Source organism: Stenella coeruleoalba (genome assembly GCF_951394435.1).
Source record: "Stenella coeruleoalba genome assembly, chromosome: 16".
NCBI lineage: Eukaryota > Metazoa > Chordata > Mammalia > Artiodactyla > Delphinidae > Stenella > Stenella coeruleoalba.
Genome location: NC_137162.1, coordinates 12,926,736 through 12,998,824, shown reverse-complemented (window position 1 = coordinate 12,998,824; position 72,089 = coordinate 12,926,736). Strand labels below are relative to the sequence as shown.

The window sequence follows — 72,089 nt, the reverse complement described above, 5'->3', positions numbered from 1 at the left end:
TGTTTTAAAATTAGTTAATTCTTTTAAAGGAACAACTGTTCCTTTCCGTGACAGCCTCAATATAATTTATTGCAACGGCCCTGCATTGTTCGCTCTCTTGTTTTTTTCTAATTGGCTACCGGAGCTGCGTGTTGAGATCTTAGGAATGATAGGCAACCCTTAGGGATGGGTTTTCAGGTACCAAAGGGTGGGGACACCTGGGCCCGGCAGCTCGGCCTCATTCCCAGGCTTCCAGTGACCTGGAAGGAGAGTCCCAGAATCACACTGTGAAAAGGGCTGCAGCTGGACCCTAGGCCCACGTTTGGACTCTCAAGTACAGAGGATTGCTGGGCTGCCCTGGTATGCGGTGGTGAGCAAGATGAACATAGTCCCTAATCTCAGGCAGTTTACAGTCTAGCAGGAAAGACAGAGAGAAAACAAATAAGCAAAAGCCAGTAGGTAAAAATTACACCTTCTCTGGTCAAGAGCTAGGAAAGAAACAAAGAACAAGCTGAAATAGAGAATAATCAAATTGGGAAATAACACACTTTAAATAGGGGGTAGATAGAGCCCCCTCTATGATGGTTCTTTAAGTTAAGAAGGATGAAAAGAAATAGGACTTGGAGAAGAGAAAGGGGGAAAGGATCTTCCCAGAATTGGAAAGGGAAGACACAAATCTGTGAAATGGACAAGTATCTGGCATGTTGGATACAATGAGTGAAGCCCAGTGGGGGGGAGGGCAGTGAGTGAGGGGCCAGAGTGGGCAAGTGGACGTGGGCCAGATCACGTGGTCCCCCTTCCATGTTGCGTAAGGTCTGCTTACCCAGCACATGGGTCTAAGAGACAAGTCAGCTCCTTCCTCCTGTTCTTGCCAGGTGACTTGGGCCACCATCAGAGGACCAATGCCCTGTTTAGACTTAGAAGGGCTCACTGGCCAGTCCTTTCCAGGCTGTGCTGCAGAAGCCTCATGCCCGGGACACGCTGACTCCTAGGCTGATGGAGACAGCCTCCTGAGTGGTCCTGTCAGCCCATTCCCAGACCAAGGGCACCCCGTAGCCTTCTAGAAATGTAATCTGGGAGCCGCTATTTAGGAAAGGTGGGTAGGTAGGCTAAGCCATAGTCAGCAGCGCGCCCCCCCCCAGCTCCCAACTGCTCTTCATCAATTCCTCCTTATGGGAACTGAGTCACCCTAAATCATTCAATCATCTCAGGCCATTCAAATTGCCTTGCTCGTCACAAAACCCAAAGGAGGCCCAGCCCAACTGCCGATCCATCTGGCCAGCTGAGGATTAGATAATTCTGAGAAGGCAGAGCTGTGAACAGAGGGAAATCAAAGGGTCTGTCTGGCTCACAGGGCAGATGGAGAAAGCAGTGCTTTTCCAGTCACACATGGCCCCTCCTGTTCTCTGGGCCTGTGGCTAAAATCCAACAGTCAAACGATGGTGGATGAAAGGCACAAAAGCTAAGAGTTCTTGACGAGAACTCTATAAGTGCTTAATGGCAGCTTTGACTTTTCTACTATGTTTTTTCATTATATAAAATATATATATATATATATATATAATCATGCCATGAAATAAAGTGTAGAAGTTTCTAAACCACCTGTAATTTCACTACTTCAACATAAATATTTTCTTCTTTATATAGTTACTTCTAGTCTTTGCCCTTAAACTTTTTTACATAGTTGTCATATATGTACATACTTGTGTTTTTAAATTTTATATTGTACCATAAACACTTTTCCATATTCCTTCCACCCTTTGTAGCTTACATTTTAATAACTACATTATTATATTACCAAGTAAATGGACTATAATTTATCTAAGCAATACCTTTCTTTTGGAGATTTATGTGATTTTAGTATTTTGCAGTCATGGATAACCATGCAGTTGATATTTTCATGCGTATAACTTTTTTATTTCAAAGTTTGTTGGAAATATGATATTATTAATTTTAAAAATACATTTGTTCATGTATATATTACCATATCTTCTTTTCAACTGTCCATTATTTTTCCTAAAGGTACTCCCAAATGAAAGCAATTTAGTGTGCAGCTGCCTTTTGGTGAAAAATTGTCTCTCATAATGACTTGTGATCCTAAAGATTCAGATGTTGCTTTGGTCAACTTCCCATTCAGACTCATCCAGGATGTCCTGTGCTTTTTCTTTGTGGAAGAGAATTTGGGGCAGAGGTCTTCTCTAGTCTCAGTTCTTGCAACAACTTTTCCCCTCTTAGATCTACATATACAGCTTCACGGAATGAAGAAGTTCCCCTCCCTTGGGAGAGGGGAGAGGACAAAGGGGCCTGTCCTTAGTAACAATGGCCCGTCACCAGGAAAGGAGCTCTAAGCCAGAGAAGAGCGATGTTTCCATGCAAGTCAGGAGTCCCTCCAGCAAGGATGGTGTAGCCTTCCCTGAGAACATACTACACTCATTCTTTCTTAATCTGCTAATTTACAGGCATTCTCCTTTTAGTGTGATTCTGACACTGCCGAGCAAACTTCCCAACTTTTAAATCTGTGTTTAACTAATCCTTAGCACTTGCAAACAAGGGCACCAAAAATAGAACTATTCTCTTAATGGGGTTGCTTAGGGAAGAATTTTCTCTGAAGATTTTTTTTTCTTGTGAAGGAAAGTGTTAAAAAAAGAGGTGGGAAGGAGGTTAATGTGCAGAAAGTTTCCCTTTGACAATTCTGTTAAGATTACCTAATCCTATTTTTAGCTCTCCTAAACAGATGGGGCAAAAAGTTACAGCTGTGGCAACTTTGACATATCTAAAGAGGGACATTTCTGAGACTGACTTTTATCAATCTAGCCATAATTATCAATGGAGAATTCATGTTACTATAAAATAAAAAATGCCAAAGAATTCACTTCTTTACTGTCAAATTGAGATTTGATGGAAGAAACAGCCAGGCAATTAATTATATTTAGGAACCATGCATCTTGGCTTTGAAGTTAAATGTATTTCCCTGTGGCTTTATATCGAGAACAGCTTTTATTAAATTCAATTACTTTTCCCTCTGGTCCGCTCCATAAAGGTGCACTCGTAGAGCAGGATGGCTCTTAACGGAATTATTTCCACTGGAAAAGATGATGATCGAGTGGGGTTGGTCACTAAAAAGAGTTGGTCCTTTATAAGCAAAATAACAGATGATAGGCTGTGTTCCTAGTGGTCTTCAAGTTCAACTGCTTTCTCATTAGCCAACAAAACAAAGAAAGAAAAGAAGAAACGGGAGGGTCTCCTTATTTTCCATTTTGCTTCTTTCTTGCCTATATCACCACCTAACGCCTTACCCTTTCGCAGAAGAGATCAACTCAACTCATCTATGAACCCCTGGACCATAAGATTCCTCTCAAGACGCTCCCAGCATTAGAACATTGTTGGATTTGGAATGAGCCAAGAACACACAGTCTGGAAAGATCAGTGGAATGCAAGTCATCAATTCTAGACCCACCTCTGTCTCTAGCCACATAGACTTAATCATTTCCATGATTAATTAATGTTCCATGAACATTATTTTCTTCATCTGACCAGTAGGCATGGTGACTCTTGCCCTCCCCATCCCATATGGTCATTATGAGGATCAAGAGAGATGAGATAACAAGCAATAGTTGCAAAGCTTTAGCGCCATTGTTAATAATAATTCATGAACTAGCAAATTTTTGTTTCGATGCCATTTAAAATAAACTGTGGCTTTGTTGAGTAATTTTCTTGTCCACGTGTGCTCAGTTGTATCTAAAGAATGATTTTTCTCTCCCTAAGCCACACAAGCAAAAATGTTTTAAAAACCTGATATATTATCTGCTTAGAAAGTGACTGCAAAAGTTGATTGCATCATTGACCAGTCAGGTGGCAGCTCCCAAGGAGGGCATTTTCTAACCAAAAGAATAATGCATTTCTGTAATAAAATGACCAATTTTACAAGTCCCAGGCATTGCTTTAAAAATGGTTATATTAGGATCAAAAGCTTCAGGGCCACCTGGGACCAATAAGTGGTCTGTTTCCTTCAGAAACATCATCTAGTTTAGCCCCAATCCTATGGTTCTGGCTCAGTGAAATTAAGAAGCATGAAAAACACAAGGTAAGCCCAAAGAGCTCGTAGAAGAATTATGTAGGTAAAATTCCATATTATGGGTAGGGAATTTTCCTCCAAGTTTGTCACAGAAAGGAGCCCAGGTTATAGCTACAATCAGCGTGCCTTCTACCAGCAACACACTTCCAAAGCTGGATTCAAACGCTCAGCAGCAAAATCTACAAGTGGCGTGGCTAAATGCCACTGAACTTGGTTGTTCAGTCATGCTGTCCTCCCTCATTTTTCATTGCTGATACTGTTGGGGACATGAGTTCCAAACAGTGTCCATTTCATCAGGTGTATCATTACCACCACTTATGGAAAACCTCCTTAATGACAAAAGATCATTAAACTGCCACATCAGGACATCAGGTGGATGGAACATATCCCCTGGCACTTTCTTTGGGTACACTGGGCTCGGCTGTTCTGTTGGCTTTAAAAGAAATGAAAAACTTAGACGTCCAATGTGTTGACATCACAGCACAGTGATTAAATCTCTGAGAAGTTTTATGGGCGGTTTAGTCAATGGGATCAAGGTGGGGCACTGGAGATGGTTGTGAGCTTAATGTGCTTGGAACATAGTATGATCACCATGGAAGGGTAAGCAGTAACACGGGTGGTGTATCCTCATTATCAAACTATTATGTTGACTGTCTACCATATGCAATGAGTTTATCTAGGGTCCTGCGGAAAGACACAAGAAAGCTGCTGGCTTGCAAGCTGCATTAGGCAAAGACCATGTCAGTCTCGTTAACTTATTTATCCATAGCGAGAAACATAGGGCCCAAAATGTACTGTTTTCAATGAATGCTTTATAAACTGAAGAATGAACAAACGACTAATGTTTAAGATATTAGGGGTAGGCCTCCAATAAGATGATGGAGTAAGTACAGATGTCTAACCACACTCTCCCAAATCCAATCATCAAAAAAGGCGAAAAGAAGTAAACTTACTTCTGGAAGCTAAGAAGGGTGCCACCTCCTTACCAAACATTTCGAGGTCCCTTTCACATAGATAATTTTGTCTTTGCAGGAAGGCTCTGTAAATGTGCTCATTCAGTGCGTAACCCTTCGCGACTGGCTTTTTTCACTCAGTATAATTACTGGAGATTTCTTCAGGTTGTTGTATCAGTAATCCATTCCTTTTACTGCTGAGCAGTGGTCCATTGTATGGATACACCAGCATTTTTTAACCATTCACCTGTTAAAGGACATCACGGTTGTTTCCAGTTTGGGAAATTACAAATAAAGCTGCTATAAACATCCATGTACAGGTTTTTATGCAAACACACACTTTTATTTCTCTTATTTTTTATCCTAGAACCAAAGACTTGAGATTACCTTATGGAACCAGTTTAGGCACATGCCTTCTTTAGAACCAGTCACTGTGGGGAGAGTAGAAGAAGAAAATAAGTGCTGATTCGCTTCACCTGCATCAGGAGCTCCACCTTGGGGTAGGAGGCTGGGGTCAGCTTCCCTAGAATCACAGGAAACTCCAAACAGCATATGGATGGTCAGGAAGACGGCAACATGCAGAACTGACCACGGTAACATCACTCAGTGTGGATTCTATGCTGTGAGCAGCTCACTCTCCTGGTGTGAAGGTCTAACCTCAACTTCAGCCTTTGCTCCAAATTTCTGCACATGAAATTTGAGAGCACGTGGAGACCAGTCCCCTCTTGTTCTCCTTCTTCTCCTTCCCACGGCTACCTTCCTCATCACACACTAAACTGTCCTTTATCCTTGGTTCCTGTCCCATAACCTGTGTTCAATGGTCCATCAGGGTGAACCTGCTCCCACCCCATCTCCTTCTGCTTCCCACCCCAGACACTATCCTTTCACCTCTGCATGACTGCATACTCCATCATCTGCAGGGGCAGACTGTTCCAGAGGTCTGCCAGCCTCTGCCTTGTGGATCTCAAGGTAAATTTCCTTAGAGAAGGAAGGAGCAAGAAGGAATGGGAAAAACCAGACCATGACCAACAGAAACTCTACTAAGAGCCCTGCCCCAGGCTTCTTGAGGACAACAGCCCATCCTTACCTTTTACTCTGACTTGGCCTCCATTCCTCCTGACTCCCATCAGCAGGGTCCCTTCCATACCAGCAGCTGATGTTTACCAAGACTACATCTCATGCCCTTTTCTAAGTGTATCACATATATTTCATTCTCACAACGACCAATTGCTCCACTTTAAAGATGAGGAAACTGAAGCTCTGAGAACCTCAGTGACTGCTCAAGGCCACACAGCTAGGAAGCATCAGAGTCAGGATTCAAATCCAGGCCGTCCAGCTCCAGAGCACACGTTCTTAACCACTATGCTGGCTTCTCCATCATTCGGAGTTACCATGGCTCATCACCTTCACTCAAATTTTTGGGAGCTGGGCTTCCCTGGTGGCACAGTGGTTGAGAGTCCGCCTGCCGGTGCAGGGGACACGGGTTCATGCCCCGGTCCGGGAAGATCCCACATGCCGCGGAGCGGCTAGGCCCGTGAGCCATGGCCGCTGAGCCTGCGCGTCCGGAGCCTGTGCTCCGCAACGGGAGAGGCCGCAACGGGAGAGGCCACAACGGTGAGAGGCCCGCGTACCGCAAAAAAAAAAAAAAGAAAAAAATTTTTTGGGGAGCTACCAACTCAATAACTTCCCTCAGTAATGCAATTAATGATGAAAGAAGATAACAAAAGCCGCAGTCATGGAGCACATCCTCTGTGCTACAAGCGCTACACTAAGCACGTTGACTATAGAGCTGCTCGTGTCACACAGAAATACTGTGGGGAGATGAGGCTTAGAGAATGTAAGTAACAAGGTCAAGGTCATTCAACTCGTTAGTAGGGGAGCCTGGGCTTGAACCCAGGTCTTTTGATGATGCCAGACCCCATAACCTTGGCCACTGGCCTGTGGAGGGGCTGCACTTCGGTCCCTTGGTCAGGCTTAGGTCCAGGGGATCACAGTTTCTCTCTCAGGAGGATTTTCATTACCCACAACCCCAGGAGTTCATGACACCAAAGCAGGGCCCTGGTTGCTCAACGCTTCCCCAAACAGACACACCAAGTGGCCGATTTATTTGCAGTCCAGTGTTTTAGATCGCACCACCAAACAGACTGGATTAGTTCTGAGCTCAGCTCCTTAAGAGCAGGGCTCATATTTATTTCGTTCATTAGTTTATGCTCAATTATTAGCACAGTGCCTAGCACATAATAGCAGCTCAATAAATACTCAACAGTATTATTTTAGCCAAAGGGTTAGCATCCTCTTTTTTTTTAAAAAAAAAAAAAACTTCTTCCCAGGTTATGCGGCAGGTTTGCCCCTTGCTGAAAATACATGTCACAGACCAAAGCAGGAGAGTATGGAATCATAATCCATTTAGCTCAGTGATTAGACCTTAATGTGACTAAATCCAGCTGATGGAGACTTGGTGTTTAGTAATGCTAACGCTACCTTGATGCTTTTCCAAATGATGAAACCACTGAGAAAACTAAAATAGGAGGAAAGCCAAGGAGAAAGAGATGCATACAGGAGAACCCGTAAGAGCAGAACATTCAGGTCAGAAGTTCAGGAGGAAAGAAACGTAAAGACTAATACCAATAAAATAGAAAACACAGAGTAATCCCAGGCAGGGGGGTATCCGGAAGGATCTCACAATGCTGGGGCCAAAGCAAAGATTACAGAGAAACTCTGGAAAAGCAAAAGGTCAGAAGAAAAGCAAAAGTCAAATAAATAATGAAACCTGCATGAATGAAACCTGCACTGGGGCCCTGATAAATGTAACTTGTCACATACAAAGGCAAGGTAGCAAAGGAGGGTGCTAAGGAGACAGCAGAGATAACCTGGGGGAGAGTTTTGCTTTTAGGATTGGATTTGCTTACTCATCTTTAAAAGGAAGGTGAGCGCAGATGTTCAATGACATGGATTTCCCAGGAGTGGCTGGCTCCTGTCTGCATACCCACAAATAAAAGTAAAGAAAACTCGCTACATTCCTGGCCTATTTTACTGTGGTTTTTAAGACAGAGCAAAAGATGGGCTCTCACTGAGTACTGATGGCTTAGGAGGTCCCATCAAACACTTTGATATTTGCCTTTGAAATATTCTTACCTGTTCTCTGATGGATGTGGGGCTGTCAGGGCTGTCTCTGTGGTCCAGAAATGGCTTCCGTGAAACCCATACAGGGGCCTGGCTAATGTGCATTGATAACAACTTATCTCTAAGAAGGGATTTGCCCAAGGTCACGTGGAGGGTTCACTGCAAGATGTGGGCCATCTTGCCCCCCACCAAGCAGGCTGGCACAACCAAACCTCATGTCTCCACTGTCTTTGATGGGCCTTTGGGGGTACTTTGCTTCATTGATAAACAACCAACAACACTGTATTGTAGCGCCAGCTGAAAAAAAGCGTCTGTCGTTTTAAGGGGTATTTTTCAAAGGAGGGTATTCCCTAGGAAGGTGTGGGGTTAAGTCAAACCCCACTGTCCACACAAACCACACCTTTCCCCTCTTCCCACTGGGATTACCCTGATAAGATCCGGCCATAAGAAGACCAAGAATGACTTTGAGTGACAAATGCAGTTACCAAGGGCAACCTGAGGAGAAAGGTGTGGGTGTGAGCTCCTTCTCTGGCTGTCTTTATGAGTCTCCACCAATCGCCTTCACCCCAGCCAAAGCACTGAATGAAAAGATTCAAACTCTTTTTCTGCCCTGAGCCTTCACACGTGCTGTTCCGTCTGCCCTTCCCCCATCACTGGGCTTAGTCTTCCGTCTTAGGACCCACAAAGAGGTCACCGCCCCAGGGAAGCCCTTTCAGATTCCTGGTCTTAAGTAGATTCCCTGACTTTACAGACTCACAGAGGTCCATTCTTTCCTTCCCAGACGTACTACTACTTGTAATCACGAGCTGGGTTATCTGACTGTGTGTTCAGTGCCAGCCCCGGCGTCCCCCCGGACTGGAAGCCCCATGAGAACAAGGACTTTGCGCTCATCTCTACCCCTGGAGGATCCTCAGGGTCCAGCAGCATGCCTGGAGCGTGTAGCAGGCCCGTCGCACATAGTGGGTCTCCAGACACTTGCTCCACAAATGCTTGCACAGTCCTAGAAATGACGCTACTCACAGATGTGTCCGTGACTCTGTGAAGCATTCAGAAAGCTGACAAAGCAAAGCAGCTTTCAATTAAGAAAATTGTAAGGTTAAAATATAGAAAACTACACATTCACTCCAAAGAACAGATTCATCAGGGATCTATAACAACATCTCACGCAACCATTTTGTACTTGTTTATAAAGTACTTGTAATAATGCCCAGCTCACACAGCCACCGAGGGGCAGAACTGGTTTTGAACCCAGTAGCGTGGCTCCAAGACCCACTAATCTAAGATTCACAGAGTAATCCTAATTAAAACATTCCATCTGGATTTAACCTAGAATTGTGGTACACCTGTATTTTGAGGATGGGAGGGAGGGTGGGAGGAGAATGGAAGTAAGGATAAGATAAAATTGACCTCATCTTGCACAAGAGAAAAGTAATCGAAAATGCCTAGAAATCATGATCTGATGGAGTGCACTATACATTTAATAGAGAGAAATGGAGATACATGTCAGAAGAAAGAAATAGAAGGGCCTCTAGCTAAGGTAGGATTCGACAGTGGGCAAGGAGGGCATGGAACTATTATTTTTAATTTTTTCCCTTTTAGCAATTTTTGACATTTTAAAATTATTTGCATTTATTACTTTGACAAAAATACATTTGAGGGAAGAAAAAAAAAAAACTTGCACCAGCAATAAAAGACATGTCGAGTGACCTGGTTCTTAGTTTGCTGAGAATAAAACAAAGAATAATTTTGTTATTATGTGCTGTGTTTGTTTGTTTACTTATTTGTTTGTTTATCTATTTATTTAAAGGAATTGGCTCAAGAGATTGTAGAGGCAGACAAGTCCTCCAGTCTGCTATTGGCAAGCTGGAGACCCAGGAGTGCTGGAGGTGTAGCCCAAGTCCAAGTCCAAGGCCTGGGAACAAGGGGAGCTGATGGTGTAAATTCTAATCTGTGGGCAGGACCAATGCCCCGGCTCAGATAGTCAGGCAGGTGAAGTTCCCTCTTACTCAGCACTTTTGCTCTATTCAGGCCTTCAATGAAGTGGCTGATGTCCACCCACATTAGGGAAGGGGCAATCTGCTTTACTGAGTCTACCCCTTCAAATGTTCATCTCATCCAGAAAAGCCCTCACGAACAGACCCAGAATAATGTTTGAACAAGTATCTGGGTCTCCCATGGCCCAGTGAAACTGTCACATAAAATTAACCATCACACATGCCATTAAGAGTTTACATCTACTTTATACACAGATTGCTGTAGCTGAGCTACTATGCAGATTTCCAATATTCCCAATTTCATCTGCACTTTCACTAAAACTGCTCAATATCATATTTATTTTAAAAAATCTTTTAAAAAATCATAAAAATAAAAGAACATTAGAGATTGTTACAGTTCCATTGCTCCCCTCCCCTGCCCCACTCTCCCTGGTCCCTCTCAAAAGGCTGTGGCCTCATAGATTCATGAAAAAATACGTTGCATTGTTTTGCAGATTCTTTTCAATAATCATGAATATTCTTTTCAATCGTCCTAAACAGTACCATACTACACAGGCCAGTCTGCAGCATGCATTTTGCACTTAACGTGATTTTTTTTGAGCTCCATCCAATTGACTATTGCTCTAGGAAAAATATAAAAGTATGCTGCCAGGGAATTCTCCTAAATTTTCATATTTCATTCACATTCCCCCTCTCAACAGAGATTATTTCATACCTCCCTTTTTCTTTTTTTTTTTTTTTTAAATCTCCCTCCCCTTCTCTATTTCTGCACTTTCCTTGGGTCATCTCATCCAGTCCCAGAACTTTAAATACCACATTTCTGTTGCTGGTGTCCGTTGGTTATCCTCCAACTTTGACCTCTCACCTCTCCCTAGAACTCCCCATTCACACAGCCACTGTTTATTTAACTGCGCCATCTGGATTTCCTAAGGGCATCTGAAACATCTCCTGATGGAAAGGGGGGGTACTCTTGAATTTCCCCTCAAGCCTGATCCTACCTGTGTCTCCTTCATTTCAGGGAAAGGCCCACACCCGCCCAACATGCTTTAACCAGTTTTAGGAGTTATCCCTGTTCCTCCCTTTCCTTCACTTGGTCTGGTTGAACCAAACCTCTGAGAGGATTTGGCAGGAAAAAGGACGTGGAAGGCATCTGACATCTATGTCAGGCAGCACCGGCTCAAGGCCCAGGTAGGAAACAGAACGGGAGAAGCGTCTGGTTTAGCACAGAATGCAAAGGTGATTGGGAGCTGACCCTCATCCTCTGTCAGGGGCGGGGTGGGGTGAGGGCTTCGATGGCCGGGAGACTACAAGCTTATTTTACATGGTGCAGTTGCCGGGCACAGCTGGGGATTGAGACCCTCAGCCCAAGCTGGCTGGATCTTTTAAGAGTAGTTGAAAAGCTGGATTTTAAGTCTTAGTAACTAATTCAAACCATTTTTATGTATTGCATAGGCCCTAATTGGGCCCGTACGTCACCACCGGGCAATCGTGTGTGTGTGTGTGTGTGTGTGTGTGTGTGTGTGTGTGTGTGTGTGTGTGAGAGAGAGAGAGAGAGAGAGAGAGAGAGAGAGAGAGAGAGAGAGAGAGAGAGAGAGGAGAGAGAGTTGGCGGAGGGGCGGTACTTGAAATGCACAGGTGTGAGCCCATCATCCTCAGCTCATAGTACACCACTACACCATACGCTAGTTATTGTTCCATGCGTGACCCCCTTTTGCACATTTTTTAATTACACTGTTTATTTATTCTTTATTCCCTACTCCTACTGCCCATCCCTACCATATGGAATCACTCCAATTGACTCGAAACTTTTGTTTGTATGTTTTCTTGTAAAATGAATACTGTTTTGCATGTATTTTTAATTTACTTAAGCAGTGCTGTTATATAGATCTTACTCTGTTTCTTGATTTTGTCAGGACTATGTTTCCAAGTTGACCCATGTTGCATTGCAGATATCTATTCTGTTACTTCCAATTGCTGCATGGCATCTGTGGTATGCTTCTCCTCCTCTCCACCCCCCACCTCCCACCATGCCCACTCTTCCCAGCTGCTTCCAAGTCCCACTATGAGAAACAATGCTGCAATGGACGTCCTCGTACCAGTCCTGTAGAAACCTGTATGAGCATCTGCTTGGGACATACCTTGAAAGGCAGAATTGCTGAGTCATAAGGCACTCATGCTTACTGTGCACAGCACTGCCTTCTGTTCTCACAGGTGGGGTAGGAAGATGCAGAGATTCCTACATCCTCACCAACACTTGGCATCGTCCAACTTTCTTCTTCCCAGCCTCATGGAAAGTGATACTTCATTGCTCTGAGTCCAATGAGTACTTCCAGAATTAACACAATCATTTTTCTTGGGGACCTCAACAGACTTTAAAATCTCTTTGTGTTCATCCTCAGACCTGAAAGGTAGATGAATCTCCCCATTTGATAGTTGACTCACTACACACCACAAGGCAAAGCCAAAATCTTATTATACCTCTTAAATTGTGAATTCCACCTACTGGCAAGGTGGGATGGGTGAGAACTGCCTTTCTCGCCATTGTATTCCTCCATCTATTCAGCTCAGTATTCCAATCACTAGAATGTACTTTCTACTATGATGTTTTGTCAAATTCAAAGAAAAATGAGTTACATAAGTATTGAGTTGGCCAAAAAGTGCCTCTGGTTTTTAAGTAAAAATAAAAAGAGACATTTTTCATTTTCACCAAGAATTTTATTTAACAACGTATTCACACTTTCGTTCCACTACCTTCTGCCATTTTCAGGCAACTTCATAATTCCATCTTCCCAAAATTTTTATCTTTTTGAGCAAAGAACTGTTCCAGGTGCCTTTTACAGTCTTCCAGGGAACTGAATTTTTTTCCATTAAGAAAATCTTGTAAAGACCGAAATAAATGGAAATCCGAAGGTGCAATGTCTGGTGAATACGGCAGATGAATCAGAACTTCCCAGCCAAGCTGTAACAGTTTTTGCCTGGTCATCAAAGAAACATGCGATCTTGCATTATCCTGATGGAAGATTATGTGTTTTCTGTTGACTAATTCTGGAGGCTTTTCGTTGCGTGCCACTTTCGGTTGGTCTCATTGGGAGCAGTACTTGTTGGAATTAATCCTTTGGTTTTCTGGAAGGAGCTTATAATCGATTACTCCCTTCCAATCCCACCATATACACATCATCACCTTCTTTGGATGAAGACTGGCCTTTGGTGTGGTTGGTGGTGGTTCATTTCCCTTGCCCCATGATCTCTTCCATTCCACATTATTGTACAGTATCCACTTTTCATTGCCTGTCACAATTTGTTTTAAAAACGGAATGTTTTCATTACGTTTCAGTAGAGAATCACACGCGGAAATATGGTCAAGACGGTTTTTTTCAATTAACTTCTGTGGAACCCAAACACCAAAGCGATTCACATAACCAAGCTGGTGCAAATGATTTTCAGCAGTTGATTTGGATATTTTAAGTATGTTGGCTATCTCCCACGTGGTATAACGTTGATTGTTCTCAATTATTGTTTCGATTTGATGGCTATCGACTTCAACTGCTCTACCCGACCGTGGAGCATTGTCCAGCGAGCAATCTCCAGCATGAAACTTCGCAAACCACTTTTAACACGTTTCATCAGTCACAGCACCTTCTCCACACACTGCACAAATCTGTTTTTGCGTTTCAGTTGCAAAACGCAGTTGCAACTTTTTCAGTTCCGTTTTTACCTTTCTGGAAATAATAAAGCATAATATGCCAAAAATGTTGATTTTTTTCTTCCATCTTCAATTTTAAAAAATGGCTACACAAAACCTCACCAATTTTGATGTCTTTTTTTAAATGCACGCTGATATGACAGCTGTCACATACAATCTAACAAAATTGTTTCGAATGAAGTTAAAGACAACTAAGTGCTACTAGAGCCATCTTACGGAAAAAACCCAACAAACCTTTTGGCCAAACCCAATAGGAATCCAAAGCATAGTCTGTAAAGTGAACTTTTTCAAGTGACTAAAAAAGAAAGTCACAGTCCCAATTTGAGGTGAAATACACCCTGGACACAGAGAGGTTACTCTAATAAGAGCATATTATGATTATCTGGTCCAGAGTCTTTACTGATGTTGCCTTGTCATTACAGAAGTTGTTTTTTTCCTTTTCAGTACGGCATAATATAATCCTCCAATACTTAGAACTTAAAAAATGTTTTCCCTAAAGCAGCAGGTGTGATTATCACGAATGATCAGTAAATTTGTCAGCATTAACACACCAAAGTAACTTGCATCAATCTACACGAGACTTGTCAGAAGGCTGGAAGGGCTTTGCTGACACACAGGCTGTCAGCTCTGGCGCAGGGCTGCTTGGGTGTGTGCTGCGTTTTGTTTTCCATTCTGCCATTGCAAGAATATTATGGGTAATTTAATATTTTCTAAAATATTGAAAATCCTTTTAATTGAATAAATTTACTGAAAAGCTTCATAGATTTAAATGGTCTTATGAGTCATTTACTAGGAAAGATTGATTTCTTTAAGAGGATCCAGCTGTAACTCGCCTGGAGCATTGTACAAATTCTTTAGGGGAACTGACGACTTTTTTCTTGTCAGTCTAGTTGAAAATGATGCTCAATACTTCTATTTATCAGTGGGGAAGACTTGTTTAAACGCATTCAGAATGCTGCTCCTGTTTTTACTGAATCTAATCCTTCTGTTTCCCTTATTAAGAACATTTAAATATAAACACAATCAAATTTGTTCTCTGTGAGCTGTTAAAACCCAAATGTAATACAAAGAGGACCAAAATAGCTCTGCCGTAATTCACATTAGAAACGCAACGCCGTTTACTTATTTATAGGACACAGTGATAACACCCAAAGAGATTAAAAAACAAAAAAGAGTGAGGAAGAACCCCATCCACAATATACCTAATGAAATTGAATTTCATAATCCTAGACTGCAGATTTCTCAGGACAAAGACCAAGTGTTACCCTTCTTTATAGACATTTCCTGGAAATGAACCTGGCTCCCCGTAGGTACCTATTGAAATGGCAGCGACCACAATAAAGAACACCCCCTTCTTCCCTGCCTGAGATACACAGAGGAGTCAGACAACTGGAGACAAAAAAATCAGCTTTATTCAAGATAAAGCGAAATTAGAGGGCATGGCGGCATTGTGAATACAGATTGGGCTTCTGAATCCTTCACCCTGAATTAGATGGAGTTGGCCCCCAGTCATAGGCAGCTCTGGCCAGCTGGAAGTCCCCCTACAGATGTGAATCTGTGAGCTCACTGCGTGACCGAACACCCCAGAAGGCAGGCAGCCTGTGGCCAAGCTGCCTCGGAGCCAAGGACGCGCACCTCCCTTCCCAAACCTGTCAATCAGGTAAGCCACGCCCCCTCTTGGCGGGGGACGGGGTCGAGAGAAGCTGGAAGCTTCCAAAGGCTTTTTCCTTCTGGAAGCAGAGTGGGAATTGTTGCCTTTCTATAGAGACATACACCCGTGGAGGTGAATGCTTAGTAAAATAGAGGGAATGTGGTGTTAAAATGATACCGGCTTCACTAGGGCTAGAATTCTCAGCTCTATTCTTATTGTGGTAACCAGAATATGTGTTAGCAAATAACCCTCCAAATTTAAAATTCACCTCATTCTTTAGATCCATATTTTAAATCTGCCTTCTATTTAGATTAAATTATGTAATTGTCAAAGGAAATTACTTGGTCATACTTTTCTTTCTACCTTTTCATTTTACTTCTGCTCTGTTTCATGACTTAGTATACTCTTTCTGTAACCTGTTGCTGGGGAAACTCAGTAATTCTAAGCATAGGCAGCTATCTGAATCAGGACAGGGCTCCTTAATGACCTTAACAGACTAGAAAGAAAAATCCTTGTTATAGTGCTTTCTGTTTTGGGTTTTAGAATTTCCGGATGTGTGACAATTTTAAACAAACAATCACTCTGATTTGGGATTTCGGGCTCAGATCAAAGTCACCATCGTCAAACACTTAGGGAGAGGTGATGAAACCAGGCAGGGCTCTGGTGTAGAATGCAGACACGCAGGCATGGGCGTCCAAGGGTGTTTGCAGAGTCGCTCCCCTGAGCTTCCCATCAATAAGGAAGACACCTGGGTGTCGATGCTCTGCAGGTGTCTCCCACACACTGCGGTCTTTGATTTTCACAGGGCTCCTTTTGTATCCTCTTAGCCCTGGGTTCAGATCAGGGTTGACTGCTCAAAATTGAGCTTCTCAAATTACAAAAAACAGTAAGACCTCCTCTCGATGTTTAAAAGGCACTTGGTAAAAAATAGAGGGGAAGAATGTAAAACTCCAGACGTGGACTTTTTTTTTTTTTTTTTTTTTTTTGCGGTACGCGGGCCTCTCACTGTTGTGGCCTCTCCCGTAGCGGAGCACAGGCTCCGGACGTGCAGGCTCAGTGGCCATGGCTCACGGGCCCAGCCGCTCCGCGGCATGTGGGATCTTCCCGGACCAGGGCACGAACCCGTGTCCCCTGCATCGGCAGGCGGACTCTCAACCACTGCGCCACCAGGGAAGCCCCAGACGTGGACTTTTAAGGCTGGGGGAGACTTTGGAGATCATCAAATCTACCAGCCCTCCAACCCACTTCCTCTTTTTATGAAATGGGGAAACAGAAGGTTAGGAACTTAGAGCTCATCAGTGGCCAGGTCAGGGCTAGAACTCAGTTCTTCGGATCCTCCATCCATCTTTATTCATCTCTGCTTCTCAACTGTTGGAAACTTTAAGGAAGAATATCCAAGGAGAAGGCAGTGTGACTGCTCGCCCCTTACCTGTAGCTGTGTTTACTGCTCATTTGCTGAAGTATTTCACCAAGGTCAGCAGTAAGTTGTAGACTGCACGTTCTGGCCCAAAGCATGACTGTCTCTTGGTCCCCATAATTTTCCAGCCTTCATTTCTCTTCACAATACACTTTATACTATAGTAACCATACTAAGGGTCCAACCCCACCGGCCAGATCACAGCTCAAATCTGGGAAATCCAGGTAAGAACTGATCCATGAGTTGGCTTCCTCGCTTGAATGGACCCAGCACGTAAATCATTAAATTAGCCTTGACTGTTTAAGAGTTATTTGTTTTGGGTGTTGTTTTGGGGGTCCTGGGGATCCCAGTGGAATGACAGGAAAGCTTTTGGCATTAAATTTCAAAGTGTGAAAGTGAAAAGGTCAACACCAGGGTGAGAAGGGGCAGGAGGGCCCCCAGGGAGGAAGAGGCAAAGGCACCCCTTCCAGCCACATAGGCTGACACACACACACACACACGCACACACAGCCACACACACACAGACACGCACACACACCACACACACACCACACACACAGCCCCCCCCCACACACCACACAGCCACACACGCCACACACACACACAGACACACGCGCGCGCACACACACACACACGTGCCCCAGCTCAAGCAGTCAACCTAACGGGCACCCATGTTTGGAATCTGTGTCTGCAAAGGTGTGCAGGCTATCCCAATCGGGTCTTCCTGGTTTCTGAAAAGGCCATCAGCAATTTCCATCACAGCTAAGAACCGGGCACCTGGGGCAGCCACAGGGCCAGCCTGGGGAGAAAGGAGGGCAGGAAAGGCCAGAGATGCTGACAAGAAATTCATGACAGCCCCAGAGGGGGAAAAAGGGAAAACCCACCCAAAGAGGCCCAGGAAGGAAGAACTTGGCCAGGCGGCACCGCTTCAGTTTAATGAGACAAAGGCAGGAGGAGGGGGAGAGGCCTGAAAGACGAGACACCTGGGGAGCCAAGGGGGTCGGGGGCAAAGGTTGAGAAAAACAAGCCACCTGGGACCCTGATAGAAACACTCTCCACTGGGATGAGGTGTAAAGGAGGCAGGTCAAGGAGCCTGGCAGAAACGGAGGCCGCAGAGAGGCGGGGGCTGCCCATTAGGCAGAACAGGCCAAAGGAATTAGGAGTGGCAGGGACATTACCAAGAGAATGTCCTCACCTGGTAATAATAAGGGATAAATGTCAAATCAGGAGCATGGCACAAAGAAGCCTAACCTAAAAAGTCATTTTTCTTCTTTTTTTTTTTGCTATAACTGTTTACAAACAGTATGATTTTTTAAAAATTGAAGTATAGTTGATATACAGTGTTAATTTCTACTGTACAGCAAAATGACTTAGTTTTATATATGTATATATATACACGTTCTTTTTTATACTTTTTTCCATTCTGGTTTATCACAGGGTATACTGACTACAGTTCCCTGTGCTCTACAGCAGGACTTGCTGTTTACCCATTCTCTCTCTCTATATATATATACTAGTTTGCATCTGCCGACCCCAACCTCCCACTCCACCCCTCCCCTACCTGTCCTCCCCCGTGGCAACCACTGGTCTGTTCTCTGTGAGTCTGTTTCTCCAACAGTATGATTTTATGAGTCAAATTAGATCTTTTCTCTCCATTTTTTTCATTTAAAAATTTCAAACTTTCTTAGCAGAGTTGAAAGAAAAATACAGTTTACACCCATATATCCTTCATCTAGATTTACAAATTGTCAACATTTTGTTAACATTTGCTTTAGCTTTCTAGCTGTAACCTTTCCCCTGAGCCATTTGAAAATAAGTTGCAAACTCCAAAATGCTTCATTTCTAAATATTTTAACATGCATTTCCTAATAATAAGGCCATAACCATCACATACCTGGGAAAATTAATATTAATTTTATTTAATAATATATAGTTCATATTTAATTTTCTCAATTGTCCCCCAAATATCTCTTTTTGGCCTCTTGTTCCTAATCCAGAATCTAATATTCAGGCAATAATATTGTCCCATACATTCGGTTATATCTCAGGAGACTATTTTAATTTGTAGCAACCTTTCTTTTTTGTTGTCTATTGTTTCTCATGACATTGAGGTTTTATAAGATAACTGACTAGAATAAACTAGGTTCTGGATTTGTCTGATTGCTTTCTCATGATTAGATTCAAACTAATTTATCTTTGGCAAGAATACTATGCAGGAGATACTGTCTTTCCTAGAAGGAAAACATACCTTAAAGGTTTCATCTCACCTACAGGACAGAAGAGGTTCTAGTCAGAGTAGCATTAAACCTGTTCTTTTCTTTACAATTTACACTGATGTCATGGTTTCTCCAAAAAAAGATTTTCAATAAATACCTTGGTCATAAGCAGATCATTAAAACAGTCATCAAAAAGCCAGTTACGAATTGAACACTGATTTTTTTTTTTTTTTTGTGGTACGCGGGCCTCACTGTTGTGGCCTCTCCCGTTGCGGAGCACAGGCTCCGGACGCGCAGGCTCAGCAGCCATGGCTCACGGGCCCAGCCGCTCCGCAGCATGTGGGATCTTCCCAGACCGGGGCACGAACCTGCGTCCCCCGCATCAGCAGGCGGACTCTCAACCACTGTGCCACCAGGGAAGCCCCCTGAACACTGATTTTGATGCTAAGATTCTAGGCAAAGAAAGCAATGTGGTAAAGAAAGTCAATTCTAGAACTTCACTGTCCAACTCCTATAGAAAATTAAAAATGAAATTCCTGGGCTGAATTCTACCAGAAATGTATCATAAGAAACATGATGGGCAGCACCTTCCACTGTGGTTCTCCAGCAGAAGCAGCATCAATCTTCATGGAGAGCCTGGGTCAGGGGGATTCTGTTCTCTAACGGGAAGGGCCCCACGTGTTCTGGATGCCAGATGTGCGAGTGGGAAAGCTGGCGGTTTTGCAAATGGAGGAGCCTGGCTCGTCTGCTTGACCAGATGGTGAACCACTCACCTCAGCAGGGCAGTGGTTTACTTGAGGCTCTGATACAGACCCCCAAATCATATAAGGGTGGCTGAAGTCTAAAATCAGGCTAAAAGTCAAATATTCCTAAATTAATCAAAAGATGTATCTTATTTAATTCTGAAAATGGCACAAGAATATGATGAAAGAGTAAAACAAACCAAAAGGGATTTATGAGAAACTAATTTGTCTCCTGTGCAAACCCAGTGTATTCTTCAGAAATAACCACCATCTCAATATTCTTCCAGCAATGTTCCTACAAATGCATACATACCCATACGTATTTTAAAATGCAAATTACTAGAGCACTCTATCTGTATTTTTCTGTTGCCTTTTTCTACCCCCTTAACAAAGTAATTGGGTATTTTGGCATACCAGCTTATGCATGGATCTTGTGATTTTTACTTGCTGCATACTATTCCATTAGACAACATAAAGGGTTTGATTAGCGGCCAATTTCTAGTATTTTGTTACTAACAACAGTGTTGCAGTCAACATCCTGACAAATACATGTTTGTATACATTTTCCAGAATATTTGTAAGATAGATTCCTGGAATAAAATTGCTGGATCAAAAGGGATGCACATTTAAGATATTCATAGAGATTATAAAATTGCCCTCCAAAGAGCTTGCTTCAAGTTACACCCCAAATGATCTAGTATCCGTGTCCCCTTTTCCTAGCAAGCCCGTGCTTTAACACAGCTGAGCAACCTGATACGTAAAACATGGCACCTTCTTCGTCTATTCTAATTTGCAGATGTTCACAAGGCTATTTGGATTTTTCTTCTGTCTGCCTTCTGAGTATTTTCCTCGTGGTCTTTTTCTTACGGGTATACGAGGGCTTTTTATATTATAGAGAAATCAGACTTTGTCTGTCATTTGTGCTGCTATCTATTCCCCTTTTTGCCATTTGCCTTTTGATTTTGTTTACTGGATTTTTTGGTGGTGTTCAAATGTTTTAAAAGTTGTCTGTGGTCAAATATATCTTTTCCTTTATAGCTTTAGGTTTTGTGACTTGAATAGAGAGGTCTTCTCTGCTGTAAACCAAACAAAACAGAACAAAACTCCCACATTGTTTTGATACATCTCATATTTTACGTTTAAAATTTTAATCCATATAGAATTAATTTCGGTATAAAGAGTGAGGTGTGGATTTGAACTTGTATATTTTTCCAAATGGAATTCAGTTGCCTTAAGTCTATTTATTGACTGACCCACCTCTTTCCCATTGCTTTGATGTTTGTTTTTCGTCTTTTGAAGGTAATTACTCTCAATTAAAAAGCTAAATCAGACTCATTAGATCCTGGGTATGAAAATTTTTCAGTTAGTTTATTTGATTTAGAAGCTACTGGCAAAAAACATCCTTTTAAATACAATTCTAAATCCATTCAGCAGTTGGTACTTATTTTTCTCCAAACCAAAAACTCCCGTGTCATAAATGCTGATGAAGGTTTCTTAAATACAATTTACTTTCATTCATCTTTCATTTCTCAATGATACGGCTGCAACCCAAGTGGTGAATGAAAATGAGTTCTCTGCAATTCAGAAAAGGATAACATAGACCATCTGCATCATTACCTTTAATTATCCAAGAAGTGTCCCTATACTGGAGATAATTCCGTGGTTTTTTTATTTGTTCCAATCTTGCTTGGAACACCTCTCAGGTTTCAACTACATTTTAAAAAAATTAAACTCAGGGGTTAACAAAGAGAGTCATGGAAAAACTGCATATGAGCTCATCATTAGTTCTTCATACTACCAGATACATCTACCATTACCTCATTGTCTAGGATCAGTATTTGTCAGATGACATGAAGTTCTATCCTCACAAGAAAGTAACACTCAAGTGCAGTCAGTTGGTGCTGCTATGATTAACTTGAGAGTACTTAACTGGTTACTTCAACTTGAATAGGCCTTAAAAAATTCAAAAATGCTCCTTAAAAAATGGGGGCGGGGCATGGACGTCATGAGCCCTTGGTAGACATCACTGATGGATCTGGGCCCTATTTCCGTTTGTCCATCTTGCTCAACTCTATCATTAGCATTTAGAACAATGCTTTGCACATAGCAGGTATTCAGTTTGTTGAGTTGAAGGATGGAATGAAGGATGGATCAATGGGTGGCTGGGAGAGCCCAGATGAGGCTTCACCAACTTCCTTGACACAGCAGCTGTTGATTGAGCAATTAAACACTCAAGATGAAATCTATTTACCGCACTGCACCGAGGTTTTATTCTGGACTCATTTTTCCTAACTGTTCAACGAAAGACATGTATATTAAAGGAAGCACTTCAGTTAGAAAAGCCTATCTTGCCTGGTGTTCTTATTGAAATGATTTATTTATTTTTGTATCATGATATAATTAAGAAAACTGTTTTTATATCTAAAGTTTCCATAAGACTCCTAAACAAAAGTGGATCAATGTACTCCCTGTTTTCAATTAGGGACCACTCAAGGTTTCTTTCTCATTAATTACAAATAGAAGCCAAATTAGAATGAGAACTCCTCCCTTCATCAAGGACAATGGAAAGTGTTTTTATAATAGCCATGGTTGCAATATTTTAAAGTACAGATAATTAAAATCTCAGCATGCTGCCAACCGAATCACATACAATGAAAAAGTACAAACTTCTTACACCATATTTCAAAGCACTAGCCACTGAAGTCCTCCTTCCCCTCCCTCCTCTAACAGGCATTTACTGAGGACCTGGAATGTGACACGTGAACTCTAAATGGGAGGGCAGCAAAGGTGACCAGCTATCTGGTTCTGTTGGGCTTGCATACAAATGAGCAGGGCGTGTAGACAAGTGAACAAACATGAAGAGTTGCAGGTGACCAGCCCCCACTAAAGTAAAGGAAAGAGTGATGTTGACTAAGCATGCCTCTTGAACTCTGGTAGACGGCCTATAATTTAAGACGAACATTTATTTCTGCCTGTTCCCAGTTCATACTGGCAAGGTTTTGGTAGCAATCATGTCTCCTCTAGATACAACTTCCACTGCCTGTTAAAAACCTTTATTTTTATTCATTTCAAAGGGGCTGGCTCCCTTAGAAGATAACATCACTGTTGGTAACAGATGTTCACAACAATAATATGGATTTTAATAAAAAGTAATCTGATCACTCATTCAACAAATGTTATTGAGAACCAACTAAATACCAGGCACTGTGCTACGCATCAATGTTGGGGATACAAGGACCAGAGGCTCAAAGTCTTTGCCAGGAATTCTTTGTGTATAGTTTTTAAATAACTAGTAGACTCAAAAACGAGGACAAATAAATGTACAAGACGGTGGTTTGCTGGAGGTCAGCAAAGATCAGATGGGGCGCTTTGCATGCACTGGAATGAGCAGGATTGGAAGAAATGCCAAATAAAAAATTTATTCATATGATGCCCCGTCCCACAGAAGAGCTGAGGTGATTTACAAACATACATACAATTCAAAACGATGAAATAAATGAGTCAGGACAAAGAGGAATATGGGTAAGTTTACCATGCATACTGAAATTCATTCAGCTACTAGAGAGTGCCGAATACTACTGATTGCCAAATGGAAGAGAAACTTAGATGAAGCTTGTTCAACTGGTTGATTCCCTCCACAAACAGGAAGAACTCAGCACAAAGACAACTGAAAGGCATTTGTAAAATGATTGGCCAGTCTGCGGAAGTCAACAGAAGGAACAGTCCCAAATTAGTTTAGGTGGATAATAATAAGTACCTAGGGTGTCTGTGATAAAAAGAGTAAGGATCAGACAAAAGGTCGAAATAATATGCTAATATCCCCAAATAGTGAGTTCTATACAATAGTCAATCAGAAATTAAGATGTGGTACATAGCTGTGGTCTTAAGGCTTTTGACAGATGTGTCTTTGGGGTTTGAGGTCCACCCAATGAGTGAGGTTACTCCTGCTACTGTGAGATCCAAAGGTAACAATCACTAAACAAAGAGAAGGTTTGATTCTGAGGACATCTGGTTTAGGCATCAGAACACAAGAGTTGAAAGCAGTTACAGAAGGCACTGCTAAAGGGTGAGTACCAGGCTTAAGACTGACCGTTGGCCAGACATTCCCGTGGCCTGGCAGGAACTAAATTTTGTCCCACATATATACCATTCCGGCCCATTCTTAGAGGCAGGCGGCATCATGACAGGTGTCTAGGCTACAAGCTCATCGGGTGGTGTGACCCTTAAGTGACAATAAGCCTCCTGGAGTGAGCGAGGCTCCTTGGAATCACTCCCAACTAGCAGAAGGGTGGACTAAGAATCCAGAAGTCTACCTGCAGCTGAGTGACTTAGGAAACCTTTCCATCTTTCACAAGGTCCCTTGCTCTGGGGAGACCCACCCAGGGCGCCAACCTGCTCCCATCCTCCACCAGTTCAAAGGAAAGAAAGAAATAGCTTCAACCTCCAACAGCATTAAAGTACCATCCAAGGCCTAGGATTTCGCTGCACCCAGCTCAGTGTTTCCAAGACTACCAAATTCAACCTGATGCTCCCCCCAAATCCGTCCTCCAGGGGTGACCCCAAGACGCCCAGGTTGTCCTAATCCCAGCCTCCCTCTTGGGCCCGCTTCACAAAACAGCCTGCTTATCCTGGTTCCCATGCAGCTGCCGCCATTACTCTGCAGTAACTTCTCACACTTAATGAGGGATGCTCAGAGGACAATTCTAAGTAGTACTGATGCCAATATTTTTATTTAAGATCTATTCACTTAAAGGCAAAGTGACATCTTAAGGCCACTCAGCAGAGCAATTTGCCCAGAATAAGAAAAGAGCTTCAGTTTTGGAAAGACTTCCTGCTAGATTTCAGACATTTTTTTTTTTTTTAGTTAAAATGCAAGGATTGTCTTCACAAACTCTTCCTATTATTATTTCATGTGTTTTCTGCTTTATTTGCTGTACATATCTTCACAGTGTGCATATGATTCAAGTATTCCTAACAGATGGTCTCAAGTGCTACGTATCATATAGCATTAAGTGAATAGCTTGGTAAAAAAGTAAGTCAAGGATTAAAGTATTTTATAGCTTATAAATCAAGAAAGATGTTCAGTAACAGTATATTAATAAAATATCTTTAAATGTAAACATAAAAACACTAAATACTGCTATTGGATCAGTCAACTGTTTATGACAAATGACTTATTTCTTAAAAGTGCTTGTCCTATATGGTTTCAGATTATAACCTAAATTAATCTGAGGTTGGCAACTACTTTTCCTGTGAGCCTGGCCCACTGCCGCCTTCCCTACCCAATTCCCCAGGCTTTTCCTGCCATTTCCCCCTCATTAATGCCTCCTTCATAACTAGGAAAGGAAATGAAATTCATAAGCCAATGTTCTTACTCTTTGTCTAACTTTAGCAAAATTTTGCTGAAAGAGGCTGAAAGCACAAGTTCAAGTTGAGGATTCAGAATCAGCCGTGATTTTAATGACCCGTGCTCTCTAGATCCCTTTCTGCCAGAGGCTAATCTAATGTTTGGCACTGAAGTTTCCACTGAGGGTTTGAGAGCGATGATTGAAACAAACAAGAAAAAAAAACCCAACAACTTTTGCCAGTGTCCAGACGTCTCTGAATCCATGTTACACTGTTAATGTTCTAGCCATTTTTCCACCGAGGAATAAAAACCAATAAAATACTCTGCTATTGGATGTTCCTCTCTCATACCACCCTTATTTTAAATTACGTTATTTTTAACCTAATGCATAAAGGTCTTTTCCTAATCATCCAGTGTTTCCAGTATCTGATGCAAGATCTAACAAGACTCTTACGTTTCATTCTAGATTTCCCTAGACACGAGAACTCGACTCAGTTTTGATTGTGAAAATAATGTAAGCTTTTTATGAACTATTTGACAAAATGATTGTAACTAGCAAACTTACAAAGTGCCTGTTAAACAGAACCTCTCACTTCAAGTCACAAGTTGGCTTCACTTGTTATATTAAGGTTCACTGCCCAATTTCACACATACATTCAAAACTTTTATTCTACCGCATTCCATACATGGCTCCATTTTCTGTTTCCTTTCTACACTACTATCTTTTACCTCAGTTTTCAAGGCCTCTGTGAGGCTGAGAAAGATGCCCTCCTTAATCAAGCTTGGCCGCCACGTCAGAACAAAGGAAGACATTATGGCAGTTTCCGCATTAAGGCCCATGTGCATTTTTGCCTTCCCCATCACAATAGCAAATCTTACTGCACAAACAAAACAAGATATCAAAGAATCAACGGTATTAACTATGTATCTACTCTGCATAACACGTTATGCATTATCTTACAAGCATTCTATCTATATTAAGTTTCATCAGACTTAAGTTTCTTTAAAACACAAAATATCCATTTTATCAAAAAACTAAAAAAACAGGTTCATAAATAAATTCAGGACTGGCAAGGAAAATTACATTAAGTTAAAAAAAATTCTCTGAAGTACATTAAACTAAGAAAAAAGGGGGGTGGGGGTGGGTCTCTATCTCAATGGTAGTCAGATTTGAATGTGCATTTGAAACACCTGCAGGGCTGGTTAATAGAGCTTTCTGGGTCCAACCCCCAGAGTTTCTAATGCAGTAGGTCTGGAGTCGGGCCTGAGAGTTTGCATTCATTCTCCCAAGTTCCCAGGTGATACTGCCAATGCTGCTCTGGGGACAACACTTTGACAACCAGTGATCTAACCATCCAGCTTTCCTGATCTGGCTGGCATCCAAAAGTACAGTGGAATTTTAAATAGTGGATGTACAAAATCAAAGAAACTACGGAATCAATGACCATTATATTTCAATTGAAATATGTATTTTATACCCTAAAAAAAAACACACACACACAACAACACATTGACTCTAGATGACTGGAAGTTGTCACATACCATACGTGATGTGACCTTAACACAGGACGGTGCTAAACTGATCTTTGGGACACTAATTAAGTGCTAAACTGATCTTTGGGACACTAATAGTTTTTATACAGTTTTTTTACCAAAAGGCAAGACCGTCATAAATAAGATACTGAAAAATCATAATTACCATAAAAAGGTATGTATCAGATACTAGATAACATTCTAAAAGGCTCTAAACACCAGAGCGGTGGCCCTTGTACTGTAACTCAGATTCACCGTGCTGTTCTCTCTCTGAAAAGCATCTGCACTGCCAGGCTCAGGGGCAGGCATACCTGAGAAAGGCTTTTTCTTTACTGCTGTAAGAACATTTCAAATGAGCTCTACCCCCGTAACAGATTTTTACATGCACAATACAGTGTCATTAACTGTAGGCACCATGTTGCACAGCAGACCTCCAGAACTTATTCATCTTACAAATTGAAACTCTAGAGTCACTGAAGAGTTACTCCCTATCCTCTCCCCACTCCCTCCCAGGAGTCCTGAGCTGTAATTCCGTCTTACACATCACACATGCCCTGCATGCCCCTTGGCCAAGTCAGGTTTTGATTAAACACAAGATCACCTGTGGGGGAAGTAAACAACTACACTCTGCACTGTTCTGATGATGATGATGACGACAATGACGGTACATCAGAAACAATGAGGAAAAGACTGTGCACTAATGGCCTGCAGTTTTGTGGGTTTTTTGTTTGTTTGTTTTTTTAAAGAATCAGTTGCTAACACGTGGAAATCATATTTCACATAAAATCTATATTTTCAGTCTCTGAGATGATCAGGTTTAGCAACCCTGGCCTCGCTTTCATTTCCATCTGGCCTTTCTGAGAGAGGCACAGCATTAGAACAAACCTATGTGGAAAACAGCCACTTTAACAGAATAATAACTCCCTACCCTCAAATTACCTCAAATATCTTTGTCTCAGTAGACTAAGAAAAAATAAACGTGTGTGCTGCAGATAGACAGAAAGGGGAACAATCCAGAGAAATACCAGGGGAAGTAAAAAGATACAATAAATGGGCCTCTAAAATTGAGGGCAATTAAGGACCAGGAAGGTGTTCTGGCCTGCAGAGAACTCCCTTGTTCCAAGAGTGGATTACTTACCTTCAGGACCACTACGTGTGGATCATGTCTCATAATCTATAGAATAATACAACTGCTTAACACTCTGCCACACCCACACCATCATCCCAGGCCCTTAGGTTCCTGCTTCCCTCAGACAGCATCTGGGATGGACAGACATACACCTGGACTGCAGGCTGAGAGGGCTGGGAGTGGGCATGAATTAGTGGTCTCTGCCATGAGCTGGACACTAAAAACTAGTGAGAAATGCCGTGGCTTTGCCAACTCTACTCTACTCTTGAGTTCCACAAATAGCTGTTTTGTTAGCTGTCTTCAATTTCCTCTGAAAGCTTGTACAGTCCTTACCGTAGAGGGCTGTTGTAAAGAATAAATGAAATAACGCATAAAGAGAAAGCACTCAGCATAGGTCTTAGCCTCTGTATAAATATGCAGATGTAATTTGCTACCAAACAGTAAGTTCTGTCCCTGTGAGGGGATATCTTATACACAAAGGGCTGCTAAACAGTGTCCACACTAAACCTTACTTTTCAAAACTATTTTCATAGTGAAGTGAGTCTGTAGGTCTTACAGAATACCTGCTGCCATACATCAAATAATAAGAGGCATCCTACTGTACTTTTAAAAGACAAGGAGGGCTCACGTACAAATGAATACTCATGCTGTTTTATCTGCGATAAGAAATTATGACAACCAAATTAAGATTAAACATTTTAATCAACTATAATAAACCAATAATCATATATAAAAATTCTGATTCATGCATCAGATTACATAAATTATACAACTGTCATGTTACATAATGCTTACATACGTTGGAGTTTGTACCTGCAAAAATGTATACAAGTTACTAGAGCATTTTACTAAGTGTAATACTCTTCAGTTATAAATAATGCTTGTATCTTTCAAATACCTGCTAAATATATACATTTCTAGATCTGCAGCATTTTTTTTTTTGTACCTCAAAATCAAACCACCCCTAAGATCGAAGATTGACAGGTCCAAATGTACCATTTGTTACAGACTTCAATTCCACTGTAAGAGTGTATTTTTTGACATGGAAAATAAATGAAATAAAATGTCAACTCCAGTTTAATGCTTGAAGAGCTTCTACACTTCTTATTAAGTACACCAGAAAACCCTTCTTATGCAGATTAATTAGTTAAGATGCTACCTATTACATATTAAATACCTCCAATGATTGCATCTGGACTATTAAACTTATAAATCTGTGAAAACGGGGGCTTTCAGTGTGTGCTGACAGACCCTTCCATGTACAATCATGAACCAGCAGCACTGCGATCCTTTCCCTTTTACTTCAAAGAGATCGAGGGAATGAGCATGCTTCATATTTCATTTACACACACACGTGACACCAACCATATCTATAAGACATATGAGCACACAGACATCAGAAAGTTTCACCTTGTTTTACAAATCCAAGGTAGGCTGCTTTTTCTAAAAACCTAAGAGGAAAAGAAGTTCTAGCGTAACAATTTCTAGATATATTAAAGACAGCAATTCTTTTTTTTTTTTTTTTTTGAGATTCTCCTTGCTAAAGAATAAGCACCCTTATGGGGGTGGTAGGCAGTGGGGTGTGAGGGCGGAGGAGTCAGTGAAGGATGTGAGGAAAGCAAGTCTGTCACTAGCGAGCTGAGTTTTACTTAGGTTTCCATTCATGAAACCCTTTTAAATACAGGCAACATTTTCACAGCTGGAAAATTACAACGAAATCTTCACTTACTGCTAAACGCAATAGATGTAGTTATGTATAATCTATGGATACTACTACATTCATGGGAGGATGGCAAAACTAGGCTCAATGCAGAATACAGCAGCAAAAAGCAATACTTAAATATTTTTCATGAATGGGTGACACATTTTATATACAATTCTAAGATTTATTCCCTGGTATTTAATAAATGAACTTGAAGCCTAAGTGGTAGGACAGTTATGTTCAATACTTTGAAGCTGAATTTTAGAACTGGGAGGGGAGCTGGTTGTAAAACTATACTGTTTAAAAAATATTAGCAGAAATATTTTTAATTATGTAACAGAAGTATGTTAAGCTTAAGACAGGTTTGAGACTATTATAAACTCTGCAATTTAAAAAAATCCTCTTATTGGTGGAAATATTTTTGAACATGCCTTTTTAAGCATAAAAGCAAAAGTAAACTCTGTCTATAAGTCTACTGTGCTGCGCGTTATTTAATGAGTACATATGTTTTATTTCCTTGTCTAAGTTACTAACAAAATATACCATTAGAATACTTAAAAGTTATAGTTTGCAAAAATAAACTAATGTGATCTTTTGGCCTTTTTTTCTACAACGCTAAAAATTAAAACTACTCTATTTGCACTTCTGCCCACAAACACAGGAAACACTGTTATGTTCACATAGGAACTCATTTTTACTTTTTGTTTTTAGTTCCTTATATGGACCGATTGATTATGAATATATATATATATATATAGTCAGTTTGATTCCAGGTCACGAGTGAAAGAAAGTTCATAAACGTCGGAACAGAACATTTCGGGCAGTGATAAATGCAGATTCAGTTTTCAATACAATTCTTGTCTCAGAATTAAAGATAAAAATATTGACGCAGTTATAACCAAATCATTAACGTATGGACAAGTCTAATCCTTAACAGTTTTTATACAGGCAAAGAATCCTCCTTAAAAATGAATTTCCTCATAAAAAGAATGGCAGTCCCTTAACCATACTTTTTCATGAGCTCTATTTACATAAAACATATCCCCAGTACAACACTGGCATCGTGGTTCATTCTATAAAGAGTAAATTTGGCCAAAGCATATTAAAATATCTGCAGATAATGTCATAATACTGCAAACACATGGATTTTAGTACTTTTAAAAGTGTAAGAAGAGCCTCAGTTATACCAACAACAGAAAAAACAAATACTAAGAATTGTGCAACATTTAATAAATGTTAACTAAAAATGGCACCATGTTAAAAAGAACTACCAAGACCTCAAAATAAAATTCTATACCACATTGTGAGGTTTATTACAGAAATTTAGAAGTGGAGGAAAAAGTCAGTGAAAGCTATTTCTCCTTGTCTCCTATTAAAAATTATTTGTATTTCAGAAAAATTTTCAGAATTTCAAAAGTTATGCTCTCATAGAAAAACTGAAGAAACTCAGAAAAATACAAATAAGGGATTTTAGCTTGTGAATATAAGCTTGGCCAAGTATTATCTGATTCAAAATATTAAACTGAGCAAAACTATTATATGCCTTTGTATTTAACTCTCAGTGAAGTCTTAGTAGAGATAAATATTAGACAGAAATGCATTTGGTAAAAGATTGGGGAATATATGTCTCCATATACAGGTGAATTTTTCATCTTAAATTTCCTTTAGAAAACACAGATTCAGTATTTCATAGTATGTATTTCAGACTTTTAAAGTTAAAAAATCAGCAGATGATTAGTAATATTTTTATATCATTTTCACTTTAAAGACTAATTCTGTACAAATATATAAAGAAAATTCATGATAGTAGTCAACATTTTTGGGGAGCAGACTTAAAAACAAAGCTGACACAATTCTGTAATACTGATTTATTCTTACAGGGTGGCTGTAGAATAGTGTAAAATGTCGTGCTAGTAAAGATCTATTCTAAAAACTCACCCCTCCTTTAGTAACTCTTATTTTGGTTCAGAAACCAAATGCAACCATCTGTTCCATTATTTTTGTAACTTGAAACCGAGCCTAATTTTTCATTCCTAGAATTTGTTCATTGCTTTGGGTTATCGGGCATCAGAATGATCACCTACTTCCCCCCACCCGCTCCAAATTATCTTCAGATATAAATTCCAAATATTTTCTTTGCTAGTACTGAATATTTTAAAGACATTCAGAATCTCAACAAATCACACTTGCTTATCTTCTGCTTATAGCTCAAACAAAACTCAAATATTAAGATAAAAATTAATTCAAGAAATTCATGCTGTTGCAAGGTTAATGAAGTTTCCTAAAATACATCGTTCTTTAAAAAGGGGCTTTAGATCATTACTTTTGGAAAAAGAGAAAAGATTTGATGCTGGAATAATATATAGTAGCAGCTTATTTTGAAACCAAGGTTCACGTAGTCAAGAGTGATTTGAAGCAGCTTCTGTGTAACAAACCATTATAGTAGCAATGACGATTTGTTTTGCATTGACAGAGCACACATATTTTCAAATTAAGAAATCCTAATTGGTATCCTAATTTTAGAGGCAACCAGTTGTCTTTAAATGTTCTAAAAACACATGTATATATGAGGTATATGCATGTATTTTATATACAAAGATACATGAACAGATTATTCATGTACATATATGTATATAAAATATGAACTTTTTTTTAGTAGTGTTTATAATGAGCAGTATTCCTGCAGCTAAATCTGTACAAATTGACTTCTGAGAAACCAACCACAGTATCAGTTCTGCTTGATGAGAAACCTGTTCCTGAGGAATAAGTCATGTCCTTCTGAAGATACTCCTAGGCTATGGCAGATTAGCGGGCCGGCACCAGCACCTAAGTGAATCCTAAGGAACTGCTTGTTCACGAGAATCTGGCCCATCTTCACTTCAAAGGTTTAAATTATTTAGCTCACTTCAAAGGTCACTCTTGATAGTCCCTGCTAATATTTACAGGTGAAACAGTTCTTCACAATGAAGGAGAGTATGGAATGAAACCTGATAGTGTGGTCTCTCTCAGTAACGAGCTTTTCTTCTATTTTTTCTCTCTCTTTCTTCCTTTCTTTTTTCCCCAATTATAAATGCAGTACCATTGGCTTATGAACTAGTGGAGAACTTGCCAGCTTTCCTGGATGGTTCGTACGGCACTCTGAGAATACTGGGCGTCTCCTCCATCACCCTTACAAGGAGGTTGTCGATGTAGTCCTCCAGCTCCCGGATGTGGGAGTCTTTCCTCCTAAGGAGCTCTTTGTGTTTTACCAGCTCCTGCAGTACCTCCTCGTAGGTGAGACTACGGTAGCCTGCAGTGGCATCAAAAGGGTTGCTGTCCTAGAGTAGGATAAAGACGGTCACTTTAACAGACAGCACATCAGGGGCAAATTATGAGTTATTCTGAAGTTCTACTGTTTCAAACCCTTGTCAAACTCTTCTCTATCCTTGGCTAGAACTAGTGTGACAGTTCACAGAATGGCTAGCCAGTTCTGAGGAAAGGACTAAAGCAGATACACCAAAGCCTTGATTACAACTCTAAATTCTTAAATATAAGAAACTGACCACGTAATTTAAGATTAAGTTAAGAGATAAAATGCTCAATAATAAACATAATTAAAATAGACAAAATCGAAACATCTGTAAGAATTAACTTTAGGAAATATAAGATGCTATTGAAAACTATACATTTGGATATCACTTTAGTCCTCGTGGAATCGCTTCCGCTAAACTGTAGTTTAATGTTATGCCTTTGCCTTTTTATTGAAGATGGTTACAAGAAACAGCAATATCAACTCTGCTTCTCCAGTTTGCTATGAGATGTTGATGGCATTCAGAACTAAATCCATGAGCATCCTTTATAAGAAGCTCCATGGGAGTAACTACTGTTTTAACTTATAGGCAAATAGAACCTTTTCTCCTCTGAGTAGTCTATTTTCTCCTCCTAGTACTAATACCTATACAATTTATTTTATTTCCCTTTTTGCCTTGGTTGTCAGGAAACTCAAGAGTTCAACTACAGTCATGCTAACACTTAAGATTAGTATATCTGCATTCTCTCCCATTTCACTTACTTTATTTTGTTTAACCTCATTCTATTGGTGAAAATTCTAACACAAAGGTACAAACATAAACCAAAAAAAAAAGGCATTGATTCAATTCATTTTTATTACAAAGCATCCTAATATTAAAAGAAAAATATTTCTCAGAAATTTAATCAAAAAGGCACTGTAACATCATGTATTTAAAGTGCATAATATCTAGATGTTTCATTATGTAAAATATAATGCCAAAATATAAAGTAGCAATCTTTATGCCTTCTTATACATAGTTCTATCACTACATTCAACAACTTAAAATGGTTTTCATCACTTTCTTTCCAAACATTGCCATTTGGCTTTAAAGAAAATAAACTAAAAGACTGAGGAAATTGGCCTTGCTCTTAAGGACTAATAGTATCTAATCTATTCAGTGGAGGACGGAGAACGAGGACTGGTGAACGTAGAAAGGTCTTTTTTTTTCCTTTTTTGTCATAAGAATTAAATTTGTCTGTATTCAATTTCAGGATCTATTTTAATTTGCTATGCATCCAGGAGTTTTCATCAGTAAAACCAAAGTGTAACTTTTTATCCCCTCCTCACCAGGCCCCATGACTTTGCTGCACCAGAGAAACAAGCTAGAGCACAGATACCAATTTGATGCTTGTGTTACCCAAGCACACTCCCTTCTCTAGGATAAAGGCAAAACAATATTCCTGGCTGAAAACTTCTCCAATCCATAGAATCTCTCAGGTTTTGCAGAGAAGATATAGCTTGCACTAGGCCTTCAAAGATTTTGCCAGGCAGAAATGCGTAATGGGCATCTCAAGCAGTGGCTCTGCTTGTTCAAAGGAGGAAGCAAGGTTCAAGGCACAGTGGCTAATAAAGGTGATCAGTGGAGCACAGCTGGGAAATAAGGTTCAGGACAGGGCACAGAGAGAGAGGCTGAAACAGTGGGTTCCAAACAGAACATCAAGGATGTCTGATGCTATCACACTTAGTGTTATGGGAAATAGAAAGCCCATTGAAGGTTTCTAAACAGAGGAAAGATGATTAAAGCTAAGTTTTAGGAAAGTGGCAGCAGTGGGTAAAATCATTTAGAGGGACCGCGATTAGTTACAAAGCTATTTAAATAGTAAAGACAAAAGTTAGGAGGAGCCTCTACTAGATTAACAGAATAGAGAGGATGCTAAGAGGAAGTTTAAAAATGACTCATTTTACCATTAGAAACTGGGTATAGATACAACTTTATGAATTAGATTACCTTTGTCCCCCAAAACATTTCAGAATATTGTTTTACGACAACTAAAGGACAATTCTGGAGATACGTGTTGGTTTACTTTTTATTCTCTTCTCTTTCAGATCAATTAACTTTTTGTTAGAATAAGTATACACACATATTTACTAGTTTAATTGGTCATAAGTCGTCTAGAGATACAAAACTTAGATTTTCCTAAACACATTCCTATTCACATTTATTATACGCAGCAGGTTTCTGTAGAAAAGATAAGACATACCATAGAGCTAAATATATTTTAAACATTAATTAAAAATAAGCTAAAGTTTCTTACTTTAACCTAAGTAATTCTGCACAAATTTGAGACTGAAACCCACCTAAGTCTCACTTTCCTTCTCTGATAAATGAGATGTTCTCTAAGGTCCCTTTCAACTCTAACATTTCCTGGTCTGCAAAGAGGTTTTTCAGAACTGCATTCTAAAAAAGTGATTATGTCCAACTAATGTGATTTAATTTTTCTAAAACAATATTTACTGAAAAATAGCAGTTCTTGTGAGAACTGCAGGGATTAATGAAATTAAACTAAATGGGATTCATTACCAATTGATTGTTTTACCTTTTTTCTTAATTTAACATAATAATAGCATCAGACTGGGCCTCTCTTAATCAAATTATACATATATGAACTGATTTCTCCAAACTAATTAAGTGATAATATGCAGTTAGAAAATCATTTATATTGTTACATTTAACACTATACCAGTGCTACCAGAGAATGTAGTTAAAATAATTTTTTAACATTTCTCTACAGACAATGAGGATGAAAGACATGTCAAAAAATTCTTATTTTGACATAAGGAGTTTAAATTAATGCCATGATACAAATCAATCTAAAATTTAATCTCTCAAAATAATCAATTATTATCCCACAATACTGTTCAGCACTTAAGATATAAGCCATAATCTAGAATATACAAATCCATCATTTGGCTTATTTTTCCCCCTCACAACCATCTAATACTTATGGATAAACATATTTCTTGGAAATACAGTTCTGACCTTTTCAATAAATTTTCCATTTGTCCTTTTATGTGAAAAATTTACCCCAAATTTCTGCATCAAGTTTTTATGCAAAAAAACATCTTAGAAACACATGTACTATAAACTATATTCTGGAAAAGAATATAAAATAATTAAAAACAGTTTTATGCTTAGTTCCACATTTTATCCCATATTTGAAAATCATGTAAACCTTCTAATTTTAGGCATAAGATTCTTAAATTGACTAATATACTCAATAAATACATCTATCCTTCTGTTTGTTGATATAATTCCAAATAAAATAAAGATTAATATTAACTAAATACAGTAGGAAATTAAAATATTTTCTGGTTACAAAAATTATTTTGCTTGAAGAGGAAAACTCTCAGGCAAATGTAAAAATGAATTATTTTTTCAAAAGATACTTTTAATACTATTCTTAGAAAAACTAAAATTGAGAAATCTCCAAACTGGTAAAGACTCAGATAACCTAACATGGGACTCCTACATACTCAACAGTTTCTCCTCTAGCACTCCATAGAGATGGCACATATGTTTCTAAGATGTCTTCTTATATTGAAATTTAATGTAAATTTTTCTTCTCTCTTCCCGTTTCATAACCAACCCTTTTTCATTCCTACCCAAACTCTGTTAAAAATTTCCATATGCAGATATAAGAAAATAAGAGTTGGGTGAGTGAACAGAATTATTACATTAAGTTGTCTAACTGGAATTTTAAATAACAGTTGTGCAAAATACTTCGAGAATTACTAGTGATCTATTTTTACTTTACTCACAGTCTAGCCTTTTAAACTAGGAAATGTATATTTTTTACAATATTTAAATTTCAACAAAAGCAAATTATCAAGACTCAAAATAACTGAAGATTTAAAGAAAGGTTGTCCTGGTAACCAAATATTGGTGGGGTACTAACTGACATCCAAGGCAACTAGAGGAGAGAGAGAGAGATAAGATGAAGGCTTGGCATTCTCTGATCATCTCATTATTGTTCTAATGAGGAACTTTGCTCTGGGAATATCATCTCAGCTACTTTCACATCTTTTGTGCTACTCCCTTCATCTCCCTTTCAGTTCTTAATTAGGCCTTAAAGAGCTCACACTGCCCTTTCAACTGGCTACTGCTCCTGTTTAAACACTGCTTTCACAGACAGGTGTTGGCACTAGCATATAAGACATACAAACTTAATTACAAAATACTATGTCCAGAAGGGGAAAAAAATATAACTTGGTGGACAGCTATTATTAAAGAACTTAAGGTAAATTACTTCAAACATCTTATAATCTTCAACATAAAACTTGTTCAAATACTTTTTTCAATAACGATCAGTATGAGGATGAGCTTTCTCCTCTTAATTGTATCTTGCAGTAAATTAACAACACCTAGTAATCCTTTAACTGTCATTTAGAATAGTTAGTATTCCAGAGAAAAATAATCACACATCAAGGATTCTTTTATCACCTTTAAATCCCTGAACTAAAACAATTTTCACATTTTATTTCTTTAAAGAATTCTAAGGATGCTTTTACAGCAATAAATTACAAGATTTGGAAAAGTACATTTACAAGCACATAGAAGTTGTAATTAAGTTACTTAATAAACAATAGCTGCACATTAAATCGATTTTTTGATGTCGCATTTTGTTTGAGATTAAGTAACCGCCTGATAGAATTCATTTTACTATCTGATCAAAGGCTGACTTCATATATTCTGACGTTTCTCGCCAGTCTGCCATAATATAAAGACTTGAGTATTTATGAAACATCAAAACGTACACATCATGTACATTAAAACAGCAAAAACAGTACAAAGTCCTCTGCCTCTATAGTGTTTTCTACCATTTTAAAGACAAATGACTGCATTTAGAATGGTTTACACAACACCATGGTTTCTTCTCAGCCTATCACACCACAGAAGACTGTGATATGCTATTGCTTCGAAAAATTCTTATTACACATCTGGATCACACACATTAAGGACAGATGGTTCAAAGAGCAACCACCAGCCTCTTGGAATAAAGGCTTTATTTCTGTTATTCAGTGAGAATTTAGTTTCCTACCAAGACATGTGCCCATATTTTTGTAAAGCAACTTATTCTCTCTAGGCTTAGTATAGTATTTAGAATAGACTGAAGATGTACTGGACCTCGGAACAGAGGTCGAAAACTGGACTTCAAATAACAATGAAATGAAGTTAAGATATCTGAATAATCCTTGCAAAATATGTGAGCTAATCTGGCTGGTCGCTACAAAGCCTGTTAATATATTTGGTTTTGTTCTGACTTGGAAGGTAAGTGTCGTAAAGGATCTTTCACACACACTCCTGGTTAAATGGGTCTCTGGCCAGGAAGCTCTTTCTACTGTTAAATGTTCACAAGCAGGTTTATTCTCCCCTCAACCTGATTTACAACAACAGTAACAAAATGGCAGCTTTCTCCACATGCTCTTATTTCACAACTATAATGCTGACATACAGCTTTCATATCGATTTTTAAACAGTCTGCAAACAAAACCTGTATATTCTAAATTGGCTTCAATTATAACTATGTTTGCGTACACTTCCATAGATCATACAGAAGTCACACCCTATGGTATATTAAAGATAAAGTTTGAATTTTGCTGTTTTTCTTTCTCCCTAAATCATCATACTAAGCTATAATCTGTGGATAACTGAGGGATTCAAGGAGACGGAGGCCTTTTTAGAAATGTGCCCCAGACAGAAAGACAGCTTGTGGCTTGGTTTTTGGTAATTCTCTAACCCCCTCTGCAACTTACCGGGATTTTCCTGAGGTCTTCATTACTTGTCGGATTCATATGAAAACTGAGCAATAAAAGACAAACATAAATGTTAAAAGCGTATCATAGTACACGTGGGAGGAAACATAAAAACAGGACATTTTAACCAACATTGCAATAACAATTTCTAAACTCCTATATTACCTGAGTGAGTGAAATTTAATCCAGGATGTAACAGAAAAACAATATTTACTAAACATTCTAAAGCAGCTACAATTTTAAACTTTGAAGGAAAACCCTTCAGTATTATTAGAACTGAAGAACTGTACCTCTAACGTGTACTTTCTAAACATCTTTAAATATAAGCGATTTTACCTAGTGAGATGTTTTATAAAATTAAATTCTATAATGTTATTATTCATTTTATATACACACACTCACTTACCTTAGGCCTTCTAATATAAAACTGTAGAGACTTAAATAAATTTAGGTTGGGAAGACTGTAGACTAAAAGAGTTGAAGCAATCTTTTAAAACAATTATTTCTATAGGTATTAGAAAAATTAACCTTTAAATGTTATCCTATCAAGGAGAATGAATTCGGAGCTGTGTGAACCATTTCTGTCATTAATGAATTTCTAAGTAGCTGGTCTTCAAAATTTAAATACCCAAATGGACCAAAACAAAATGGACTTCTTGCATGCACAGAGGACGAAAACATCACAGCTGAATGCTATAATCGTTTTCTTCTTTGAAACATGTCCATTAGGAAGGGGACTGGAACCAAAAAGAAGCTAAACTTCAAAGCCATCTGGTGAGTAAATATTTCATCGTTGCTATTCAAGTTTAATTTTTACCCGGCACTTAAGAGTATTAACCATTAGAACCTCTACAAAGCATTACTGTCCTAGGAACCTTTTTATTCCAAAAAAAAAAAAAAAAGACTTAACTGTAAAATATATTTTTTCATTATCTGTGCTTTATCAGCCAAATAACTGGAATCCTTTGAAGAAATTCACTTTTAAAACTTTTGACTGTATGCACAAAAAGTCTGGACACTGAAAAGTATCTATTATTACAAGTACATATCCCCAGCTGTAAATCTACAGGGCATGCAGGCATGTACAACCACCTCAAGAGAATTTCTCACATATCCAACGTTTCATTTGTTATGACTAAGATTTGTAGTACTAGCTTCCAGAACCGGTTGCTGATCTTTTCTACCTAGAACTCTTGTGGATAAACCTGGTATTTCAGTAGAGCTGGGTGACATGGTAGGGAAGATTGAAACATGTTTTAAATACCTACGATGCACCATTTACAGGCCGACTCGGCTGACACATTTTCTCATTCCCTGTACCTCACCGTCTTTATTGTGTTCTGTATGGTCCCAGACTAGAGTCACTGTACCGGCAAAGTCTCAAAAGCCTGACAGAAAAGTGGCTTAAAAGAAAACAAATACAAACCCAAAATACATTATCACGTGGTACCCCTAGGCCTAGAGTGCCGAGGGAGCAGCTGATAACATGCACAGTTCTCAGCCTCCCTGATTTTCAGTCCAAGGAGGTCAACACCAGGGACCGGTGGGACTAATCTCTCCTTGTCCCGTGATCTCACAGCATGTTGCTCTCTAATAGGTCAAGAAACGCATTCTGCTGCATCTCTCTCCATCCGACTGTGACATTCTCGAAGACAAACTGATTTACATTCAGTGTAACGGCACACCGTACTGGTTACAGGCAGAGAAGTGCTTGAGGGCCCTGGAACCACATGGTGTGAACTCAAATCCTGGTTCTGCCCTCTACTTACTTGCCTTTGAGTGTGTCTGGGTTCCTTCCTCTGTAAAATGGGGATGGTAACAGGATCTACCATGTAAGACTACTGGGAAGATTAAATGAGTTGACCACATGTAAAACACTTAGCACAGTGGTTAACAGACAACATGTTCAGTAAATTATTTTAATAAACATTTGCATAGCCCTTAGAAAGTGCCAGATACTGTGCTAAGCACTTTACCAAAATTAACTCATTTAATCTTCATAACCCTTAAGGTAGGTATGCTCTTCATTTTCAAAAGAAGGAAATGAATCACAGAGAGGTTAGGTAGCTTGTGTGAGGTTGTCCAGTGGATGAGTGTTGGAGGTGACACAGTCCTAGCCCTGTTTTCTGCTCATAGATCTACCTAGTGAGCACAGGCCGCACGGCTGAAGCCCTGAACACACAGGACGCGTGGATCAATCAGATGTTTTGAGTAAGCACACAGGAGAGATGCCCTTGTAGGGGGAGAGCACCCCTGAGAGTTAAATTCTTAGACCACCCAGAGGAAGGAAACGTTCTATCGCAGCATTAGTCAAGGAAGGTCTACTAAGTCAAGGAAAAAGTAGAACTTAAAATTACATGACGGTTAGGTTCGGCAGGCCAGAGAAAGAGAACTCTGAAGACACATGCTGTCTGGGGATGCCGGACAGCGGTGCCACTGCAGGACACGGAGCAGACTGGTACACAGGAAGCGGGATGGGAAGGAGCCCCTGAAGGGTTGTCATGCAGAAGATGAGCTCTTAGAGCTGATCCATAGAGCAACAGGCCATTTTTGACAAATTTAATCTTTCATAAATGTTATTTAGATGTTTCATATCTATCCTATCACATCCTTGAAGAATAAACAGTATTATGACTGTATAAATTTCATTATATGTCTCAGGAAGAAATTATTGAACTGAGAAATAGAAATGCTGGTATTATATTAATTGTAATAAGAGTTTTGAAGGAACAGACATTTAGGACAAAAATTTTATCAAAATCACGAACCTAACCATATGTACTATCCAACGTCTTCAGCCTATGGGGAAGTGAAACTCAGTGACAACCTGAAAAGTGTCTGAGAATTCTCAAGAATGGTCACAACTGTAAGGGAAAGAGGTATGGAGCACAGCGAGCCCCAGCTCTTTGCCATTGTACCTGAGTGTAACCTAAGCTCGCCCACACTCTCCAGCAGCCCAGTGCAGCGATCTGAGGCCAGGGCTCTGGTACTGGCCATTGTCTGGAATCTAAAGGCAGGACCCCGCTCCTGTGTTCGGCTTTATATTCACAAACTGATGCATCAAATACGTGACCAACTCAGTCATTCACAGCTGCTTTTTTTGATCTGTCCTTAAGTGGGAAAAAGAAGTTAACTGAACTGGATGAATTAGCTTGGGGGGAAATGTCTCTATCCAAGTGCGGCACCAATTTGTGCTACCCTTCTTGGACTGCTTCCTCATGCCAGACAAGATACTGAATAATGTAGTCTGCTCAACTGAGTTGTTGACAGGTTAAGGAAAATGGTGTTTTTAATCATGTATAAAAATAAACTTAGACATGCTCACACTGAAAAAGTCTACACAAATTTAAACTTCAGAATTCAAAACAATTAATTTTTGAAATCGGAACTGAAAGAGTTTGGTGGCAGCAGAGGATTTTGAAGTAACTTTGAGACTGATAAAAATATTTTTAAATTCATATTTTAAAAAATAATTTAAACTAATAAAATGCTTTACCTTAACATTCTGAAGTCTTTAGGTTTAATAAAAGCTTATTTTTTACCTTGTGATATTTCCAATTTTTAAACAATTTTTCCTGGTAAACTCGAAATTTTAAAATTAACAGTACTCAAATGTATTTCAAGGCATCATTAGTATCTCTTCAATAACATCACATTAATTTACTTTGAAGTTAGGATAAATACTGAGTAAGTAAATTGGTGAAACTTGAAACTGTCCTTCAATTTCTGCTATGGACTAGTCTTCCACAGATAAGCCAGAAAAGCAAAGCAACATTTATAAAGTGATAAAACTGACCACTACAGAAATCACTAAAGCATTTGTCAGTGATCAGAGTTTTCTTCTATGTCCTTCCTTTTCTCTTTTTAAAACTTTTTGCTCTCTTTTGGAGCAAGAATACCTAAGAAAGGGAAGAGACTATTAACAGTGAAAAAGTCTGTCATGACAAAAAAAAAAGCCCACAGAAGAACAAAGATCTATTAAAACTGATTAACTAGCTGCCTTGTCAGTATAAGACAAGGCAAACTGTGTAAATTCCTGGCTCTAGGGTTTTAAATCTTTCAAGGAGAAGTCACGTAACAACACCTGAAGTTCTTTCCAAGGCATTTTAAAAACAACTATTATTACATCTTCCATGTACCTCTTTCCAAGCCCTGTTACTGCTGGAATTATAAAGCTAAGTCCACTTTGGCCTACAACTTGACTCATTTTGTATTTAATAAGTCAATTCAAGTTATTTGCAAAACTCAGGACCTCGTCCTGCTTGTCTGGGAGGTGGGGCAAAGAGAGGAAAACAGAGTGGAGGAGTAACTTTCTTAAACACCATTCAATTTCTTATGGTGTATAGGAAATAAGTATAACTTTATCACAGAAGAACTTCGGACATGAATTCTTTTCAAAGGACAGTATCCTACTGATCTTCTTGTTTAGCTAGCAGAGTGGGCTCTGGAGACCTGGAGCTTCACTTTGGTGACAAATGTAGTTGAGGCGGAGGGGCGTAAACTGAGAACTATAACATAATACAAAACCTTTAATGAGTCTGAAAAGAAGAAAAGAAAAATACACCATTTACAGCGAAGCAAGGGCAGAGAGTAATGACACCAGCCTAGCAACGACTGGTATTACTGGACTTTAACCATGAGCTCAGAGACAGCTGGTTTCAGGCAGGCCAACACAATTTCCTGAGGATTCTTCCAGTCAGAATGACTAAGAAAAGTGCAAGACTTAGACAATCTTAAAGAGACAGAACGAAGGCTGAAAAGCAACAGGTATTGAATTTTTTCCTGTTTGCCTCTCCTGCTCCATTCTGCCCCTCCCTGCACCCCAGAAGGCTGATCTCTGGAAAGGGCATCGCCTGGGTCCCCTTGCCCATTGGCTTCCAGTTGTGCTCTGCCACTGGGAGGCACCTGCAAGAGACTGGAGGACAGAAATAAGGGGAGACAGGGTATTTATTCCAGCCCCATCCTACCAACCTCTTCAGTCGCCCTGCTGCACTGCAGCTTTACCAGTAGCTTCTGTACAGACAGCCACAGCTGTTCCTTCACACCTAAGCATGGCAGTCCCTTCCAGATACTGCTGGTCCCTAGTGCTCTACTATCCCTTCCTTGGTGTCCTAACCCTAGCCACCCCTCTATAAATGATATCTTCACTAAACTTACTTCAATTACTCGTTTTGAGTGTGTCATTTGTTTCCTGCTAGGACTTTAACTGATACAAGAATATATAATAAATGCCAAAAACTGTTCACTTAATAATTTAAAATAGGAGAGAAAGAAAGGAAGCCAAAGAAAAACTGCACTTTTGAAATGGTATAACTGAAGTGACTGGGATTTGAATAGTACCACTGCACAGTTATACACTGCCTTACAATTTATAACACATTTCCACAAACGGAGTTCCTCTCAACTGAGGAACAGTAATCAATAAGGTGGGATGCGATCACTCACAGAAGGATCTCATCCAACTGAAATTCCAACTGATCCATCTCACCTTCCGATTCTCCCACTCCGTCACCCCATCAGACCTGCTCTGTGGACCCCCACTGTCATCCCAATTGTTTCCTAACCTGTTTGTATTTCCTCACTCGTCTCACCAGAGCATACTTATAGTCCATTACCCCTCAGATGTTCCACCACTTTTATTTTGCCAATCTCTAATCCCTCCCAGGTCCCTCACAAGTAACTCCTGCTGTCTTCGTTACTTCACTGCCTCACCTTTTATAACCTGAAACACATCCCCCCGCCACCGATACTCACGGCCAACAAGCAATTTTTACTTAAGGTAACAGCCTCATTCTCTTTAACCTCTCAGCTCCCTTTGATGACTGTTCTTTCTGAGACTCTCCCCCTCTGTGATAAGTGGTGGCCTAAATTTTCTCCTATGTTTCTGATTACCTATCTTCTTCCCCGTTTCACCCTAGGTGGGAAACACTAGCTATTTCTTTTTTTTTTTATCTTTTTTTTTTTTTTTTTTTTGTGGTACGCGGGCCTCTGACTGTTGTGACCTCTCCCGTTGCGGAGCACAGGCTCCGGACGCACAGGTTCAGCGGCCACGGCTCACGGGCCCAGCCGCTCCGCGGCATGTGGGATCTTCCCGGACCGGGGCACGAACCCGTGTCCCCTGCATCGGCAGGCAGACTCTCAATCACTGCTCCACCAGGGAAGCCCCAACACTAGCTATTTCTTAACGTTCTGTTTTCAAACCTCTTTTTCCACTCTACCTTGGAAATCACTACTTCAACTGCCACCATTAAATGGACAGATGACTGCTAAATCTTTGATCTTCAACCACAATCACTTTGTCCTTTGCAATACCGCCTTTACAAATGTCTGTTTAAAGTCTCACACTGGATATCTTACCTGCACTTAACTTGTCTCAAAGTTCTCCCAAACCAATCATCATCTTGACTTTTCTATCAGTTCTGTCTGTTTCTTCCTTCTGGTACAGCCAGTCTCCTGATCACCAAAGGTGAAGCCTCAGAGGCACCCCTGACTCCAGCCTCCAGCTTGTGCCTCATCAATAAGCTGCCAAGTTCTCCCCATTCAGCTTCTGGACATGGATCTCTCATTGTTTCCTCACTACTCACTTTCACAGCTACCTTTCCGCTCACAAGACCACATGACCACCTAGACTATAACAGCCCGGACTGCTGTAATAGTCTCCTCTCAGTCTCTGTCACTACTCCTTTGTCCCATCCAGCCTATGCAACATGGCTGGGTAGGACATTCTAAAGCTAAAGTCTAACCTCATTATTCTTCTGTCAAAAAACTTCTGGAGCTTCCCTGGTGGCGCAGTGGTTGAGAGTCCGCCTGCCGATGCAGGGGACACGGGTTCGTGCCCCGGTCCGGGAAGATCCCACGTGCCGCGGAGTGGCTGGGCCCGTGAGCCGTGGCCGCTGAACCTGTGCGTCCGGAGCCTGTGCTCCGCAACAGGAGAGGCCACAACAGTGAGAGGCCCGCGTACTGCAAAAAAAAAAAAAACTTCTGGCCTCCACCTTCCTCTGGAACAATAACAAAATTTCTTGGCCTGGCTTTCAAAGCCTATTGGGCTTGACTATACTTATCTTTCCAAACCTACTGCCCACCACCCAGTACCCAGGTACAACCTATTAAATTGCTCTAAATTTCATATTTTATTTTTAATCAAGAAATAGACATTTTACCACCTATTTCAAAGAATTAGGATTAAAAGAGAGTTAAAATGGAATGTTTTGCATGACGAAGTGCTATTCCAATTTCAGATATATGAACCTAAATACAGACCTTACATAAAAATCAACTCAAAATTGATCACAGACCCAAATGTAAAGCAAAAAACTATAAAACTCCTAGAAGATAACACAGAGAAAATGCAGATGATCTTGGGTATGGTAATAATTTTTTAGATACAACACCAAAGGCAGGATCCACGAAACAAAGAATTTATAAGCTGGACTTCATTAAAATTAAAAATTTCTGCTGTGCGAAAAACACTGTTAAATAGAATGAAAAGACTGGGAGAAGATATATGAAAAAGACATATCTGATAAAGGACTGGTACCCAAAATATACAAAGAACTCTTAAAAGTAAACAATAAGGAAAAAAAATCCAATTTAAAAATGGGCCGAAGATCCCAACAGATACAAAGATATACAGATGGCAATAGGCATAAAAAGGTGTTCCATATCATATGATATCCAGGAAAAGCAAATTAAAACGAGATACCACCACACACCTACTGCCATGGCCAAAATGCGCAACACTAACACCACCTAATGCTGACAAAGATATGGAGCAACAGGAACTTGTACCATAAGATCCAGCCATTGCACTCCATGGTATTTACCCAAAGGAGTTGAAATGTATGTCCACACAAAAACCTACACACAAATGTTTATAGAAGCTTTATTCATAACTGCCCAAACTTGCAAGCACCCAAGATATCCTTCAGCAGGTAAATGGATAAACTAGTACATCCAGTGCTTAAAAAAAGAATGAACTCTCAAACCATGAAAAGACATGGAGGAACCTTAAATGCATATTACTTAGTGAAAGAAGCCAATCTGAAAAGGCTACGGACTGTATGATTCCCACTATATGACATTCTGGAAAAGGCAAAAACTATGGAGACAGTAAAAACATCAGCAGTTTCCAAGGGTTTGGGGGGAGGGACCAGTCAATAGGCAGAGCACAAAAGATTTTTAGGGCAGTAGAAATACTCTGTATGATACTATAAAGATGAACGCACGCCATTATATTAATACATTTGTCAAAAGCCTCAGAATATACCACACCAAGAGTGAACCCTAATGTAAACTATGGACTACGTATAATTATGACGTGTCAACGTAGGTCCATCAATTTTAGCAAATGTACCACTCTCGTGGGGAAGGTTGCTAATGGGAGAGGCTATGTGTGTGCAGGTAAGATGTATATGGGAAATCTCATACCTTCCGCTCAATTCTGCTGTGATTTCAAACTGCTCTAAAAATGAATTTTTTTTTAAGTTTGCATTTTGGGTATCTATCCTAACCCCTGGCCTCCCCACCTCTTTCTACTACAAACTGCTTACAGGAAGGAATGATATCTCAATCTTTTCAGCCCTAGCATCTGACATAGTACCTAGGGTATGGCAGATGCTTAACAAATGTATGCTGAATAAATTAGCAGCCAGAGCTTAATAAAAATTGGGCTAATAGCTGACTGAGTAAATCAATAGTAGGTCAATACAGGTTTCGACAACAAGGTATCAAGTCCCCAAAGAGCAGAGGATATCGTTTTTCTGAATAACAAAGATCACTTTTATCTAGACCTGACAGCATATGAATGGAATATTTTTCCATTCTTTTTAAGACAGAAAGAATTACTCTGATACTTAAAACTGCCAATATGAATTGAAATAAGTTTCAAATTGGTGACTTCTAATATAATCCATTCAACTAGCCAGTTTATCCAGTTTACCAACCAAGTCTACCAGTTTAGGTATTTGACCACAATACAGATTCAACTGACAATTTTCTGGTAAATCCTGAAAACATTTATTCCATAGAGGTTCAATGTTAAAGGAGTTTAAAGAAATGTTCTTAATGATTCCTTTTATAAAAGCCCTAAAAAATGAAGTGTCCAAAGAGACTTTCCACTAGTAAACTCAACCTTTAGCACATTTCAATTATGTCTATTACACATGCAAATAGGGCTTAAGAGCCACAGTGCAACTCAATACTGCTTTTTTCCTGTTTTTTTTTTGTGGGGGGGGGGGGGGTGGGGAGTGAGTACCAAATCAAATTAATGCTATTAGAGATTAAAATACTCCATTATCTCTCTTGAGACTGGGCATGCACACTAATACCGCGATGGCAAAACAGAACCTAATTTATAAACGTCTATGGGGATTAACAGTAATTTACTTATTATTATTCTCACAGGATATCTTTTATGAGATCTCGTAGGCAAGACAATTAGGAAATTGTGGTCAGTGATACCAAAGATCATGGACAGCAAATTCAGACCTAACTGGTTTTCCATCATGAAATGGTAATGACGATACTGTTGAAGAAGTCCTAAAACTTGAAGGCTGAAAGATACCCATGAAATTAAGGCATGTTTCATCAAGAATATCACGTTCAATCAAGTTTAACTTACTATTTTCTCCTGGTGAAGAAAAGAAATGATTATTTAAAATACAGTCAATCAAACAATTCACAAATTTCCAAACATAATCTGTATGAATTCCAAAAATTCTCCATTTCTTTACAACTAAGCTTCTCAAACTTTGTTCTCTTTAGTACCCCTGATCCATGAGAATAAATCTGACAACAAGCATAAAATTGCCTCGACATCTCAAATTTAACTTAAAAATTCAGGTAGATTTTTAAGTTTTACTCCCTATCATAATTGTGCTTCTCTTAATAGAAAAAGAATCTTTTCTCCTTAAATCTTTAGGAACCTTGTCACTCTGGGAAATTGTGTTGTGATTATCCTGTTGCTCTGAGTAGATCCTGGTCCACTGTCTGCCATATATCCACTAGAGTCTACCTGAGGGTACAGGGGAGTGGAAAGCAAGTTCTGTTTACTTTGGAAGCCAAACAGTGAAACTGGACAGAAGCGATGAGAACAAGGCACGAGGGCCCTTGACAGGGCCTGACAGAGCACAGGTTCTGTCTGCGATCAAGGCCAACCCAGCATCCCTGATCAGCCTTTTCCTATGAGGAGAGGTTGAGGACAACCTGGGCAGAGGTAACTCTTCCAGGAAGGTGGAGAGCGAAGCAAGTTGGCTCACAACACCCTTGGCCAAAAGTACCACAAGCTGGCTCTGTACCCAGGACGAAGCCAAGTTCTGGGAAAGAAGCCTTGGTGCCCTCTGGTCACCAGGAAGGCCTCCAATGTTCAAGAACACCCTGCAATGAGGCCCCTGGCCAGAGAGCAACTGCTTCCTTAACCTGTCATCTCTGCAGACCCTTCAAGGAGAGGCACTCAAGGCAGCCAGACTTCCTGGGGACCCTCCATTTGGTGACACAAACCCCAAACTCCTGTGTATCCTCCTTGGAAGCAGAGCTGCTGGGGTGACTGGGGGATTTCTGGCCATGCTACACCCTAGGCTGAAAAGCCCAGCCTTAAAACATTCTTGGCAAGTAAGAGCTGGTTTCACAGTGCTACGAAATTAATAAAATTTTGCTAGAAAAGAATTTACTGTTTTGTGTTAAGATACACTCTCCAGCCCCCTCCCCAAAAAAGATAAGTATAATGATTTTACTGGAAATTATACATTATACTATCTCTCAGAACGCTGAGCTCGGAGACTACTCGAGTAGAATCTTATACTTTTGCTTAAAAAACAAAGACAGGGGCTTCCCTGGTGGCGCAGTGGTTGAGAGTCCGCCTGCCGATGCAGGGGACACGGGTTCATGCCCCGGTCCGGGAAGATCCCACATGCCGCGGAGCGGCTGGGCCCATGAGCCATGGCCGGGCCCGTGAGCCATGGCCGCTGAGCCTGCGCGTCTGGAGCCTGTGCTCCGCAACGGGAGAGGCCACAGCAGTGACAGGCCCGCATACCGCAAAAACAAAAACAAAAACAAAAACAAAACAAAGACAAAAGAGTGTACTTTCACTGACAAAGAAATGAAAGAGCCAACTTCTAAACCTTGGTTAGAAGGGATATACTACTACCTGTGTGAATTTCCAAAGGCAGGGACCCTCTTCCCAAAGGGGTCTCTGAGGAGTTTTTGGTAAGCGGCATTTATCTTTCTTACTATGATAGTTTTGAACAATTTAATTTGAACTCAGTCATGTGAGTTTATGAAAACCTCATCATCCTTTAAGGTAAAGCCACAGCTTAGATATTTACCCTGCACTGTCCTTATTAGTGCTATGCGATAATTTCGGGACACAGGATTTTATAGCAATACTGATTAGAATACCTTTGCCTTGAAAGTCATAAAATAAATTTTCTACTAAATACAGGGAATACTTTTACTTAATTTGAATGTGGTTTAGTTTATTTCATCAAAGATTATTACTGAACATACATCTTGAAAAAAACTTTTATCCAGTTTATTGTTTTCTACCAAATGTATGTCCTTTATCAGTCAGTGAAAAACATGAGCTCCTAACTTCTTTTATTTACGGTTTTTAAAGTTGAGAATCTATTGTTACTTGTAAATAATTTCATTTAACTTATTTAAACCAATTGTTACAGATTCTGTAGATGCTTTGTAATAAGATCATAGCAAGAGCTACCATTTCCAGGTTTACCATGTGGCAAACCTACCTTCAGCACTTTATGTGCCTTACATCATTTAATCTCTTCCACAACACACCAAGGTTGTTATTCCATTTTACAATTAGGCTTAGAAAGGCTAAGTAAGGTCATATAGCTATTCCAAAGACTCAAATCCAGACCTGAGTCCTAAACCTGAATTCTTAAACCTATCCTATACTCGCTTTAGGATATTCTACTAGTACTGTATTTAGATATTCTATTACTATATTTATACTTTCATGTAACACTGAAAAATCCTCAGGTAGAAGTAGTTAAATATACCTTCTGAATCAAATATTAAATTATGTTTGGTATGATTTCCATTTTAAATTTATTTGGGGCATTTAATTTCTTTTAAAGTGAAAAAATCTACATGAAACAATATTGTACACCTCACGTAAACAAAATACGTGATTAACCTGAATACCCCCATTCCCACACCAGGCTCCATAACAAAGAGGTTGTTATACTTAATGCAGAGCTGCTGCAGGGCACTCACTAATTGGCTCCTGGTAGCCTAAAGTAACAAACATACTTCCTCAGGAACCTACCAGGCAGGGAACAACAGACAAAGACTATAGTTCCAACTAGAAAAGCAATGGTAAAATTACTAAGTAGTTAGCAGACAACTAATGATATAATAGTACACAGTCACAATTTATAAAACATTCCTTCCAAACACATCTCATAATTTTTAAAATAAGCTTTCTCGCTATTTACTAAAACAATTGTCTATCTACTCATTCCCCAACGTAAAAAATCATGTTCAACGGTCAGGAACAAAAGTTCAAAGGCCTCTTCCTTGAAGAAGCATTTCCTAATTTCTAGCAAGCTGTTCCTCTCCCTTCCCGCAGCAAATGCTATGTTCAACACAGTTCACTCTGCCTGGATTACAGGTCACTGCTTACACATCCCTCTCCCTAGTTTATGAGGCTACTAGTAACCTATGCATCTTATCTTCAACCCATCCAACCCCTAGCCCTAGTAGACTTTTACAGACATGTTTGTGAAAATAATTTTAAAAATTGGCAATTTGAATTAAGTTTTATCCTGGACAAGGTGATCCATGTAATTGCTATTTAAGTGGTATTAGCACTTTTGTCAAAAGATATGTAAGCTTAAAATAAATATATAAAATACATAAAACATTTTTACTTGATGTATAATATATTCAAAATAGTTACATAACACTGTAGTTTAATATTTATATTAATTCTTACACATTTACATTATAATTATTATCTGTCATATAATAATACTGAATTATATTTAACACATCAAATAATCAGGTAACACTACCACCATATATTAAATATATAGAAACAGCACCCATATTTTAAAAATTAAAGCTTTACTGCTATGAAAAAAGGTAACCACAGGTGATATGGTCACAGTAGTCCAAAAGGAAATGTTCTAAATATAGAAGCAGGAGGCCTGGAAAAGTGGTATACAGAAGTAAGGGAAAAGTATAAAAGAAAGAAGTTATTCTCTTAGTGAGAAGCTAACAAAAGGGGGCAAGGTTTGGTAAAACCAAAAGCCACTGGAGAGAAATACATGGAGTAATTACAGTGTTAAGGTGAACACATTTTAAATGCATTAAGTCCACAAGCAGTTACAGAACACATTCTTGTGTTCAAAGAAGCCAAAATATTTTCCAGCTTTCAAAAACAAATTCTCAAGAACTGTTATTATGTTGATACTAACTTGCTTGTCTCGAATAACTCAAAACACATAATTCCTATTCTCTAAAAACAAAATTCTAAAATAAACAAGACAGCACCTCATTAAAAACACAAAAAACCGTAGCCCTCTCCATCAAGACTGAAATGCCAAGTTTGATTCAAGACTACAGACCTGACATTGCTGTAATACAGTTTTTACAGTACTGTGATTCATCAAATTGAAGACACCGATTGAAGACACATCCTTGGAATAATCCTCCTTGTTTTTTCTCCTTTACTAGTCCCCCACCATCCCTCCCCTCCACACACACACACACAAGCAGAATGGTTAAATCCCATCTATATTAGCCCAGAAATGTATCTCAGAGAGGTTCCCTTCTTCTCCATCCTTACTGTCAAGTGACCTCCATCAACTCTCACCTCAACAATCACGGTAACTTCCCAACTTGTTCTCTTGCCCCAAAGCCTCCTCCCTGTTCCCACTCCTGGCCCCAGCAGACCCCCCCACCATGCTACAGAGTTATCTAAGATATTACTCTGATCATATCACAACCCAACTGAAAAGTCTTTCAAAGTACCCCAACGCCTATACAATGTCCAGTCCTGAGCATGGAATTCAGACCTAATATTTACATGACTGCTTTTATGAGCTCTAAGAGCAGGATTTATATCTTAATAACCTCTGCTGTCCTTGTCTATAGCAAGTATTGCTCTATCTTATTAAAGTACTGCTGTTCATCCAAAAATAATAAAAATGAAAATATCATTTGATTATCAGATCTGAAATTCGGAAAAAGTCATACTGATGGCCTGGAGCAGCCACACGTCGGAAGCAATGGAATGAATCAGACCTGCAGGGCTTTCTTTCTTCATATTCTTAATCTTCAGAGTATAACATGTTTATAATAAAGGTTTGCTGACTGGGAGTTTTCTGAACCAGAACTCGATTCATACTCCAACAATTTCAAATTTACACTGGAAATGATTAGACCAAGTACCTGAAATTGGGACTCTCGAGTCTCAGACTTAAAGGTACCATAAGATCATGACTTGAGGGACCTTTGCATATTATGTAAAAAACAAACTGAGGAAGGACAGTCTTCTCTCTGCCCTAGATCCTGACAGTCTTAAACTGGACAAGGAAAGTAGACTGCCAATTTGGAATAGACAATTTTAGCCAAGAGGCCACAGGTAAAAAGTAAACGGAATAAAAGTCTAAACTTAGAATCACGTAATTTATGTCTCTCCAATATATTGCTCTTAAAATATACATGTTCATTAATGGCAATTAACGAAGATTATTAATCTACATGTAACAAGCTTCTCTGCTTGTTGATTTTGCAAATAATCCTCTCAAATTCTATCTTAAAGCAAAATATTTATATATGATTTACAAAAATTAGTACACTAAGGTCATTGGAATATAATCTTAATACTCTCCTATCAGAAACTGCAAGAAGACTTACATACTACATCTTGTATTTGATCATATCATAACAACCTGTTCTCTTTAACTATTGGACTCTCTATGTGTTATCCTGTGTCCAGTGCCTAAGAGCTCGTTAATTACCTAAACTATACCTCCATAGGTCTTGTTAATTACCCGTCTCCTGTCTCAGAGGACCTTGTTAATAACTTGTACAGTCTCTCTAAAGAGGTCCTAACAACACATTAAAATTAAAGATGCTTTTCTTTTAGCACCTGTCAAGTGCTGTAAATTGAGAAATTTTCACATCAGTTTATTAGCCTACAGTAGTTTTTGTGGATTTTTTTGGCTTGTTTTCTTCTCTCACAGATTCTCTGTGTATCTCAATCTCTCAGCTCAAAATAATAATAATGATAATAACTTAGCAAAGTCTTTTTGTTAGAGCTTTTATTGTTTTCAATTTTGAAGTCTATAAATATCAATTTGCATTAGCAAGTTAGCAAAAGGATGGCATGGTTGGTGCCTGCAAATTAACCCATGGGGAGATGTACCAATTAATGAAAGCTATTATAATGAGTATTAGGATGACAAAGGGTAAAAAAGTTTCAAGTAGTACCTGGGGAGTTAAGCATAAAAGTTCGAGTTAGTGTTAAGGGAACTAATCACATCGCATATTTCATGCTCCTAGTCATTGTTTCATTAGACACATTCTATAAATCCCTGGGCACTAATGGATTAACGGCTCCAAAATTCATGTCAAGTTTTTATTTTCTGTCTCATAAATGAAGCTACAAATTTTCAGCTGTGTAAAAGATTTATAGGCTGCTATGAATAACAGGGAGATTATCTTTAATATTAGACAAATAAGGATAAAAAATAAATATTGCTATTAAAGTAAACCTTATGCAGGATAAGGTTTACTAAGCCAAAGACTGAGCTTTAAACTTATACAGGAAAAAAAAAAATGTCCATAAGGAGCATTATAAAAATGAAGGTTTTAAAACTATGAATATAGGTCTTTTCTTTAGGATCATCTGTTTACTATAACTTTTTAAAATAAAAATGTAAGTCTACAGTGAAGTCTTTTTATGGACATATTATACAACTTCATAATAATGGTTACATGCTTAAAAGCCTATGGTGATTTTTGATTTGAGAAAATTAGAGACACATTTAAATATACATTCTAGATAACTAACTTTTTTGCAGCTTTTAAGAAAGGTATGGTACAATCATCACCGGAATTGATTAAAGAAAGCAGGGACGGAGGAAGGGAAAAGAGAAGTAGGTTAACCTGATCCGGAAAGGAAAAGGCATACTATCATGCAAAATTATAAAATGTTAGTGATAAATATGAGATCGCCATCTCAGACACTATTTATGTACTGCCCTAAAAAATACCTCTTTGGCCTAAGTTCAGAGCAAAGAAGTAGACAGGTTCTTCCACAGCAATTACTGCAAAAGGAAATATATGCATACATGCTCTAATAAAATCAATGATACTAGGCATGTTATTATACAACATACCATTAAGTTCTGTAGCGCAACTAAGAGTTTGCTACATGGTATATTCACAACTACAACAAGGCAGAAAATAATGAAGGGAAAGTGTGTTCTTTGTGCAGGTCATAAATAGAAGGATGTTCCCAAAACAAAATTCTCTGGTAAAAATATCTCCCGTAAGGTCTTGCTCTCTGATGAGCTACCTCTAACATCAAACAACATTAGCTCATCCTACAGAGTATGCTTATATTACTGACTATATTTTTTTAAATTTCAGAATAAGACATACACCACAAATTTTCTCCTTATATTAATGAACTCTCTTAATTAACCAGGAGGTATCTTCAGTCCTAAACTGGAACCTCAGAAGAATATACCTCACAAATGTAGTCTCTTCAATTTATTATAGGTAGCATACAAACACAAGCATATTTTTTAAATGTTGTTCATCACTACTGATGCCTTGGTGTTACCTGAATCCTGAAAAACAACCCATCCACAGATGCCATAAATATTTAACAGTCAGACATTTCTGCCTGGTCTTCAACGCCTAAGTAAATTTAGATGTTTCTTAGCCATTCAACCAAATTCATACTCTTCTCCACACCCCCGTTTTAGTCAAGCCGATCTCCTCACTGATCCCTTTACTTAGTTAGGGCCCTGTAGACAAAGCTAATATGACTAAACTGTCCATTCAACTATGACTTTACCAGCACGACTCCTGATTCCTATTCATAAATAAGTACTTACTGAACTTTTATGAAATAGATGATATAATTTAGATCAACAATTTTTAAGCCTGAGAATCAGCAGGAAGTTTTTTTTCTTTAAATGCTGACTTTTATTTCAGGGCCCACTCACTGAAGATTCTAGCACTGATGACATGCAGTGATCTAGGTGCTGCAGGCACCCACAAAAGAAGATTCAGCACAACTGTTCAGCAGTTGATACAGGTTAGTGGGGACAACTAAAACTGAGACACAATGAACATCGTACAGCAATTATGTTCTATATCAGCAGAATTCCACAGAAGGGAACACTATGTTATCAATCAAAATAGGATTAAAGAGTTTTCAACATCAAGGATAGCTAGGCTTAGGACACTCAGAGATGAGTGAAGAGTGCATTCCACAGCTGAGCCAAGGAATAGAGTTGGCCAGGCTTATAGGGACCGCAGGGTAGAGAGGTGCAGTAAGGAAATGAACTCACCTGGCACAGAAAGGTGAGGAATTGTAAAAGAAAAGTTGGGTAGTTAAGAAAAGCCTAAAATACAATAATCCTTGAAAATTAGGAACAAGAGTTTGGATTTGGTGTTGCACACCAGTGGTTCTGAAAGGTTTTTGAATTAGGCTTTCTTAAAAAGAACAAGAGGCACTATGGCCCCTGTGCCGTAAATGATAAATAATAATGATGCTACGTGCTATAATAAATAAATGCAAAAATCACAGTAACAATATTCTGAAAATTTATCATTCAAGACAAGGTTCAACAGTTATTCTTGTTTATCAGGTGGCCTTCCAAATGCATTCAGGGACCCAGGTTGTCCCTATCTTATGGCTCTGCCCTTCTTAAAGACCCCCATCCAGCTAGTACAGGGTTCAGCAAACTATCTCTGTAAAAGGTCAAATAATAAATATTTTTGGCTTTGTAGGTCATACAGTCTCTGTCATAACTACTCAACTCTACCATTATAGCACAAAAGCAGTCATAAACAAATGGGCGAACTGCACTCCAAGAAAACCTTACTTGCGAAAACAAGCAGCAAGCCAGATTTGGCAACCTTCAGCCTAGGGTATGGAGGAAGACAGGCAATATGGGGGACTGTATAGGAGGTTTTCATGGGACTAGACCTGAAACTGGTATACAGTCATCCCTCGGTATCTGTGGGGTATTGGTTCTAGGATCCCAGGAGATTACTCAACTCTCTGGACGCTCAAGTCTCTTATATAAAATGCCATAGTATTTGCATGTAACCTACACACATCCTTCCCATATACTTTAAGTCACCTCTAGATTACTAACAACACCCAATACAATGTAAGTGCTATGTGAATACTGTAAATACAATGTAAATGCTATGTAAGTAGCTGCCAGCATGCAGCAAATTCAAGTTTTACTTTTTGGAACTTTCTAGAATTTTTTCCCCCAAATATTTTCGACCCGAGATTGATTCCACGAATGTAGAACCTGGGTATATGGAGGGCCCACCGTACATCTCTTCCACTAAGTCTTCAATAAGCCAGAACTTGGTCACATGTCCCCACCTAAGTGAACGGTCTAGCTCCATCTCTGTAAAAAAAAGGGAAATCTGGTTTGGTGAACATACTCACCTATTTCCACTTTCCAGAGGGAAAATAACCCAGTATTAAAGAAGAACTGGTTGTGAACAAATTATTGAAAATGGTATAACAAACATTCAGGAATATTTGTTTTTGGAAAGTTAATTACTGCTGATGCAAAAAATCATTATTTTACAAATTGTAGGGTTAACCACATAACAAATTAGTTGATACTGATTCTGCTAAACTACCTGTGATTTGTAATTAAAAAGCAAGAGCAAGAGCAATTTTAAAATACAAACAACTCAATACCAATAGTAAATTAAGAAAACATTTTCCTGAAAATTATAATCCCAGCTACCCTTTCACATACACGTGTAGTTGGACTTTTACAGCATGCCAAGTGTTAGACAGTGTCCACACTTCTTAGAATTGGCATCCAGGACACACACAATACGGTACACTCACCACACCCAATTCAGTGTTCTCTGGGTCCACAGCTAAACCATGTTTCTTAACTGGCTGCACTCAGGTTGGGACATGACTGAGCGCTGCCCAATGGGACACACGTGGAAGTAATGGGTACCACTGCCAGGCCTGGCATATAAAGACGTCCCACATGTGATCCTCCACTCTCTCTCCCTGCTGCCTTGGAGGATGGGTGTTAAAGGGTGGCATCACAAGAAGGAAGGCGTCTGGTTCCTGAGCAACTGTGTTGAGCTGAGCAATAGCATGGAACAAAGCAGCCACTTCTTCCAGCCCCATCTCAGAGAATTCAATTGTGACAACAAGGAAAAATAAACTTTTACTGGAGCAAACCAATGAGATCTGAGGTTGTTTATTGCAGCTGATAACCTAACCTAATTAATACAGAGTTCTTAACAAACTCCAGAAATATGTTAATTAGGATATGAATATTAAATTTTGGTAGTCCCTTAAAACTCACTTAGATTTCTAATCATGTTTAGTTGTATATAAAAATGCACACACCTGCCTTTATGGATCTGTTGTTGGTGTTAGCAGGTGTCTCAGTGTTATTAGCCCACACTGAGCTGGAAGCAGGAGACTAAGGGAATGAGAGAATGAAAGTAGCATTTTAGGAAATCCATCTGCTATACCGTGTTCATTTAATCAAAAAATGCTTTCCAATACCAGCTACTTCCCATCATGCTGGAGATGAAGGGTTGAAAGATGAATGAAATGCAGGCCCTGCCCTCATGTTGTTCATGGAGGTGAGAGGGAAAAAAAGTGGCTGGTCACATTAGTGAACAATGAGATGCCCACAGAAAGGAAGATTAGGTAAGAACATGCTGCAGCACAAGGAACAGATACCTCTTCCTACAAGAGTAAGAGAGGCTTCAAAGAAGTGGGGGTGGGTAAGAGGAAAGAGACTGAGAATTAGTAACTGCAGGGAAAGGTGTTTCAAAGAGCCCTGCTCTTTGTAGAAGTAACCCAACAAAAAGCCTAACTCATTTCCGCTCTCAGTTTTATGTAAGACTATGGGATCTATTCCAAGAACAGAACCAAAATGCAGTAATTTTTGTGATTACGAGGTGATTTCTTCAGGTGGACTTTACTTACAAAGAAATAAAAACTAACTTTCAAGAAAGCGTTCCTTAGTATTTAAAATTTTTTTGGCATAAAGAAAATTCTACGGTTGTAATCATACACATTATTCACCCAGAGGGTAATAATATGGTTCCTGTGTACCTGCAATCATAGCGGAGACAGCTCACTAAAGAACAAAATCCAGTTCCACAGCTACATATTTTACCCTTCACTTTGTTCAGCATTCTCAAATATATCAGTCGGGCTTCCCTGGTGGCACAGTGGTTGAGAGTCCACCTGCCGATGCAGGAGACATGGGTTCGTGCCCCGGTCCAGGCAGATCCCACATGCCATGGAGCCTATGGTGCTGAGCCTGTGCATCCGGAGCTTGTGCTCCGCAACGGGAGAGGACACATCAGTGAGAGGCCCGCGTACCGCAAAAAAAAAAAAAAAGAAAAAGAAAAAAAAAGAAAACATCAGTCACAAGTGTCCAAGAGAGGACTTCCCTGGTGGCGCAAGTGGTTAAGAATCCGCCTGCCAATGCAGGGGACACGAGTTCAAGCCCTGGTCTGGGAAGATCCCACATTCTGTGGAGCAACTAAGCCTGTGCACCACAACTACGGAGCCTGCACTCTAGAGCCCGTGAGCCACAACTACTAAGCCCACGTGCCACAACTACTGAAGCCCGCGTGCCTCCACGACAAGAGAAGCTACTGCAATGAGAAGCCCGCGCACCACAACAAAGAATAGCCCCCCTCGCCGCAACTAGAGAAAGCCCATGTGCAGCAACGAAGACCCAACACAGCCAAAAAAATAAATTAATGAAAATAAATTTTTAAAAAAAAGAGTCCAGGAGACTCTGTAAATGGATCTATTTAGCACTACAGAAAAAAATAATTCACAGCATGTGTCCTAGTGATGTGAGTCTATAGCTTCAAAGTGCATTTGGTTTAGATGTTAAGGTGAGAAATCTAAAATGTCCCATATAACTGAGGAATGATACTGGGAGGATAAATATGAATAGACCAAACTACCTCAGACTATATCCTTCCTAATTCCACTCGAGACAAAGTTGCTTTCCAAGAATTTGAACTGTACTCTCTTCCTAGATCTATTTATATTCAATCCTTCTTTTTTTATACTATTAATTAGACCTACCCCTTTATTGCAAATGTTTCACATTTATCACAAAGATGGTTTGTGACACAAAAAGGAAGAGTAACTTCTCAGGAATCTACAAATGTTTCTGTTCTTATAGCTGGCATCTCATGAATATGAAGAAGAGAAATTCTTAAAGTTAAAAAACCTATTGTTTTTCACACATTTGCAATCATTTTATATAAATATCACGAAACAGCTCTAATTTTGATACAGTATTAATATCGAAGTAACCCAAAACAAAGCCTGAATTTCACAAAATGCCACACTCACTTTTAAAACATTAATTTTTAAGTCCACGTAAATAAGCCCAAGTATAAGGCAATTAAAAATTTGAGGATACCTATTTTTCCATATGCTGCCATAATTTAAAAATTATTTTCCTATTGTTTCCCATTTTTCTTGCTTTTCTTTGACTCTAACATTATGTAAATTATCCAATCTCTAAGTTATCTCAGTTCTTTACAGTAATCCTCTTCAAAAAAAGTTCAGTTAAAGAGGGGAAAAAAGCAAATACATTTCTATTTACCTCTGTAGTTTAAGACTTAACCGCAATATGTGAAGTACACTATGTAAAATACCAAAATGAAATGCTTGAGAATAGCATGAAAAAACCATGGACTCTTCAATAAAATATTAATACCATATGATAAAAACGTATTTCTTTGGAGTACAGTCTATAAAGAAAACTGAACAATACTTTCTAAAGCCACAGCAAATACCCATTTATTGATAAAAGAAACACAAACTTTCCCTGGAAAACTCTAAATGCATGTTTTAGAAGATCAGAAGACAGGCAGGAGATCACAAGCCTAAAAGGGCAATTGTTAGTACTATTTTCTGTTTATAGTGGGACAACACAAAGCACTGTTCTTGAACAAAGTATGACATGGCAATGTAAACAGCAACCACCGTTTATGGGTTCCCTATTTGGGGCCTGGCTTTGTACCATGTACTTTATCATTTATCGTCTCCCAATCCTATCAAGTAGATATCATTTTCCTTATTTCAAAGATGGAGATGCTGAGGTTGAGAGAGGTCACAGAGCTACTGAGCCAGGTTTCCCACTGGGGTCTGAACACCATACGTCCTTGCCTTGGGAAAGAACGTCTATGTTACATGGCAAACAGCCTACCATGCTCTTCCATGATGACTGCTTAAGGTTCCAATAAATTCATCTTACTCTTTGCTTGAGGTTTCCTTAATCAGCTATTCCACCATTCACTTCTGCAAAATCTATCATTTTATTTAAACCATACAGTTCCAACCTGTACTAAGGAATTAGAAAAGTACTATTACATAACTGAGAACAGATTTTGAAAATCTAAACCTTATCATGATAGATTATTTCTATAACTGTAAGTCATCATTACAGATACTCTTTGATGTATTTATAGTACCCACAAGGTTCACTGAATTCCAATAAACATTCACAAATAAAAACTACTCTAAATAGCCATTTAATAAGGATAGTTAACACCTATTATGAAAACCATTAATACTGAAGCCAGCATTTCTTAAAGAATAGTCCATAGGCTGCTATTGGTCCATAACTAATCTCCGGAAAATAACATCTAGAAACACAACTTATCACCTAAATTTCTGGCTTGAATTAACTCCCACTGGTGATTCACTCCCACTACGTCTCATCAAAAGCTATGCTGTTTTCTCTGTAAGTTTCGGTGAGCTTCTGGCTAACATAAGTAGAAATAAACTACAGTGGGGATTAAGAATCTTTTATCCTTCTAAGATAAAAAGTTCAATTCCAAAGATGTATGCAACACTGCCCGGCTCCAAAATTAATTATAAAAATAAGATAAGAATTATTTTTCAAGTAAAATAAAAGGAATTTAAAAAGGATATTTGATACTTTCAAGTACAATATTTTCCAAAATAGCACAATTTCCCCCCGTTTAAGCTTACCTTGAAGATGGCATTATATTTGAAGCCCTGAATTTTGTTGTAAACGGATTAGTTGACTCATAATCAAAATAGTCCTGACGATTTTCACTAAATGCATTAGGTGATTTCAAGTCACAAGGGCTATCAGATCCCCCATTGTTAAGTCTATCAGATCTTCTGCTGTCTTTTTTTCCAGTCACTCTTTCAAACAGGCTAACTTTCTCCCTTTTTTCTCTTTTATTTTCTTTTCTTACTTCAGTTGATTTTGAAAATAAATTCATGCTGCTGTCCCACGATTCGTTGCTTTCTTCAAATGGATTTTTCTTCCTTGGCAGTGTTGCAAATTTTTGGGGTAATGAAGCAGTCACATTTGTAAATGGGTCATTTTGTCTTCCGAAAGACGATTCACCTTCACCCACACTGCTGTCAGGTTGGTTCATTTTAGAAGTATCAAAGCTTAATGTTCTTCTGTGTGGAGATCTGAGACTTCCTGCAAACAATTTTGTAGTTAGTACATAATCAGTGACACATTACATCACACTATTTGACATGTTCTGTGAGCATACTGCTGTTTTTAGAATGAGAGCAATTAGCTATTTAAAGATATTAACCTTTCAAAATAATCAAGGAAAACAACCTTAAAATGCTAAGGTACAGCGGTATGTAGGCTAATAACAATTAGTATCTTGCTAGACAATTAGTAATTTACTCAGCTCAGAAAGAAACAATCACATAAACAAATTATAATGTCAAAACTAAAGGTTCTGCTTGGCATCATAGTGCTATAAATGCTCAGACTTTTTTTCATCATTAGCATTAAATTTACTTTCTTACTTCTGAACATTAAAGGTTTCTTTTCTAGGAACTTTCTGATGAAACGGAATATTCATTTATGCTTCAGGCTTTTGAGACAGGAGAAACGGCAGTTAAGAAAAAGAAGCCAGGCCATGAAAAGAAACCAAGAATCATTTTTATTCTCTAATAATATAAATACAGTACTGAATGCAGACAAGCTCTGCCTTTAATATACTTACCAATTTTGAGTACAGTAGGTACTCAATAAATATTTGATGACTAAATTTAGAAAATACTAGCAAGAAACTCCAATTCTTATTCTCTAACTTTGAAGTCAAACTTTAAAAATTAAGAGGGTAGTTCAAACCACGGAGGATCAACAAGAAAGAATGCATGAGTCACTTACCACTTTCCGGAACTGCTCCAAAGGAACCTATCTGGTGTCCGAGAAGATGCGTTTGAGCAACAGTGCCAGCCTTCAGCTTCTCCGAGGATACGTGGGCCCCAGTTAAATCAGACATTGAATGCGCTGAAGAGAGTCGCTGAGGACCCAAAAGGAAAGGCTTTTTTGGTTTAGATTTCATCTGTATTTCACTACTTGAAAATTCAGTATTGGCATCAGGCATGTGAGAACTTGGAATGATTGCAGAAGATGTATCAGAAAATGTCCCATCATTTTTTCTACCTTTCATCTTATCTTTTAATTTTGCAAAAGGAGATCTTGTTTTGTCCTTCATTGATAAGTCAAACATACTTGCTGTCATATTGTTCCTCATAAATTGAATATTGACCTTTATCTCACCCCTGTTTTTGGCTCTTTTTCCTTGTTTGGATTCTAAACTAAACCACCTTAAAGAGAAGGAAAAACTGGGTTGTAACATGTAATGAAGAGAGGATTATTGAGCTCTGTTGTATACAAACAGCTTTTTAGGTAAAGTTACTCTACATCAAGGCAATCTAAGCACTAAACGAGAAATTGTCAGCCAGAGTGCTTCTGGTTTTATTCAATGCTTCATTTAAAAAACAGATAAGTCTCTGTCATGTGGCATATACAGAAGGAATCAGTCTTTTTTGAAAAGCTATTTAGACAACTTTTTCTTTCATGATTTGAAAATCACTCATCATCAAAAATTCTTACCAACCATACATAGCCTATTATGTTTCCATCTGGGGTAAGTGTTGCTAATGGCTGAAGAACATTTTTTAGCATTAAAAGACACTAAGATAGAGACCCTGAAATAATTCATCAATACAAACTATTTTTGAGCACCATAAAATGATAATGACTAATTTTTTAATAAAATAATAAACATTTAGCCTCTATCTCAAAATAGTTCCTCTGCAAAAGCTATTAAAAGAATTTTGTTAATATGGGAGACTACTCCATATAGTTTGCTAATCATGAAAATCGCATATGATATAATTTGCATTCATATAAAATGGGTCAAAGCCTCTTCCTGAATAAAATATGCAAATTAATAAAATGCAAGAAGTGACAAATAGTCATAAATCTTGTAAAGCGTTTTTGATGAAAAAAGAAAGCTTACGTGCGTCCTCTTAGAATCTATTTGTTTCATTAACTACTGGTACTGTGACAATACCAAATAAAACTTATTTTAACTGGAGCCATATCCTATGCTTTTAGTCACTTCAGTGAATTACACTGCCCATTTTTAAATGATGTGTAAGAAGCAAAGTTTATTTTGGTTTTGTTTACAGTATTTTTATCCATGAGAACCTCTCCAGCTGTTGGTGTCACAAATGGTCAGTCTACAGGGCAAACAGCCAAAAAAACTACAAACGCCAGCCTAGAAGACAGTTTCCACAATGTTTTCACATTACTTAACAATGAAGTATATTATCCGTCCTGTATATATCTGATATATCCCGTATATATCCGTATATTATCGGAGACAGGTCATCATTTAAATACAGCTCTGCAAGTGTTAAATTTTCTTAGCTACAAAAGGAACTCTGATCTAATTTTACAGGATATACCAGAAGAAGCTACATTTACTATCAATTGGAAGACTGGTTCAAAGGCCTTTCCAGGCAAAAGAAAACTGGCACATAATACATATACCAGCTACATCTTAGCAAGTAACATGCAAGAGAAATATTTTCTATTTAATTTGAAGCAATTCAATCAATTAAGATCTAGTTGCATCAAAACAAGCAACTTTTTAAAGAGAATATCTTATAATAGAAAGCATTAACATGAATATCTTATAATAGAAAGCATTAACCCTAAATAGAGAAAATCCCTTATCTGAGGCAAATGGTGAAATCTGAAAACTCAGAGACTAGAAATAAAAAATTACAGCAATAAATTCTGTGGAATAGAGAACCTTCAACAAAACAAAGTTGAGCACTCGAAAAGCCTGGAAATGAAGCAAGGTTATATATCCAATTATTAACTCACAGTTTGGGGAAACAGAGCATTTTCCATGGGGGAGAAATCCTTCCGATGGATGGCCCATGAGAAATGCTCTATTAACAACTCAGGTTATATAGAAAATAGGTGAATCCACTTTGCAAGAAATGCACCCCCCAACCCCACAAATCCCCAAACAAAATGAACCAAACAAAAACTCCAAGCATATAGGGTTTGCATGTGTATAACAAATCAAAGCAAATCTGAGGAAAAAATGAAGCAATAACCCAATAAATGTAAGGGAGTAAGGGTAATCGAAATTCATAAATTTTAGAAATGAGACCAAATAAATCATCTAGTCTAACATCCTTATTTCACATATGAGGAAACTGAGGCACAGAGAATAAGTAACTTCTCAATGTCAGATCGGAGTCAACAAGGAAAATAGCCAAAATTGATGAATAACAGCTGCATGAAAATAGTAGTTGTTTTGTATCTAATGAATCACATATGTCAATAAGGTTAAACGCATACCAGGTTGTACCTTACAGGACACTGTATTTAATCAGGAGACATGAGAGCCAACAAAGAAGGCAATGTAGGTTTTGTCCTGCTAGACTGTAAGCTCCTTGAAGGCAGTGTGCCTCGCACTAAATAAATGTTTACTGAATTTTCATTTCTAGAACTATATTCTTAAAACAGCCATGCTACAACCGTGTGTGTGTGTGTGTGTGTGTGTGTGTGTGTGTGTGTGTGTGTGTGTGTATGTGTATGTGTTGCACTGTTTTGTTCTTTGGTAAGGAAAGATAAAGACTTAGGTAAGCTTTAATGGATAAAGCAAGTCAGTGTTTGAATATAAACTGTAAAAACAGTATTTTCCTTCCTCCTCGTCAAAAAAAACCCTCCAAAAACCCAACTGCGAAGAACTTTAATATACCAACTGAAAATACAGGCATGACAAATAACTCTAGCTGCTTTGTTTTGAAAGTGATATAATAGGGAAGTCTTAATGAGACCTTCAAGAATCATTCCAGAGATAGCACTTGTTTTCCCAGGCTTCAAAAAGATAAAATGAAGACATAGCATTTGAGGCTTAGTGGATTAATGCTGATTTTTTTTTCACCTCTGGAGTGCTGGATTTAAACTGTATATGGCCTCTGTTCAATTTTTAGTGGGCACAGGTCCATGTTCAAAAACCACCACACATGTGGGAACTATTCCCAAGCAATTGGTACTGTGTGGTCAGAAATGGGACAAGATTGGCAGTAAGGGTGCCAGAGGCCAGGACGCAGGTGCACTGCAGAGCTGCACACAAAAGTCCTAAAATCTGCATGTGCTTGAGTCATACCTAACTCTGGGGACTCTGATAGTTACTACTTTTCATGAGCATTTAAAAAAAAAAAAATCAACATCACCCACTTCTGCTGTTAAAAAAAAAAATCAATCGGTATTACATAACAGCATGCACTATTTTACCATTCTATTATTAAATACTGTATTGTTTCCTTAAATCTCGTGCCAGAACCGACCCAGACACCCATTAAAGTGGGAGATACAGAAGTTCTCTTTCCATGCCCCACTCAAAGTGTTCTGGCTCAGGCCCCTCTTCCCCTCTCCTTGAAAGAAAAAAAAAGGCTTTTAATTTCAAGGTATAAAAATAAGTAAAATGATAGTTTTAGCCACCACACTTCTTGGCTTGTCATAACACAACTGGAAGACAAGCTGTAAATACTTGTCTTCAGTGTCAAGAGTAGAAACTGTCACACCCAGCAGTTCCATGGGACTTCTAAATCAGCTGGTAGCCTTCATCACTCATACCGGTTTTCTAAAAAGCACTTGGGAATATGCTGACAAGGCTCAACAATGTGCAGAATATTAAATATCTTTCTTGCAACACACCGGTGACTCAAGTCTGTCTCTTACTGGGCCATATGTACAGCTGTGCTGGAAAAGGAAGCTATTAACTCTATTAAAAAACTAGAAATATTACCAATAAAGAGATCTCATCAAATACGTGGTCCCCATTTACCCACAAAGAAAGAAAATGTTAGGGATTTAATAACATATGAAAATCACTTTGAATGCAATAACATCACAAGCGCTCTTGATAACATTTAAAAGCATTTTCCTTCCCAAAAGTTCTAATCCATTTCATATAGTAGCCAATAGAGAATTTCTGTAAGGAGACTACGATATTGGAGTATCGCTTACAGCCAACTTTATTGTAATTGTGATGCTGCCAAAGATAAGGAGTAAAACAAGAAGAAACTTTAAAAGCTTATTTCATCCTCAGAATCTCTGGGTTCACACAGTTGGGCCTACTTTCACTCGGAAAACTTATATTTCAGAGAAGGCCTGTAGTATATCATCCATTAACACTAAAAGTACGGAAAATGCAGCATGAAATTTGCAGATGCAATATACTTAAAAGTTTACATTCAAAACACTTCTAAATATTATTTAGTAAGGTCATCTAAAATTGGCAATTTGAAATAAATTATTTGGTGATTATCCATTTTTCAGTTTAAATTTGATGAAGAACTCCTCAGAAGTAACTGAATGCTACTTTGTAGGTATCAAACAGTGTTATTAAAATCATTGATATATATTCAACTTTACACTTTTCTTTAAACCCTTTTCTCTCCTTTTAAAATATTTTCATCTCTTCAGTTAAATATTTACCATTTTCCTCCAGCATTCCTAGTATTACTTATCTCTCTACCCTTTTATCCCACATATATTAAACCAAAGACCTGATTAAAAAATTTTTTTTCAATAAAAACTCCAATCAAGAGAATCTTGCAGGAAGATATGTACAGAAAGAACATGAGATGGCTGTTTTAAAATATAAGAAAATAACATGAACTTCAAGAAAGTTATTATAAAAGTTCTTCTTAAAAGCATAAATAAATTTCAGTTATAACTGAAACAGCAAAGCTATTTTTGGAATCTGAAGTCCTCATAAATTCAACCTATATTTTTCTCTCACTAATTACATCAACTTTAATGTTTTCTCAGACTAGAGAAATTATAAGTTTAAGCAAGGGGTGAGTATCTCTATCTCAGAAAACATACTATTTTCAATTTAAGACATATATCCTAGTTTTAACTTATATTATGGTTTTTTAAATTAGAATACATCTAACCTAAGTTTGTAAGTCATATTAAAAAGCCCATGTTTTTATTGAAGATGTCATTAAATCATTTCATCACAAGAATTTAATCACTGTCTCCAATCTGACTAGCATTTAATATGGTCTAAACACACTGGCTTTACAGAACTAACTTTGAAGTAATTGCATTCAAGGTTGAGGATATCTGTACATACTTTTAAAACTTTTCTTTTAATAGCTTTAGACTCCATGAAGATGTACTGACCCTTAAATCTGAGCTAAAATAAAAGTCAACTGTGTTTATAATGATGAAATAAAATACTGAGTCCTAAATTTGGTAATTTACCACTTAACAGCTTCAGAGTTCAATTAAAAAAAAAATATATATATATATAAGACGTCATATTGGCAGACTTAATTTTCTGATGTTCCATTTTCTGAAAAACTGTTCATGTTTAAAGATTGTAACAATTTACATATATGTTGTTTTAATTGGTCAACACTATGGTCCAGTCCTCTTATTAAGCAGTGAAACAATGTTTACTTAAAATTCTGCGCAAAATATTCAACTATTGAAGATGTTTACCTCAAACAAATGAGAGAGTAATGGATCATTAAAGACTCCACTTAAAAAATGTTTCTTCACAAGGGCTATTTTTACTTCAGATTCATGCAAATATGGTGTTTAAAACTGGGTCATATTTCAGTCCAAAAACCAATGCCCTAGATAGACAAATAATTTCCAAGAACAGGAAATCCATAAATGAGATAATAGTTAAACTCCCCCCAATTCAAAATAAATTACATAACTTACTCTGTTTTCCTTCTTTGTTTGTCCTCAAAGATGTCATTGAGATTGATGGCCACCTGCCCTAAAAACTTATCCAGACCCACCAGGGACCTGTGCATAACTATGAGGAAAAGGATGTATTTCTCTGGATTCCCCTGCATTAGCAAACCAGGCAGCTCAAAAGAGGCCTCTTCCTTCCAGACTGGCTCAAGGGTTTTCTCAGCTACAGACGTGGAGTACTTTTCCTTGCCCAGCTGAATTATAGTGTATGTGTCATTGGTGCCACTTTTGCCTTTTGGCTTAAGATCTTTGGCTTGGAGCACTGTGACCTGCACGTGGGTCGGAAACCACTTTTGGGCTTGCTCGGAAAGCATCATTCTGTCCTTTTTCTCTGCACCGAGTTCACCAGCGCAGGCAGGGCCCCTCCCGCAGGGAGAGCCTGATTCCTTAAATCACTGCATCCTAAGGACACTTAACGGAGACAGGCAAACTCACAGCTGCCCGACTTCCCTACGGCTGATGTCCAAACGGCTTGCTGGGGCAGCCTGGGGGCACAGCTGCTCTGGGGGTCCCCTTTCCTCTGGAGAAGCACAGGGGCCCACCATCACCTGGCCGCGCAGTCCAGGCCTCCGCGCGGAGGCCCGCGCCTCGCGTCCGCACCTCCACGCTCCGCCGGCCCCGGGGACTGGCCCTCGGCGGCGACTGGTGGCTCCCAGGCCTCCGGGCAGGTGAGGCCAGGCCGCCAAGGCCCGAACGGAGGGCGGCAGAGGTGGGAGGGCGCCCCCGCCCCAATTCGCAGCCCCGGGCTTTCCGCCCGCCTCCTCCGCGCCTCCCGCCCGCCCGGCGCTGGTCCGCGGGCCCGGCTGGGCTCCTCCTCCCGACCCCGGTAATACGAACCGCCGGCGGCTCGTGCGGCCTCGCTCCCTCTCGCAAACCTCTCCCGCCTCCTCCCCCTCGCCTCGGCTCCTCCTCTCGGGCGGGCCTGGGGGCGGGGGCGGGTCGCTGTGGGGTGGAGTGGGACCGGGGGCGGGGGACGCTGCAGCTCCGGCGCGGAAGGACAGCGGGGTGGGCCGCTGGCGGAAGGACGGCGGGCGCGGGTCTCGGCCTAGCCGAGCCGGCGGCTCCTAGCACCAGGCGGGCGGCGGCACTTCCGGGTTGTCCTTCTCCATCTTGATCTCGGGAATGCGACGGGGCGGGGCAGGGCCGGGCGGGGCCCGGGGTCAAGGGTCAGCACCTCCCCGGTTGCCGTGGTGACCGGGGGCGTGTCGCGCGGGCGCTGAGGCCGTGAGCTAGGCGCCCAGTGCTGGAGGTTCCTCGAGCAGGGGGGCTCTGGGGACAGCGGGAGACTGCTCCGAGAGGAGGCAGTCAAGGCCCAGGGCACGCCCGGTCTTGGGAGAGACCCAGTTTCAATCTTTGGAAGCTGTCTTTGCTGTACCGTGGATGCCCAGTGCCTGGCACCGAGCGGGCGTTGGATGAGTGGTGGTGAAATAAATCAGTCCCTTTAACTGGCCGAAAACATACTTTTCCCCAACCCCTTATCCACTCTTCCCTTTTTGAAAGGAGAGAAGGCTGCTAATTGACTGGAATGACATCCCCCACTCAGACGACAGGAAAAAGGGAAGCAGATAAAAGATTCCAAAGCTAACACAGGGGTTAATAAATTAGATCCTGGGAGGCACTGGGCTGGAGTCAGAAGACCTGGTTCTGATCCCACATCTGCCACCGTCGAATGTATGACCTTGGTCAAGTCATTTCCCCTCCCTGAGCCTCGTTTTCTTCACAGGTAAAACAGGTCTCCGTAAAGTCTGAGACGCCATCGCCACTCTGTGGGCTTACGCGTCCAAAGGACCCCCTTGGGCACTCACAGTCTGTTAGTCTATCTAACGTCAGACGCCAAACGCAGAGGTGATTCTGGTCGTATTCGGCTAAGTCAACTAAGAAAAGCAAACAGCCTCCCTCACCAAGGAGACAGGCAAACTGTTCCTTACCTGCCCTGAGGGCAAGTCCTGAGGGACACCAGCGCTGTTGGAATGGAAGGGACGGTGTTAAGAGAACAAAATGTGGATGTGTTAATACTGCATTTTTTCTGAAATCAGCCTGATCTAATGGGAAAAGTTTGGGTAATGGCTGATGAGTCAGGAGCCTTGCTTGATGTCCTGACTGCCAGAAATTCAGTACAAAGCTTGTGATGGGCACTTAGCTTCCTGAGACAAGGAAGTTAGATTCTGGGAGCCTGGATTTCCTAGTCCATAAATTGTTGATAAAATTGCTACTATAGAGTTGGGAGGGGTATTAAGAGATTATACATATTCATTTCCTGGCATAGTATGGAACATAATTCTAAGTCTCCCTTCCTCCCTCTATTTATTACAAGATACATTCTATCTTTATTGTATTTATTTCTGTTCATGTCTTATCTTCCCAAGGAAAGTCTAACCTCTTTGGATTGCCTTGTGTATCATGGATCATCACTTCACAGTGTTTAGCAGGCAGTAGACACTCAATTATTGAATGCCCTTCTCCCTTTACAAGACTAATTTTGAGAGTAAAACAATATGATAGATGTGTATACACTTTTCCAACTTAAAGTGACTATAAAAGTGTAAGGTATTGTGTTTATGATTTTCAGGCAATGTTTAAAACTTTTCAGTTTGGGGAGAACATTGTGTTCTCCATGTTTTCTCGCTATCCTCATGGATACTAGCTGAAGCACTTAAAACTCTTAAGAAACAAGGGTCTTTTCATTACTTTTTGAATGGAGGTATGGGAGGGCCCAATGCATTTGTGTCAGAAGAGCAACCATACAGTTGGAAAACCTTAGGGGGAGAGGGGATAACGTTATATATTATTTTAATCTTATGGAAAGAAGATACTCTCCTGACTCTAAAGGACAGCACCACAAACCTCAAGACTACTCAGATTCTAGCACATTCTTTCAGGGACCCACTGACACTTGCTCGCATCTATAGATTTCATTTATTGGAAACCACAGTTTTTTAGTGCTGCTTACACACAGTGGCTGGTGTATGTTCTGCATGAAGTAGGCACTCTAAAAAGAGACATTAGATTAATTTATCACCAAGATATTCAGGGAACCAAACTACAGATGAATCTTGAATAATCTTGAGCCATCT

General features: G+C 39.4%; 1 protein-coding gene across 1 annotated transcript; it reads right to left on the bottom strand.

Annotated features, from left to right (window-relative positions):
* Positions 1-28,048: 28,048 nt before the first annotated feature.
* On the bottom strand, positions 28,049-69,332 carry RAB11FIP2 (RAB11 family interacting protein 2; the record flags this gene model as incomplete). Its single annotated transcript, XM_079899177.1, has 5 exons — positions 28,049-32,882; positions 38,651-38,696; positions 61,905-62,373; positions 63,085-63,527; positions 68,980-69,332. The coding sequence occupies 5 exons, from the start codon at positions 69,330-69,332 to the stop codon at positions 32,652-32,654; spliced, it is 1,542 nt and encodes a 513-aa protein (XP_079755303.1). The 3' UTR covers positions 28,049-32,651.
* Between the last annotated feature and the right edge of the window lie 2,757 nt (positions 69,333-72,089).